The 72,089-nt window shown below is 41.6% G+C and overlaps 2 protein-coding genes across 2 annotated transcripts in view; both read left to right on the plus strand.

Annotated features, from left to right (window-relative positions):
* Positions 1-6,970: 6,970 nt before the first annotated feature.
* On the plus strand, positions 6,971-29,642 carry klhdc8a (kelch domain containing 8A; the record flags this gene model as incomplete). Its single annotated transcript, XM_080025869.1, has 7 exons — positions 6,971-7,138; positions 10,676-10,886; positions 13,479-13,643; positions 13,731-13,949; positions 24,471-24,572; positions 25,199-25,347; positions 29,589-29,642. The coding sequence occupies 7 exons, from the start codon at positions 6,971-6,973 to the stop codon at positions 29,640-29,642; spliced, it is 1,068 nt and encodes a 355-aa protein (XP_079881995.1).
* A 29,520-nt stretch (positions 29,643-59,162) lies between these two features.
* Positions 59,163-72,089, plus strand: part of slc41a1 (solute carrier family 41 member 1) — a gene marked incomplete at both ends in the record, with an annotated part of 22,386 nt that continues 9,459 nt past the window's right edge. The window contains 3 exons of the mRNA XM_080025524.1: positions 59,163-59,654; positions 65,515-65,622; positions 71,531-71,602. Of these exons, the coding sequence (XP_079881650.1) occupies positions 59,163-59,654; positions 65,515-65,622; positions 71,531-71,602 (672 nt within the window). The remainder of the gene's footprint in view (positions 59,655-65,514; positions 65,623-71,530; positions 71,603-72,089) is intronic.

Consider the following 72,089-nt stretch of genomic DNA (forward strand, 5'->3'; position numbering starts at 1 on the left):
TCAAATGTTAAGCCCTGGAATAGAAATTGCACTATGAAACTGTTGGTTTCTACTGCCTGTTTTTGGCATGCACAGTATTCAAGAAAAAGTGTTTAAGTAAAAAAAAAAAGTATTATATATTTTTTGCCTGAGATGCATTGAATCTTGAGTGAGATGGAAATGTTATTAATTTGGTCTTAAAATGCACCATATGTTAATGAAAGACATGTTTTAAATAAAAGAGACATTGAACGTTAAAGTCTAGTATGTCTATTATTCATTGAATCTATCATCTGCTATAATTTACTTTAATTAAATTATTTTTAAATATTTTCTCTGCAAAATGTAAGTATGCGATTAATTTAGATTTAATTAATCACAGAGCCTGTAATTAATAAGATTGATTTTTTTAATCGCTTGACAGCCCTAGTTTTAGTGCAAAAATCTGTGTTGACCTGTGATTGTGCTTTCTGAGGAGGAAAGATAAGCATGTTGTATGTGATCACATACGATTTGTATTTTCAGGCATCTTGAAACTATCTGCATTGGTTGCTGTGGTGACGACCTAGATGTGTGTATGTATATGCAAAGTGGTTGTGTGATTCTCCCAACATAAAATGCAAACAACAAGCTGCCACAAAGAGGGAAATGTGTCCCTGAGTTGATGTCACAGTAATATGTTGCCACAGTGGAGGAGTCTGAATGTCAGATTGATTTTATTGATTGTTTTTACCCTTATGTTCTGAGCCCTATTCATCAAACTACCTGTTGTCTCTTGTTGTGTAACGCTCAATCAAAAAGCCAGATTTCTATATTTACCATGATTATTTATCAATACATTATCGGTAGTTCTCAATAATGTGGTTTAAATCTAACGGTTGCCATGTTTTTGAATTGTATTTTTTGTATTGTCATACAGAAGATATGGGGAATTCTTGAAAGCTACAATACTGCATCTCCCATTCGTCAGCAATAATTGTGAAAGTGTCATGAACCTGATGCCAAAATAGCTACAACGTTTCCCTCCTTGACAGTTCATCAACACTAAAGTTGCTGTCAGTGAGCAGGTGCCGAGGCGCACTATGATGGTTCTTGTCGATGCAGCGTGACTATGATATGAATCTACAGGCGTCTGATTTCTCAGAATGACACAGCTCTTTGGTGTTGTACCAGATGAAATCCAAGTTTATTTAACGGTCTGGGAGAAAAAAACAACGTTCATGAAACTACTCAGCAAAAAGCACCTCAAGTATGTTAGTTTAGGAAGAGCACTGAAAACAAGCCTGATGTATTTGCCATGTACTCACAGTAGGGATTCGTACTGTGCCCAAGTGCGATTGACGGCTAAAGTCTGGTTTGTTTGACCAGTGTGAGTGTTCCGTACCTTACTCAAGCACTGTACACTTCCTTGGCTCTGGTACGTCCTAGGGGTGCAACGGATCACAAAACTCACGGTTCGGATCGTGTCACGGTTTTTGAGTCACGGGTCGGATAATTTTCGGATCATCAACAATACAAAAGGAGGGGGCGCCTTTAGCTCAGTTGGTAAGGTGTCCCCCTCCCGGGCGGTCGTTCTCTGCATGTCACTCCCCTCTCTGCCCCATTTCACCTCTGTCTCTCTGCACTATCAAATAAAGCATAAAAATGCCCAAAAAATATCTTCAAAAAAAAACAAAAAAACAATACAAAACAAAAGGAAAAGATGAAAAGATAAATATGACTTTGCTTTTAATTACCTTCGTGTTTTATTTTTCAAAAATCCACAGTGAATTACAAAATTTGAAATAGAATCTTAAAATATTGAAAAACAAAATAAAGTGCTAAATTAGGTTATAATCCTGCTTCATTTGAGCATGGATAGTAGTGACTGAGTGTGCAGTGGTGAGAGAAAGATATGCAGACAGATAGAGGGAGGAAGCGATAGCTTTATTTGATCCTTTTGTCTTGAGTGATCATCACTGGCTTAAGACTGACTCCCGCTGTCACGAGCCGATCAGCAGATGCAAACAGCTGTTTGATACGGAGATGAAAACAAAACTGAAACTTAACTATCCTGACCTTGCTGGGCTGACTTAAGGTGAAGCAGCCAAATATAGCCTAAATGAATAAATATTGTTACTAAAGACAATTTGTTGTGTGATTTTTGTCAGTAGCCTACAGCAGTTCTAGATTCTGCGCTTCGATCGCCACTAACTACAACACAATCGCTGATCACCTGAACACACAGCCAGCTTTTTTTTCTTTGCATATTCACCCAACCCACAGGTTACGTGTGTCCCGAACCATGAGGGTTGATCCGTACGGACTGGTAACCCGTGATCCGTTGCACCACTAGTACGTCCGGGAGAGGTGGGCTTGGACACGGTACAGATCTTATTGTACGAGCACGAGCCGGCATGAACATGCACATAGACAGGGTCCCTGATGTCAATTTACATGACAATGTTCCTAAATACCCAATAGGGGGGACAATTGTGTTGACCTCCTGTGTTGTATGCACGAGTATTCCACTAATTTAGCACCACACTCCTATAACATTATCAAACATGTGTTGATTTGCTACTGCTGGTTTTGTTTTCTGTTGAACTAATTAAATTTACATTTTGACAAGATAAAGTTTATTGGGGAAACGTTATTCATGATACATGTGGAAACAACATCATATAACATGAATAATATAGGACTAAAATTGTGATAGCGATTTAAAAAAGATTTCCCTGATGTGAGTTTTTCCTGAGGAAGAGTCATACTGGGTTTTTCTTACCTCCAGGTCTGATTATTATTAATTAGAGATGAGTTGCGCATTCGGATCCAGTTTAGTCAAATATATTCCAATTTGTCGTATCAAATGGTATTACTGGCTGGATTAGGCATTTCCTTCAGGTTGGTTTATGCAATATCTATTTGCATATTATTGATGTGTGTAAAGTCCATGAGCACAACAGCCAATGAGGTTCCTCCTTTACTACAACCTCTTTATCATGATTGATGTTTATTGTCGTTCAAAATGGGATGGTACGCTGATGAGACAGTAATTAAATGATGAGACATGATGTGAAATGAACATGCACTTCATTATGTTTCATGTAACGATTGAAGCCTGCTATGACTGTACATGTAGAGACCATCCCTGCACGGAGTGAGCTGCTACGTAATTAAAAGTTTCAAATTGGAGGCACGCTGATTGAAAATGACTTTGGGATGATGCTGGTTGGCTTATACCGTTGATCTCAAGCTGCTCAAGCGGTTAATGAAAAAAAAATCAACCAAATCGGTTACAGATTGCAATTAATGTGTGCTGTGTTCTGAGAGCAATACCCTGCTCGTTAGCAAAGTGCACGCCTGCCAGGGTCAGCCTGTAGCATTTGCTTTTTCATCCTCTTTCATAAGCCATATTAAAACAGCAAACCAAGCGATAAGCAATCCTGTGTGAAAGAATAATGAGAAAACAAAAGCTGTGCCTCTCGGGGAAAAAAAGCCTTACTGTTCCTAAGGCAACCTACTTGCATAGTAAAATGGGGGAGACTTTATTTTGAAGGACAGTCTGCTCTTAACCCCCCCCCCCCACCCCCTCCCTTTTGTCCTGTATTCATCCAGTCTGTGAGATGATCAAAGCTATGGCAGGTGGATAAAGTATGGCAGGAAAACGGAAAGAAACGGACAGACAGAGAGAGAGAGAGAGAGAGAGAGAGAGAGAGGGATGAAGGAGATAAAGAGATGTGAAGTTTTAAAAGGTAAACTGCTAAGATACTGGGTTGATTCACAGCTGGGTAATGTAGCAGAAGTTATATTTTCACTTTAAGTGACGGCCATTATCTCAATTTTCTTTTTTTCTTTCAATAATTAACAAAAACTTCTAAAGCGCTTGCATCAACTTAACTTTCCATAATAATTTTTAGTACTATTCTGATGGTAATCACAGAAGGATTTGTTATGTGCCAGTGCTATTCCTCCTTCTTGTACGATACATAAGGTTGTGGTGCCGGGTGCATTCAAGGTGATGGGAGTCAGAATTAGGTGTAGCAGTGCATTGTGGGTATATACAGGTCCTTCTCATATAATTAGCATATTGTGATAAAGTTGATTATTTTCCATAATGTAATGATAATAATTGAACTTTCATATATTTTAGATTCATTGCACACCAACTGAAATATTTCAGGTCTTTTGTTGTTTTAATACTGATGATTTTGGCATACAGCTCATGAAAACCCCAAATTCCTATCTCAAAAAATTAGCATATCATGAAAAGGTACTCTAAACGAGCTCTTAACCTAATCATCTGAATCAACTAATTAACTCTAAACACCTGCAAAAGATTCCTGAGGCTTTTAAAAACTCCCAGCCTGGTTCATTACTCAAAACCGCAATCATGGGTAAGACTGCCGACCTGACTGCTGTCCAGAAGGCCATCATTGACACCCTCAAGCAAGAGGGTAAGACACAGAAATACATTTCTGAGCGAATAGGCTGTTCCCAGAGTGCTGTATCAAGGCACCTCAGTGGGAAGTCTGTGGGAAGGAAAAAGTGTGGCAGAAAACGCTGCACAACCAGAAGAGGTGACCGGACCCTGAGGAGGATTGTGGAGAAGGGCCGATTCCTGACCTTGGGGGACCTGCGGAAGCAGTGGACTGAGTCTGGAGTAGAAACATCCAGAGCCACCATGCACAGGTGTGTGCAGGAAATGGGCTACAGGTGCCGCATTCCCCAGGTCAAGCCACTTTTGAACCAGAAACAGCGGCAGAAGCGCCTGACCTGGGCTACAGAGAAGCAGCACTGGACTGTTGCTCAGTGGTCCAAAGTACTTTTTTCGGATGAAAGCAAATTTTGCATGTCATTCGGAAATCAAGGTGCCAGAGTCTGGAGGAAGACTGGGGAGAAGGAAATGCCAAAATGCCTGAAGTCCAGTGTCAAGTACCCACAGTCAGTGATGGTCTGGGGTGCCATGTCAGCTGCTGGTGTTGGTCCACTGTGTTTTATCAAAGGCAGGGTCAATGCAGCTAGCTATCAGGAGATTTTGGAGCACTTCATGCTTCCATCTGCTGAAAAGCTTTATGGAGATGAAGATTAAATTTTTCAACAAGACCTGGCACCTGCTCACAGTGCCAAAACCACTGGTAAATGGTTTACTGACCATGGTATTACTGTGCTCAATTGGCCTGCCAACTCTCCTGACCTGAACCCCATAGAGAATCTGTGGGATATTGTGAAGAGGAAGTTGAGAGACACCAGACCCAACACTGTGGATGAGCTTAAGGCCGCTATCGAAGCATCCTGGGCCTCCATAACACCTCAGCAGTGCCACAGGCTGATTGCCTCCATGCCACGCCGCATTGAAGCAGTAATTTCTGCGAAAGGATTCCCGACCAAGTATTGAGTGCATAACTGAACATAATTATTTGAAGGTTGACTTTTTTATAGTAAAAACACTTTTCTTTTATTGGTCGGATGAAATATGCTAATTTTTTGAGATAGGGATTTTTGGTTTTTCTTTACTTTTTTGCCAAAATCATCAATATTAAAACAATACAAGGCTTGAACTACTTCAGTTGTGTGTAATGAATCTAAAATATATGAAAGTCTAATGTTTATCAGTCCATTACAGAAAATATTGAACTTTATCACAATATGCTAATTATATGAGAAGGACCCTGTACTTGATGCCTCTTCCCACATCAATGACAGACAGTAGGCTGGAGAAGTGGGTTACAGGCAGGAAATAGAACGCTCTAGAGGGATGACACATGAAAAATACAACAGACATCTCAAACCAGAAGGAAGCAAAGTTAAAACACCAGCTGGTTCTCATCTGAACACAGCATGGCAGGAGGACGATGTTATGTTATAAACTTTAAAATGTAGTGAGTGATCATCAAGTCTTTTATAGAAAGCGTGGCCCTTTGTCTCATTGGACTACTTCTACATTAATGACAAGACAATCCATTATGTTCACTTAGTAATTAGCATTATTCTTTTAGTGAGAAGATGAGGACCTCCAAGGCTGAATAATTCCTTTGAATAATGAGACACATGTCGACTTAAATAAATCTGAACAATGCTAATTCAATTTCAGTGATCTAACAAAGGAGCTGCTTGTACTTTTTTTTAAAACAGGAGGGAAATGTAAGCTGACCATTTCAAACAGTAGCTGTATTTTAATAGTGTTTAAAAAGGATTGATTTGTTTTTCTGTATGCATAATACGACTCTACTGTACTCAACTTATAGCTGGCTTAATACCTATAGAGCCTATCTTTCTATAATAATGTGTCAATCTCTGAAATATGTTAAGTGTAATATTGTTTAAACTGTCTTTGACTGTGTCAGTGATCAAACTAAACAGCAAATGTTCAAACTGTTCTTTGCCGAAGTTCCTAAAAAATTGTCCTCTATCATGCTCTGCTCTGCTGTGTTTAGTTTAGTGTAGTTTATTTCGATCATCATCATTAATACATTGTCAATGTTTATACTCAATACTTACAGAAAAGGTGTAGGTTGTAGCATTTGCTTATTGCACCTACCCTTTTTACATTATATTTGATTTATTTGTTTTTGGTAGGTCCCTCAGGATTTTATCACCTTTTTTATGTTTAATTACAGGAATTACTAATTAATTTAAAAAATATATTATTGTTATTAGTAATAAGTTATGAAGCAAAACTAAATATATCCACATTCATATCCACAGTGCCAATACATACCTGCATTTTATATGTGTTTTCACTTTTTCTTTTTAATCTTTGTACTTCGCTTCAAAACCCATTTTCATTTCATATTTTGTCCAGCGCCCTGCGTGAGGCGGCGAACCCTTCCCTGGGATCGGAGAGTTCAGCTTGGCCTTTAACGGATCCAATACTCCCATCGCTCACCTCCGCTTCACCTCTCAAATAAAGAACTTCCCCCTGCCCCAGTCTCCCAGTCCTCCCACACCTTCATCTGGTCAGCTCCCCCCCTGATCAACACACTCCCCTGGCCCTGACTCTGCTGTAGCCATGGCGGCGGTGCCTTCAGCCCAGGAGTTCCACTGGCAGAGCCTGGCCCGTCTGCCCAGTGGCCGCGTCTACCACACGCTGTCTGAGGTGGGAGGGCAGATGTACATGCTGGGGGGCTGTGATGCTGCAGGGAGGCCCTGTCCGTCCATGGAGCTCTACTCCCCCGAGGTACAACTCACAATGCAACATGGAGACTTTACCTTATGTTTCACACAGTGCCTGACTGACAATGTACTGTTACCAGTTATGCCAGAGTCAAAAGTTAACCATTGAGCAACCATTTATATATATTGTTTTCATAATGAAATCCACAGATTGAAAAATGGGAACTAACCAGGGTTGGTTATTGGCAAATACTTCATGATGCGATATGCATCGCAATACATTGGTCTCGATATGATATATCACAATACATCGCGATATGATGCATATTGTGATATATTGCTAAATTCCACATTGTTCACTGAAAATGTAAAAACAGAGCTGAAATACGATTTGCTGTGTACGATCTAGGTGTCTTAATACATTGCATTATATTGATAATTCAGCTGAAAAATGTTGTCAAACGTATTTATTTGATAACTTTCATTTTAGTCGAGAAAGCCGTCTCCTCTTTTTGCTTGATCAAACCAATGCTCTTATAATTAAAGTGCACCTATATTTTTTAGCACAGCACTAGAATTAACAACGCATTCACAGATACGCTCAAATATGTAAACTTGAAATGTTGAATTCCTCCATTCCATGGAATACGCTGAAAGGAAGGAAATACAGCTGGGATATTAAGCTTCTAATTTCCATTTTAACAGCAAACTGCTATCAGTACAGTAGCTGTATTTCAATTGGCACAGTGCAAATGTATCATGATTTATTTAAAAAGCCCTGCAGATACTGAAGTCAATTGATTGAAATTCAAAATAGACTAGCTCTACAAACTGTGTATAGCTATTCTCTTCTCTAAGACAGAGTGCACTAAATGAAACAATTGTTGTAGGTTTTGTTAGTTTGAAAGGTCAGCTTGTATGCAACATGTAATTTCTTCATCATTATTTATGCGTCTCGGTGTGTCAAGATACTCCCAAAAAGGGTTTTTCCTGCATAGAGAAATGTTTGGCGCTCCCCAAAGTGAAAATCACTGGTGCAAAAAATGATAAAAATTTAAAACATGTTTAGCTATTTAAAACCTCTCCAAATGTGTTTCTAGTTCAGCCCAATACAAGTCATCCTTCTTGTAGGGCAGGGTGATTAATTGCATTTCAATTTATATTACCGCTTCCCTTGATCACGAAAACAAAATAATCGTAATAAAACGATCATTGAAACTCCCCTTTCTCAACCCCACACCGCTTGTAAAATTCACAAACTTTTCCCCTTAACTGTTGCAGTCGCGACCCCAAAAAAGTTGCTACGTGTTCTCACCCCCTAAGGGCCATTCTGAGCCAGGTAAAACCCTGCCAAAGTATGAGAAAAAAACACCCTCTCTCTTTTTAAAATATCCATCTTTCTGTAAATCTGTGTTCAAAAACCCCAGTCAGATTTCTCTCCCCTTATGAAGTCACAAGGGGAAACAACTATGCCCCCTCATTACCAGCCTAAGCACTACTTTCACCTGTGATAACCATACCCCAAGATACCCCTGAATCTAACTGGCTATTAAATCCAAATCGGCAGTTAGATTCAGGGCCAATCAGACCAGACTGGGTTCTTTGGAAGGCGGGGATTAAAGAGACAGGTTCGAACATTTCAGACAGAGGCTGAAAGGGATTTCAGCAATGGCACGGTGAGAAATATATTTTTGGGACACTACACAAAAAATATACATATACAATATAGTTTCTAGGAGAAACCCAACATATAATTTTGAACCTGAAAATTAGCATGTTAGGTGAAGATTCATTATTTAACCTTATTTAACCTGTCTTATCCTGTCAGCGCTCAAGTGTGTCCTTGGTAATATAACCTGAACACGTTGTCCAATCATGAAACCTAACCAGATACAGTCATATGAAAAAGTTTGGGAACCCCTCTCAGCCGGCATTATAATTGACTCTGCTTTCACACAAAAAAGATAAAAGTGGTATGTCTTTAATTTACCAGGAACAGCTAAGTACTGGGATGTTTTCCAAACAAAGATTTTTTGAAAAGCAGTATTTAGTTTTATGAAATTAAATAAAATGTGAAAAACTGGCTGTGCAAAAATATGGGAACCCTTGTGGTCTTGCTGATTTTAATGCATGTAACAGCATGTAAAACTGAGGACTTTAAACACAAAGTTGGTTGGATTATGTTGTTAAGCCTTGCACCTCATATAAAGGTCTGTTTAATCATGATAAAAGGTGTTTTAGGTGCCTAAATGCAAGTTCCACTTCTCTTTGACTCTCTGCAGAAGTGAGACAGAATGCGATCATCAAAACAGCTCCCAAAAGATCTTAAAAACAAAGATTATTCATTGTCATGGTTTAGGGGAAGGCTACAAGAAGCTTTCCTAAAGGTTTCAATTGTCAATTTCTACTGTAAGGAACGTTGTCAGGGAATGGAAGGACACAGGCACAGTTGCAGTTAAACCCAGGTCTAGCAGACCAAGAAAAGTACAAGAGCGGCATATGCGGCGGATTGTGAGAATGGTTGCACACAACCCAAAGATCACCTCCAAAGACCTGCAAGAACATCTGGCTGCAGATTGTGTATCTGTACATGGTTCTACAATTCAGTGCAATTTGCACCAAAACATCTGTATGGGCGGGTGATGAGAAGGAAGCCCTTTCTGCGCCCACGTCACAGATACAGTTGCATGGAGTATGCAAAAGCTCATTTAGACAAGCCAGATTCATATTGGAAGAAAATGCTTTGGACTGATGAGACAAAAATTAAGTTATTTGGTCTTTATAAAAAGCAGATGTTTTGGTGCAAATTGCGCTGAATTGTTGAACGATGTACAGATACACAATCTGCAGCCAGATGTTCTTGCAGGTCTTTGGAGGTGATCTGTGGGTTGTGTGCAACCATTCTCACAATCCTCCACCTATGCCGCTCCTGTTTTTTTCTTGGTCTGCCATGCCTGGGTTTAACTGCCACTATGCCTGTGTCCTTCCATTTCCTGACAACGTTCCCTACAGTCGAAATTGACAATTGAAACCTTTGGGAAAGCTTCTTGTAGCCTTCCCCTAAACCATGACAATGAACAATCTTTGTTTTTCAGATCTTTTGGGAGCTGCTTTGATGATCCCATTCTGTCTCACTTCAGCAGAGAGTCAAAGAGAAGTGCAACTTGCATTTAGGCACCTAAAATACATTTTATCATGATTAAACAGACATTTCTATGAGGTTCAAGGCTTAACAACATAATCCAACCAACTTTGTGTTTAAAGTCATCAGTTTTACATGCTGTTACAGGCATTAAAATCAACAAAACCACAAGGGTTCCTATATTTTTGCACAGCCAGTTTTTCACATTTTATTTAATTTCATACAACCAAATACTGCTTTTTAAAAAATCTTTGTTTGGAAAACATCCCAGTACTTAGCTGTTCCTGGTCAATTAAAGACATACCACTTTTATCTTTTTTGTGTGAAAGCAGAGTCAATTATAATGCCGGCTGAGAGGGGTTCCCAAACTTTTTCATATGACTGTATATTGAAGGCTGACCTGTCTTTCATCAGTAGGGTTGCCTGTAACTGAATGCAGCTGTGTGTCCGTGTTTTCAGGGGGACCGGTGGATAAGCTTGCCCCCTATGCCCACCCCTCGGGCTGGGGCGGCTGTGGCAGTGCTGGGGAAACAGATCCTGGTGGTGGGGGGAGTAGGAGAGGACCAGAGCCCCCTGAAGGTGGTGGAGATGTACAGCACAGAGGAAGGCAGGTGGAGGAAGCGGAGCGCTCTGCGTGAGGCAGTAATGGGTCTATCCATCACTGTAAAAGGTGTGGACAATATCATGACAAGTAGTAATGTGTTTTCATTGCAAGACGGAGCCTACACCTTGGGTTTATATGTTGTTTTCTAATTGCACACTAATAATTTAACATTTAACCATTTCCAATTGCAATAAAATAGATTTAGCTTAGGCATGAAATGTGTTATTGATTATGCCAAATCTATCCCATCAATGTGGCTGCATATGCATTCTATTATCCAGCAGGACTGATTGAAAAATGTACGCATTTTGTGAGAGAGAAACATTATCAAGTAATGTGACCTTAACATATAGCTAGTCAACATGCTGAGGATATTTTTCTCCTATGATACCAGTATATTATACGGTTGTGTGTGTTTCATCGTCCCTGCGGAAAAGATAGTCATAGGTACTGCAATACTCAAAGTAGAAGAGTATTGTCAGGGAATTGATATTAAATCCACAGTAGTTACCACCAGTTATTGACAGTGGCACTAGAGGCTGTGGTGTGGAGTAGGAACTAATCTTCAAAGTGTAGGCTACATTAATGAATGTTGAGTTTTATAACAGTAAATGATGAAAGCCATGCACCAAATGATCAAATTATGTCAATCATCACTGTTTGACACAGTGTTGTGACTTTCCAGTATAAAGGCATTACATGCTCAACAACACCCTGTTAGAAGATGTATTATAGTCAGGTAAACTGTGGTTATACTGTGCATCTAAACATCTTCAATTTGATCAATTTTACGTGGGAACTGGCGCTCAACCTTTGAGCTCTCATTTATTTTGACCGTCAGAGTTCAAATACTCATATTATATGGTAGGCTGCCCCCATTTAAAGGTGCACTCCGTCAATGACATAATCAAGTTTTTTTTTTTTTTGTCCACTGCCGATTTATAATTTTAAATATGCCCTTGTCGGTGTTCCAACTTTATTACAAAGATGTATTTGTGCCATTAACTGTTTGTAATTACCCTTATAATGCAGACTTGACATTTTGTTTGATTTTATGTTAATAGCTAATATTTGCATTATACTTTGATAAAAAAAATTATGAAGTAAAAATAAACTGTATTTTCTTGGATAAGTGCCTTTAGGTAAAATTTGGGAAGATGATCCTCAGAGTAACTGCACTACACATTCCTTTTGAATATGTTTGAACACTAAGAACAACCGTTTGAACAACAACACTTCAATTTTAACCCAGAAGTCTCAAGTACATTTTTTTCCTCTTGCTGTCTGTGGACTTACTTTTTGGCTCAGACTCTGAGATTAACTGTATTCTCACGTATTGCGATCAGTCCAGCAGTCTTATTCTAATACACAGTCAGTTTTCAGAGAGAATCTTCTTCAGACCTGGATGGGTTTGTGTTGAGTGCAGTGGTGCATCTGTCAGTGTGTGCTGGAACACACAGACAGATGCTGTGTACTCACAGACGTGTTGCCTTCATGGTGCCTCTCTCTCCCTCTTCAATCCCCTAGCCCTTTTTCTCACAGTGGCATTCCCAAACTAAGAAAAAACAAATAGTCTGCCAAAAATGATCAATAGGGCTAGATTAAAACAAATATGGTATTTATAAATTGGATAGTCAGTCACGGAAATTGCCCAAAATCATGCCATTTCTATTGATATTTGTTGGAATCATTTGTTTTCCCAGATGAGATGGTGAACTCCAGGTAATGAGCTTTTTTTGTACTCTCCAAAATTAATTTGAAGTTGTTTTGAAACTTTTTCCCCTTTTTTGATTAACTAACATAAATGTTAGAAAAATAAGGGGGTAGGATTTGAAATAGATGGCTTTATATAGAGAATGGTGGAAATGAATAAATAGAAATTTAATAAAAATGCAGATTGTTTCCCTGCAGCTCTCTACAGTTTAGTTTAGTGTTTTTCTTCTCTTGTGTAGATGTTCTCTCAGCCACTTTTCATTGTGATGCCAGAGGCGTCTTGCCACAGTGCCAGACATGGACTCTTTCATTCGGCTGCTGTACTCTGTCTGTCACAGTCTGCTGCTTCATCGCTAACTTTCTCACCCAACTCTATGGCTTTGCACATTTTCAGCACTTCAGAAAATATTATGTATTTCCCTCAGCTGGGAATGGTCTTTCACACAAGCGCTACTAAGCGATTGTAATCCAGAACACTTTTAGTCAAAATCAGCTAATATCTACTCACTATCCACTACCTGTCCGTCGTGTGTGTACGCTGAAAAAAAGTTGGGTGTTTACACACAGCAGCGGCTCCGCTAACGGCGATCTAAAAAGCTTGGCTCAGAGCCAGCAGAAACCAAGAACGTTGACTGATGTTTCAGGTAACGGGCCGGCCACTCATTCTGAGTGTCAAATATTGCAGCCGTTACTATAAACATAAACAAATGTAAGCAAAGTGTTCGCTAGAGATCGCTAACCCGGGTCAAACGGCAGGTTGTTAGTGTTCAACATTCATGGGAAAATTGTGATGTACAGATACTGTATTTCATATATATAATATGAGTCAATAACATGCATACAATGAAAATTGTGGCCTGACTTTGGTCTTTTGATAAAGAATAAATGCATCTAAACACTCTTTAAAAACTCTGGCTGTGTATGTGTGTGTTTGTGTGTGTGTAGATGGCCGGGCTCTGGCTGTGGGGGGAATGGGTGCTGACCTGCTCCCTCGTAGCATCCTGCAGCAGTATGACCTCAGGAAGGACGTGTGGGCGCTGCTCCCTCCCATGCCCACGCCACGCTACGACGCTAACATACACCTGCTGGCCAACAAGCTCTACGTGGCAGGTACAAATACACAGCAGTGATTAAAGATGATTCTATAATCATCTATACAACTAACTATTAGTATTATTTTTATTAAAAACTTTTTAGGCGGTCGTCAGTGTAAGCGACCGGTGAAGGCCTTCGAGGTGTATGACCCAGAGACACGATCTTGGACTACGTTTCCCACGCTGCCTTGCAAACGTTCGTATGGGGGCGTGATCTGGGACCCAGCTGGTAGGTTGTGTCTGCTGGGAGGACTGCGCCAGGGAGGAGGACACCAGACATCCAAGTTCACCAAGAACATCAACATTTTTGACACAGACCAAGGTATCAAAACATATCCCTTTAAAGTTCTACATTGATGTTTTGCATATTGTTTTGATAATTTTTCTACACTTGAATGATCGTCAATGAGTTAAAGCGACGTTAATAAACACACATGCAGCCTGTTCAAAACCTGCTGAACCATATTTTGAATATACGGTTCCTGAAGATGCCAATTTTGGCATGATTTACACCAAAACGTGTGTGAAAAAGTCTGCAAATACTGCATAAATAATAATCTTAGAAATATATTTTATAACAAATATTAATATGCCGGTGGCACGTGCATTTATTTAGGAAGTGAGTGAAAAACAGACGGCAGGATGCATGGCCTTGAGGTAGGGCCTGGCGATATATCGAATATATGCGATGTATCGAGATGTTCTCCAAGGGATATATAAAATGACACTATCGCAACCATCAATAAAAATTTGCACGTAATGTTGTTGTTTTTGGCCGCAGCTGCCGCCATACTCCCAGGTGTTCTCTGGCTCCTTCCTGTGGCTCTGCCTCACAGACTCACATTCATTGGAAACACTCACTCCCCCCTCCCATCCAGAGTCTTCTGGGCGTGCACGTGTGACGTAGTCTGCGATGCGCGCTGTATATGTGTTGGTGTTTACTTTTACCGCTATTGAAAGAAAAAAAGACGAGACGGCCTATTATGACAGGTGAACGAAAAGGGGAGGGGGTGCGCATGACAGCGATGGCAGCCGCTGTACACAGGCGAACGCGGACGATTACTCCGACTTCACAGAGAGTTCTTGGTCCAACGACACACAACGACCGCAGCACATTTATTATGGGCAGCACCAAGGGAGGTGCACACCGTTTATTGGGAACAATAAACTAAAAGTCTATATAAAGTAATTTTTTTATAAATAAAACATAGGCCTACTATTATAGAGCAAAACCTATTCTGCATGTAAAGTGATATCAATCATGTCGTCAATGTGATATGGCAGGAGGCTAATATCTTGAGGGGCCCAGGGGTTAGTGGTGATAAACAATTAGTTAGTGGTTGTAATGAGTTATAATTAGTGTTCCCAGTTTACAGATTAACAGAAGATGGAAAAAGAGAAATCTGTTTCCAAATAAAATAGTTCTGGATCCATTGTATGGGAGTAGTGAAGGATGTGGAAAAATCAATAAAATGCGCAAAATATGTGCAAGTTTCAAATTGTTTCCATGGAAAGCACTAAAGGATATAAACAAAATATAGTTTCATGTAGCCTGATGCATTGTTAGTGCACACACATTTTGCAACGACTATTTAAATCTTACTGGTGTGATGTTACGCGAAATGTATTTATATGTGACTATGTCAGATTAAGGCGCTGTTTTCACTGATGGTCTCGTTTGCTGTTACAGGTCATTTATGATCATCAGATGAAAAATTGTTTTATAAACATTTTAAAGTTTCGAATTGGAGGTTTAACACACAGACATGAGGTGCATATAAATCTTCATATCTTACTCATAAATAATATTATGAAGTTGGTTTTCATTACACGAACATTATTTATCCCACACACAGATTTCATTATTTTTTTGGTATCAGCAAATGTTTCATTATCTCCTTTTTTCACTGACGGCATCCATCTTCATTTTGACATTACTGTCACACAAAGGGATCCATCATCATCAGCCTCACCGTGAAGAGAAATGCTTTTTCTGCTCGAACAGGATCATTCATCTCTTCATTTGTTGCACTGTGTCCCAAAACGCAGTGAAATGGCCTATCCCTCTATCTGACAGACACACCACCACAGTAACAGGTGAGAAAAATTGAGAAGGGACCAGAGAGGAAAATTTGGAGAGCAAAAATCGATAAGTAATTTCAAGACAGAGAGATATGTAGTCACACATTGGGATGGGTCGAACGAAAAGCCAAATAAAGCAGAGCATGGCGGTGATAATGGTAATGTATTATAATGGATAGAAAGTTTGCGTTGTGTCAGATGTAGAAGAAGAAAGAATGGACATAAATTCTTACACACACACACAAACAAGCATTCACGTGCATATCCACACGCTCATGCACACACATACGGGGAAGGGGGCAGCCATTCTCCAATCTAATTTCGCTGGAGATGAGATGGGCGATGGGTTCAGAGGGGGGGACTGCTGGGGATGAGGAACGCTTTAAATTACAAGATCCAGAAGCAGATTGCTTTATTATCCATCTGCAGCAATATCTATCCTCGCACTTACACACACACACACACACACACACACACACACACAATCTGCTGTCACCCAGTGATATTCCATTACTGCTCCGTTCCCTATCAGCAGTATTAAGACACACACCGGTTAGGTGTTTTTTCGGCATTGTATGCGAGCTGCAACCAGTAATACCGAGAACACAAAGCCGAGTTGTGAAGTAAAATGAACAAGGAGAATGGTGCTGTAAGCGGAATGGTTATTTTAGCTAACTTCCTGTCAGTTACTGCAGTTAGCAGTCCCCTCGCTCGTCCCTACGTCACCACATTAATGCACTGCGGTCTTCGGGCAGCAAGTTATCTAGCATCATCTCAGATCCATAAGTGTGATAAAACATGATAAAAACCATCAAAACAGACATTGGGAAGGATTTTTACCTGCTCCGCCATTGTAGGCTCATAAACATTCACCCATGTGTCGCTCTGGCGTGCACCGGCAGTGAGACCATGAGTGAGACGGGTGCGGACGGGTGTCGGTTTGTAGCGTTCTCTCTTTTGATTGGATAAAATTTCGGGATACTACATAAAGTTTAATTGCTTATTACATGCAGAGCAGCTGACTAAGAGATTGGCTTTATGAAACGCGCACATCGTGTAAGTGATTACTGTATGATTAAAGAGCGATTTAACACTTATATTAATATAAATAAACTGCTTACTTCACCTTTAATAGGCCTTTCACACCGCCGCAAAATCGGCGCTAGTTCTGGGCTTGTTCGGAGTTAGAGCCAGTGTTTTGGTTTCACACCGCCAGAGAGCCTGCTCCGGGCCGTAAAAACCGGGGGAACTCATACCCCAGGATTGAGCAGGGTTTGATAAAACTGCTTGCGCCAGCGGCTGGGGGAGGGATTATCCTGACCAACCAGAGCAACTCAAACCTCATGCCCGCCATATTTAAAAACACCGCTACTACGAGACGTAAACATAACATAATTACCGAACGTAGCGATCAAATTGACCGGCGAGAATACGCTGTATGGGTCCTGTTTGCTTAAGAAAGCAAAGCGAGAGCCAACACGTGTAAAAATAAGACGTATTCGCCGCTGTTGTTGTGCTTAAAGCTAGCGGTAGCTTTAGCGTTAGCCACAAGAGCAGCGGCGTCGGGTGACGTACACACACGTTTACAGTGACGTCATGACGTTGCTCTCTTGCCGGCTCCATGGCTGTCTCCGGTCGATGTGAAACCAACCGGTTCATAACTGGGATAAGGCTGTAACCAGTTTTGAACTGACCCCAACACCAGCCTGGAACTGACTCTTGGTTCATTTTGGTGTGAAAGGCCTATAAGAAAACAGTTTAAAGAGTCAGGTTGCCCAAATAAAAAAAAAATCTCAGTTTACTCTAGTGTATCTCTAGCCTGGTCCTACCAGACCATCGTACTTAAATTCATTTGTACAGAGGCGGGGCAAGGGCCGTGGCCTGTCAAACATTGCATTTTTGAATTATTGTTTTCGCATTTGTGGCGCACCCTATGGGTTAATCTTGACAAGCTTTGAAGGACATGCTACCACGTGTCTCCTGCACATATCCAGCAAGTTTTATGATGAGGACCAATGGTCAATGAGTTATGGCCAAATTGCTAATAAGCCCCACCCCTGCGTAAACGTTTTGGTCAATGGCGGCCATGTTTTTCAAGCTGTCCTACTAATCTTGTAGGTATATGTGTATTGTAGTCCCCCGAGTCTTCGTGAGACATTTGGTGTTGATATAGTAACATTTGAGAAAGTTGTGGTTAAAACCCTGTTTTTCAGTTTATGCTAATTAGCGGAAAATATTACCAGGCGGATTTATATGGTCCCAGAGGCTTTTTTGTACCCTAACGTACACCTGTGTGAGAAATTTCAAGTGAATCGGACTTACGGTGTGCGGGGCGTGGCCTCTCAAACTTTTTTCAGTCGGGGCTTAATAACAGTGCCCCCTTGTGGAAAATAAAAAAACTGAATAATAGCACACCCAGTGGGGTGGGGACGGACGTTCTGTGAAATGTTTGCATTTCTACGTGCAACGGTGTGGGAGGAGATAGCGCTAGAAAAGGTTGGGGAAGAAATAAGAATAAGTATGGTGGATAACAATACTTTACGTGCCCTCAATACTTCAGGGCCCGTACTTAATTAGTTATTTGCTTTATTACATGTTGCTCCTTTATCTGGACACTATTTAACAGAACATTTTGTTGTTTTGGTATACTGACCCTTTAATATATCCAATTTGGTTGCTTTTCTGCATATTGAATGCTGCTGCTTTTAATATTCAGCCACAGTCATCACATTCAACAGAAGCTTCTCTGCAGAAACCCAGGCAACAGTAACAAAAACCACAATTGATGATTCAGTCCCCTTGGGGCCAACTAGTAAGAAATGTATTCCCATGCTGTCTATGTGTGATTTATGTCCTGCTTGGGGGAAGAAAAACAAACCAGGAGACTACAGAGCCCATTGAATGAAGCAGAAATGACAATAGAGCAATAGTGGTCTTGTTTTGGCCATGACTGGGCCCATATGTAATTATTAAAAATGCTGCAACAGTGGGGCGCTCGTTGTGTAGTGGTTAGAGCAACAACGCCCCCTCGTCACAGCAGACCCGTGTTCGAATCATCCGGCCTGGGTCGTTCTCTGCATGTCTTTCCCCTCTCTACCCCATTTCATCTCTGTCTCTCCAAACGATCTAATAAAGCAAAAATGCCAACTACTATCCAAAAAATATATATATATATATGTTAGGGCTGTCAAGCGATTAAAAAAATGTATTTAATTAATTACATGCACTGTGATTAATTAATCTAAATTAATCGCATACTTATACTCTCTCTTTCTCTCGTAACTTCTGTCTCCTCCCCTCAGCCAGGTTTCTACATTAAATAAAATTAGGAACTTCGCCGAATGTTCTACTTAAAACCACAAAAAAACAAGCAGGCTAAATTAAGACAAAAGTGAGACGGAAGATTGAGAGATACTGAGAGTTTTGAACCTTCATTGTTAATTAGGCACCGACTAAATTAATAATGCACAGACACTGCGGAGAATAACATAAGATACTTCCTACCTTCATGCTTATTTGCCCGAAGCTTCCCATAAAACGTCCATAGAGCCCTCTCTATGCTTCTTTCTTTACTCTTAACCCATTGATGACGGCTGCTGCGCGATGCCACATTGTATCTCCTGCCTGATGCTGCGTCACGCAGCATTGTTACTTTATCGAATTTTCAAGGCGTGCGCAACATAGAATGCACCGTCATTGGTTCAAATACACATGAGGTGGGTTTTGTTGATTTTTCAAGACCACGTGACCACCCAAAAGATGTGTGGTTTGCCGAAAATCACGCCAATCAAAAAAATAATAAATAAATAATAATAAAAGAAATACGCCAGCTGTGTCCGCGATAGTGTATTACAGAACAGTTAGTGGCATTCGGAGTGCAGAATCAAGATCTACTATATGCTACTGACGAAAATCACACAACACATTGCATCTATTTATTAACAATATTTATGAATTTAGGTTATATTTTGCTGCTCCAACTCAAATTCAGCCCAGACAGGCGATAGTTAAGTTTCAGTTTCGTTTTCATCTCCGTGGTATACAGCCGTTTGGACCAGCTGATCGGCTCCCGACAGCAGGAGTCAGTCTGCGTTCCAGTTGTACTGGGAAGTCGGATTTATGGTGCCAGTGATAACTGAACTAAATAATAAAGTAAAGCTATCTTCTCCTTCATATCTGTCTATCTTTATCCCTCCACTGCACACTCTGTCACTACTATCCATGGTAAAAGGAAGCAGGATTATAACCTCATTTAGCACATTATTTTTAAATATTTTATATTGTTTATTCTTTTATTTCTCCCCCATCTAATTTTGACGATTTTTAGAAAAATGTGTTGGTTTGTAAGCGCTAAGGGAGCATGTTTAAATAAAACCTGGTAACCTTAACTTTTAAATGTATTTTATTTCATGTTTCTATGTGCTACACAGGCTTAGATATTAAGGTTTTGGTAGACTTTACAATTCATACTATTTTTTCAGAAAACCCTCAGGCATTAAGGACATGCTTCCTAGATTGCCATAGTCATCAATGGGTTAATCCCGTGCGGGCCGTGTCCGCAAACTGCAGGTGCAGCTGCGCTATCGTCTCACCCCTTTTGCACCGGGTCAAAGGGCACTATAGAAGTGTGATTAATCTGCGTTAATTTTTTTAATCGCGTTAATTTTTCTGTGATTAATTGATCAAAATTAACGCGTTAATTTGACAGCCCTAATATATATATGTCACCATCACCTGTCAGACAGACTGAATCTATCAGAGACCGCGAACCAATCACCAAACCTCTCTAGTTGTAACCATGGTGACAATTACAGAGGAGAGCTGTGGACCAAATTAGTCCCCAAGAGAAAGCAAAGCCTAGTCCAGAGAATATCCCCAAATCTCCCTTATTGTAATGTCACTCGCTGGCTGTCTGTTTATATTGTCCCTCACACTTTATTTATCCGTCCCTCCATCTCTGTATTCTCCCTCCAGACTAGACTTAATGCACGCCTCTGTTTTTGTTGGAGCAAATACTACTGTAATCCCTCTAAAGCAAATAGGAGTACGTTCTGCAGTCAAAAAAAGGATTGGAGCCATAAATCTGCAGTGTGATGTGTTGACACAACTTTTATTAGAAGAAAGTCCAGCCTGTACCACTGAAAGCACTGTTTAACATCAGCCATTTTGTATCAACGCCCAGCCTCTAACCACACCTTATTTCTAAACATACAATTGTATCGATATAAGCCTTATTTAGCGCCACAAAATAACTGTTGTTTTCTATCGAGCATCTCAGATTTATGTCGGTATGTAACATAAATGAGTGAATTATCTGTGATCCCAATGCCGTCCTCTTCAGTGTACATGAATCAGGCTGGAAGGAAAACACTGGAAGGAAAACACAACTCTTCATTACAAACAGCTTGATCATACAGGAAGGCTACCTGCCTGATTACTTATCTCTCTTTCAATCCCTTTTGCCTTGTTGTCTCTGCCTCTTGTGTTAAGAACAAGATTGAGAATAAATGAGAAACGGAGGGTGCAATAGCAAGGGAAGGGAGTATGAGGAAAAAGATAGATAGACAGACAGACACAAACAAAGATAAAGTGCAATACATTGTTTGGTACATTTTCTCTTGTTTTCTTCTTTCTCTTTCTTTTTACTCCTCTGTCCTTCCCTCATCCCCCCATGAACTTATTTTTCTCTTTCTCTGTAGCGAGTCCCTCAAGTCTGGGTTTTCCATCAGATATAAACAAGACTTGGCAAAAACAAAGCCTCAAAAGTAAAAATAGATCAAACTTTTTGCAGAAACACTATTTTGATGTCTGTTTTGAATTTTACACACGTCTACAAGTACACCTTTTATCATCCTAGGGAAATGTCACCTCTACTCCGACTGCATAAGGCTTGTGGAAAAACTTTCTTCAGTTGTCAGTCTTCAGTAAGCCATGAGAGATAAATTCAATTTTGAAACATCATACACATCTGCAGCTAGACTGATTTTTAGCTTTTTTTAAAGATATCCTATTATACTACTTTTCTGGTCTTAATTTCTTGTTAAAAACTGCTATAGAGCAACCTGACACGAATCACATCACAAAAAACTATGTAGATTTTCGGGACACTCTTCCTCTTACCCTAGCCAGCACAGCAGTCTCTCTCTCTACACACTGCTTTGATCTTATCCGCCCCTCCCCCCCCCCTGCTGCAAACCCCACTCTGTTGTGATTGGTTACCTTCCTTCCAGTTGCGGGAAATTTCAGGAAATTTCCAGGAAGGTGGGGGCATGAAGCCGGAGCTTGCCTGAGCGGCAGCATTGCCATACATGGAAACATGACAGAAACGACCCGAGCGTGACAGAGAAAACCCGGAAATTTGAACAAGTTCGGCTCGACCGGCTGCCATAGTGTTTAGTGCTCTGCATAGCCACCCCAGACGGTCAGCAGGTAATACGTCGAAATGCATGTACGTAATTATTTGATACTCTAGTATGGTTAAACATGACTATAAATCATTATAACAACGTTTATAGGTCATAAAAGTTGAAAAGTATCATAGGTCCTCTTTAAGCTCTGGAAACCTGGTCTAAAATAGTAAAAATCAATATATGATATCAAAGTTTTGTGTCTCAAAAAGATTTTACAAAAACCTGATGAAATTAAATGTTCATAAATATTATTGTTTTTTTTAACTGTCTAGAACGTTTGCCAGGACTGTGTGGGTGTGGCTCCTATGTATGTATCAAACGGCCTCCATGGTAACAGTCACTCAGACCATAGTATATAAAATGGATGTAGCATCCGGGCTGACCTCTGTTATTCCTTCTGCATCAAATTCTCCTGGCTTATGCTTGTCGCCATCTTGTGAGATTTGTTACTCCGCCTAACTCCTCTTGCCGAAAAAGGGTATCGATGTGAGGTCGGGTGGAAGATAGGCCCATCTAGCTGACGTATACCTCCGAGGCGAGTTAAGGGACAACGGGCGGATAGCTGTCACTCATGAGATTGCGCCCCTAATTATTCATACATTTTAACCTCCAAAAGAATAAGAATTAGCATGTTAGAAAAACATTCACCCCCCTCAGTGTTGTCATGGAGATATGACCTAAACATACAGACTATAATGTTTTTTTGGACCAGCCCGTAAATAGGTTTAATAAGACTGTGAAAACGCCCTGTTTAACAAGTGAGTCAACGAGTCACCCCCCCCCCCCCCCCCCCACCCCCCAGTGGACACTGCAAGGCACTTCCTCATTGGATGCTGGTAGAAATCGCTGTGGTTGGGGCTTGAATCAGACATGGAAATGTTATAGAGTGTTCGGGCAGAGAACTGCCATAATAGGTTTAAAATACTGTGTCAAAGGAATCAGAGCATAGGCCCTCCTCATCTAAATCTAATTTCTGTATACTTCATCAAACAAAAGTGACAATATCTTTAGAAATGCCCAACTCTTTTCAGGTGCTTATACTATTAGGTGTTTAATTCCCAAAATTACATAGTTATAAATATTTGGGGATTTGGGTTTACAGGGGCTTTAACATTTCAAATATTGGGGGATAAAAAGGTGCCAATGGCTTTTTCGGTGGTCAATAAGAGAAAGCACTCACTTATCAAATGCACCGTCTTCCACCCAGGTTAAATTCCAAGCAGTGGGGGCTTCCAGCTTGGCAGCAGCAGTAGTCTTGTGGGTATGGGTAGCTTTTGAGGTATCATGCACCTCACTGCACTAGCAACTCCTAGTGGTGGGTCTGGTTATCTGTGCAGAGGGGTGAAATCTTAGTGTGTTGTATTGGACAGGCAAATCAAATATGTTACAGAAAGTCCAGTTGGAGGAACCGATTTATATGAAGCCAACATACAGCACGGCTTAATTGTCATACTTTATTCAACTTCACAAATAAATCCACTAAAATCCACTACAGATGAATGCATGATAATAAGAACAACTTCATCTCCGAAACATTAAAGTGTCAATAGATTGACTAAAGCTGGGCTTACACTAGAGGACTTTTAAAATACTTTGAAAAGACTGAAGACTGAAACCCTCTTACATCTAAAGACAATCAACTCACACTAACTAGTCATTAGTTTTCAGTCACAGAGTGAGATTTTGAAAAGACAGGGGTCTCATATTGCAAGACTACAACTAGATTCTGGCTGAAATCGGGTCGGAAGACCACCATACACCAAACGACTGAGATTACGTGCGCGCACCACAACTCCAGCACGACTCCAGTGATTTCAGTCCGACATTGGAAGATTGTTTGCGACTGTCAAATCGCGTGAAAAGTCGTGTAGTGTAAGCCCAGCATTAGATAACCTTGCACCTTGCAGACTGCTTGCTGTCAGAATAGCCACCTTGGACCTACAGTAGGCTACATCAAACTCCTTTCCAAGCTACTCTGCATAAGAAGCAATCCCAGCAATAGATAAAAAGATTTTTTTTTAATTAAAGTTCAATCATGAAAAGGATATGTCAACAGGCAGTATCCTCACTTTGTCTGACCCTAACTCTAACCTTCATGTCCCCTCTCAATCTCTGTTTGTAATAACCTTTGTGCATCCTTGCCAGGTTTAGGTGTGTGTGTGTGTGTGTGTGTGTGTGTACTGTTTTTGTCCTGGCTGCAGCTGGCTTCTGGCTGACCTGTGTGTGCAGGGTCAAACTCTGAAAAAAAGCTGAGCAGTTTCCTGTCAAGCCAAAGGAACTTCACCTTCAGCTCCTTGATACACTCATGCGCACACACACCTGCTCACCTCAACTCTCTACTTTCCCTGTAGGCTCCTGGTTAAAATCAGAGGAGACCGTGGCCATGAAAACAAAGAGAGCTGACTTTGCAGCTGCTTTCCTGCGTGGCCGGATAGTAGTAGCAGGAGGTCTCGGTAAGAGTTATACTTCATAAAGTCAATATTCTGTTCACTAAACCCACACTGCAATTTCTGTTGATGACATTTTCCTGAATTAATGACGTATCATTTTTGTCGGAACTGTCGTAAATGTGATGGGCTTAAATTAACCTGCTGATAAATGTTGATGACACTAAATGAATTTGAAAGCAAATTCAACATGTCAAAGAAGAAATGTAATGACAAAATTACATTTGTTTGGCAAAATTGTTCCATTACTTGTTTTATGTATATGATTGACTGCACTTGATAACGTGTATGTATTATCAGGGTAATTGTTGTTCATTCAAAAATTTAAAAAGCCTGAAAAAAGTATTGGCTGTAGTTTTAGAACCTAGTGCATTTATGTTACATTTCCTGTAAATGGTAAATGGACTTGACTTACTTACTTTCTCAGCCCCAAAGCACTTTACATTGTTTGCCACATTCACCCAATCACACACACTCATACACCCAAGGCAGCAGCTGCCATGCAAGGTGCTGGCTGAACCATCTTAAATGTAAGCTTGCACCTCAGAGATAGATATATAGAGTAATATATGGAGAGGATATTCCAAGCCTTTGATATGTGTGATATCTTTTGGTGTGTGGATGCTGTTCAGGTCACAAGCCCTCTGCTCTGGACACAGTGGAAGCCTTCCATCCCCAGAAGAAGAAGTGGGAGAGGTTGGTTCCCATGAATTTCCCCCGATGCTCCACCTCCTCCATCATCATCAGAGACCGCCTCCTGGTGGTAGGAGGAGTCAACCAGGTACACTCCTTAACTACACTTAAACATTCATTTTATACAAAAACTGCATAATTACAATAACCCAACAGCTACACACATGACAGCAATGTACAAAGACTTTAAAATAATTATTTAAATATATTTACAAAATATTTAAAATAATACTGAATTTCTCTTAAATAATCATCAAAATGACAAAAATAACTGAATGACCCAATATAATTCTTTATTTCAGACCCAGGGGGATCCATATCAACACAAACAACATAACTAAATACACAAACACAGAGTAAAAAATACACAGCCTTTCACAATATTCAGTGCCAAGCATACAGACATGATCGCCAATGGTTCCACAGTCTGGAAGAAAATCTGACCGAACTGCATAGAGGGTTGGCCAAAACTGCAATTAAGTTATTTTCAGACTCAGATGCCCTACACATAAATCCATACATCAGGCCACGTAAAGCCCCTATCTCACTGGGCTGCGACTGTTTGCGACAAGTTGGAGACTGCATTCGCAAACGAGTCTCTAAACTGTCTCCAAACGTTCGCAGAGGTCTCAATTTCCTCGCATCAGTCGCTTGAATTTTGAACATGTTCAAAAAAAGTGTGCGACAAATCTAGTCTCAAAATAGTCTCAGAGTGGTCGCATGTGTCTCAAATGCGTTGCAAACCCTTCTCAATTTAGTTTCCGCGAGTCAGAGAGTGCGAGAAATGTGAGACAACTTTGCGAGGGTTTGGCGATATATGAAACAAAATTGTGACTGATTTGAGACAAAAATGAGACTGACATTCCGTTCGTGCGACGCTCGCCAGACGTTCGAGGAACCAACTCAGTGAGACTGCAAGATAAAATTGTCGCTAATTCGCATATTTTCTCGCAATTTTGTGTCTCCAACTTGTCGCACACTGTCGCAGCCCAGTGAGATAGGGGCTTAACACAGCAGAGCAGGTAGGGACCCCAACACTTACAAACATTTGGCTTGCACTGGAGCTTCTTGGAGCTCTCAGCAGTAGCCTCATGCTATCATTATAGGCCACTGTAAGCTTTCTAAAGGAGACCTTTCCATCTCAGTTGGCACAGGGGTTTCTTGAAGCAGCAGATAGATACTTGGAGGCCAGAAGGGCTGCAGGTTTAGTTGTCGCTTAAGCAAAAACAAACAACAAACTAGTGGTTAGTTTGGTGAGGCTATGAAAGACTTTTGCTCGGACTGAGGAAGTTCTGTCAAATAGTCAGACAAACCAGGAAGGTAAAGCAGTGTTTGGCTCGGGCTGTGTTCAGCAGGGGAGGAACTCTACTAATCCTGACTGGAGGTACTGTTGGGAAAGAGCACATTGAGGAAGAGTTTGGAGGAAGCCTCACCTATTTCCGTGTCCGAGATTTCAGAGGTAATTAGTAAAGCTACTCTATGCCAGTTGTGAATATAATCAGTCTTGTGATGTTGAAGGCTCTGGAAATTATGGGCTGCCTTGGCTGACACTCATCTTGGATGTTGTGTGGAGGTCAGTGACAGTGTCCGTGGAATGGTCTACCTCTGTATGTGTTAATTGGAATGAGAGATTGACAGGGGGTGTCAATGGTATGGTTGTTGTGAGGGAGAAGAGCCCATTAACAGCCAATCTAAGTTCCAAACCTATTACATATGGTCATCAGCTTTGGGTAATGACTAGAAGAAAATGATTCTCCTCAGTACGGTGGATGGGCTCAAGCTTATAGATAGGGTAAGCAGTACAGAAATCTGGAGGGAGCTGTTGCTCCTTTACATCAAAAGGAGCCAGCTATGGTGGTTTCAGGATTCTTATTAAAGTGCCTCCAGGGTGACTTCCCTTGGAAGTTTTCCGGGCAAATTACTTGCTAGGAGACCCTGGCGTAGACCCAGAACACGCTGGAGAGATTATATGTCTCATCTGCCTGGGGAATGCCACGGAGTCCCCCAGGAGGGGCTGGCACTTTTTGTTGGAAAGAGGGGCATCCAAATAATTAAGCCTGCGACCTAGCCCTGGATAATTGTCAGAAAATTGATAAATGTGTGGAGATTCCTCCTCTGAGGGGTGTTAAGGTAGCAGGGTTTACAAACTCTGAGTTTAATCCTCATAATTATCACATAACTCTGATCTAATCACCTCGGCAATTCAGAAGAAATCGGGGCAAAAGTTTTTTGTCAAGAGAATCATTACACTTCCGTGTGAGAAGCAATAGTCTATTTTAAGAATTAAGTTACGCATATCAGCACAGCATTGCTGACAGTGTTTTATATTTGCTGTATTATGTAGGCAAGCTATAATACTGTGCAGTAAACAGACTGTTGCTTCTTTTAAATGGGGAGTGAAATACATTAACGTCAGACAAATTAGGTGACAGTTTCCATTGTAGAGCCTGATTGATTTATTACCAGATCCCTTGTCCTAAATTGATCACAGTTTAAATTATTATATCATTTCTATATTCATATAAGGCTATTAAACGAGGCCCGTCTGTGACTTTGGGATCAGACAAGTGAACAGTAACGATCGCGTGCAGCCGCAGAATTACATTTCAACCTGACAAAAATCTGTTCAGTGGCACAGAAGTTAAAAAAATCCTGTTAAGGGGCGCCCTTAGCTCAGTTGGTAGGGCGTCCCCCCCATGGGCCTCGGCCAGCAGCAGACCCGGGTTCGATTCCAGCCCGCGGTCGTTCTCTGCACGTCACTCCCTTCTCTGCCCCATTTCAACTCTGTCTCTACACTATCAAATAAAGCATAAAAATTACAAAAAAATATCTTAACCAACAAACTCTGAGTTGCCTCAAAACCTGCGCCTGAAACACCCCTCTGATGAACAACAAAACAAGACATGGCTTTCGTTATCTTCACTATTATATATCAGATTAAATATAGGATATATAAAGGCTTTACCCACCTCCATGTACACATTTAGCTCACTGTATGAATAAAAATGGTCAGAGATTCTAGAGAATGCTTGTTGTCAAAATCTGGGAATATCTCCTTACGATCTGCTATCTGTGTGGGCTGAAATAAAAGCTGGTGTTAATACATGGCCTAGGCTCTGTTAGTTCATGTACGAAATTCTGAATTGTGCCATTATAAGGCAACAGTGTTGTTAAAAGTGTATTTAAGATTGAACTAAATTCTGTATTTAAAAAATGTTTAATGATGAACTTGGCTGATATAGATGTTGTATTGTTTAAAAGCTAAGGAGATAGAGTAGCTCAGATGCCAAGAAACTAGATGTCGTAACTCATGCATCAACAAAAAATACGGGTTTGTAAGGTAACTCATATTAAACTTGTCAATTATTCAAAAGCGTACATTTGGGACTTTTCAGGCTCACGCTGAGTTGTATCCTTACTTTGTGATGTACTCCCTCTGAAAACATGATTTTGAATAATAGGTTTTTGTCTGTAATACGTAACATGCAAGGTTTAAGAAGAAAAAATGTCCCATGCATTATTATTTAAGAGCCTTACGATCAAAACTTCATGAGGATTGTGTCGCTGGGGTGGGATAGAATTTGACTAACAACAGTCTGGGAACACCACAAAACTGTGGTCACATTTTGATCCAGTCCGAAGTGGTTGCTACCTCCTTACATTGATTGGCTACAGCCTGCTAAAAGTGAGTTTTTAAGTGAGTTTCAAGTCATTTCTATGAGGTGCTTCGCCCCAATTAGTAGATCGTACTGAACATTTCTCTAAATCAGGAGACCTAAGACTGCATTCTCTTTCTCATATCATGAGCACTTAATCAAGGATACAAAGGATACAACCTGTAGTAGCAGTCCTGCTTGATTCTAACTGCTACTATTATTATCATTAGAAATATGTTTTATCATCACCACTCTTTTCATTGTTGCTTTGCATCTGTTTATCTCTCTCTCTCGCCTCACATTTTCTACCTTAACGTCCCTACCACCCTTGCCAAGTGCTTTCTCATGGGGTTTACGTTGGGTCTCTGTAAATTAAATAATATTTTCTAGATCTGCTCTATATGAAAAGTGTCATGAGCTAACTTCTGTTATGATTTGGTGCCATATAATTTCAATTGACTTGACTTGATTGAGAACAGTAAAGTAAAAGTAAATCTTTGGCAGGAGTGTACGGGAGGCGTACTGAAATCGGTTTTAATAAAAACCTCTTGGCAAATCAGACGCAACACCTTTAATTTCTTCATGGCATCTGTATTGAATTAAATGTCAGTATGGAAAATACTTCCAAACTTTGACCACCAATCATTTCTTTATTTCTCTCTCTCTCTCTTAGGTCCCCAGCTCAGCCCACGAGATCCTCTATGTAAAAGAAGAAGAGTATTTGTAGCCTGTTATAAATGACACCAGATGAATGCAGTTTCTCCACTTTCCTTTTCTCTGTACAAATTCTCTCATTTCAACTGTGATACAATATGTAGGAAGCATTTGAACAAAAATTGGAGTCCCTGATTTTGTGATGTAATATAAAAGATAAGACTGCCCTCTGCTGGGTGCTGGGCTATACTGAACCAGAGACCCACATATAAGCACACACATGCACAATGGAGGAGCTGGCTCTTTCTTTCTAACGTTTGTTGATACTTTTAGTATGTGACACTTCTGCGTTGTACGTTGTAGTGCACACATTGAGAAGAGCTATTTTCTAGTTTATAATGTCAAGTAATGTAGACAGAAAAAATCTATGAATGACCTCTTTTATGACAGACACATTTCATGTTTAGTGTTATGTACATGTTCATCTGTTTATTTGCGTGCAGCTCGCTTACAACTTTTTGTTAGATATTCCACATAAGATCTTTATTTAGTTTGATGCCATGACTGCAATATTTGTATATTATTCGATATCATCTAACTCACTGGGATGTGGGTAATGTTTGTTTAATACACTGTTCTTTACTTACAATTTGCACTACAACAGTTGACACTGAGTGGGAGATGATTTTACCATCAATTATTTATAGTGTAATTCATTGTTATAATTACACAGAGAATGCTGTACCATCACTCTTTGCTGTAACAGTGCTCATTTGTGGATTTGATCATAGATGTGTTTAACCACATTGCATCAAAGAAAAAAGGAACTATTTAAAATGACAATTGCCATTCTGCTTTTATAGATCCATTTTCTCACTCTGATCGACATTTTATTCATGGAGCAATACAAGTTCTGTGTTGTGCAACATTGTGCAGTGCTGTATCAATCATCAATTAATAACATCTCACTCAGGTCTTTTTTTTCGTGACCGGAGATAATCTACTGACTGGTATTATGACATGATAGTGAAAGCCAAACTCTTGTCTGTATGGTTCAGTATGTTGTGCCCCAGGCGACTAAGCTGTGAAATATGTAATCGTGTTGACAATAGAAGCTGTTATTGCATCCTACAATGTGATCAATCTTTGATCTTTCTTGCACACAATCTTGCCACGTAATATGGATATGAATTATTATGTTCAGTGGAATAAATTGGAATGTTTTTTTTGTATCGCACTTATTTTTCACTTGATGGCAGTGATCACACACATGAATCCACATAAGAGCTTACAGTAAGAGTCCATCATTGACTCATTACTATGCCAAAGGGTTTATCTGACAGTATAATATAACATATGCAGGTAGGCTATGTTATTTTAGTCAGATCATAATGTCGATTGGTTAAGTATAGGTTTGGGCGACTGGCTCAGTTGGTATAGCGGGTCGGCCCGATGATCAAAGGGTTGGAGGTTCGATCCCCGCCCTGCCACCTGTGTCATAGTTGTTGTGTCCTTGGGCAAGACACTTCACCCACCTTGCCTCGTGTGAATGTCGATAGTTAGCCTGCTATCAGTGTGTGAATGGTAACGTGTAAATGGGAACAGGTCTCCCTTGCAAAAGAGTCTTCGGACTCAATGGGATATACCTGTATAAAAAAAATGCAGATTTTGACTCACAGTGCTATTAAGGTTATCTTTCCGCCTACGCTGTGTAGCAAATGTTGGCAATCTAAAAGTGTGATCAAAGCCGTTTTACTGGACTGTGGAGGAGACTGAGACACCATCTGTCCGAAATGTAAGTAGTCATATTTTTTAAATAATTATGGCCCATTGTTAGTTGAATGTCTGTGATGTCCTTTATCGTATCCATCCTATAATAACCAACACTGACTGAAATGAGATAATGCTGCGGGGTTTTGTAGTTAGCGTTAGCGTCCGCTAGCTTAACCGTTAGCTTTAGGCTAACCGTTTGAGCTGTGGAGTCTTTGGCAACAATGACTGTTGTCGCCTGCGACTCGTTTTTGTGAACTCACATTAGACCTGCAATGAAGGTCCCTGTGTGAAAAACAAATGGTGAAACTGACTTGTGTGTTGGAAACTGTAAAGAGTATTTTTTTTTAATAGCTTCAGGCTGCTACCTGCTAGCTGTCTGACTAGCCCAATACTGATTGGTTGTTGCTATAGACCACCCAACTCTAGAATAGAATATCTCAATGGAATCTGTATATGTATATGTTTGACAAAGTTGCAGATGAAATGTAGGGTTAGACAGTGAGACCATAAAACACTCTTTCTGCCTTTTCTCAGGCTAGGATGATCCGATTTAATTTTTTTTTTGCACATTTATACTTCATAGGATCTCCGAGTTCAATACACCTTCATATTCCAACCGGTGAAGTAGGCCTTTAAGGCAGGGGTGTCAAACTCATTTTGGTTCAGTAAAATAATGGCAACATAACGTACATACTGTATGTTAACTCCAAATCCCCAGCTTTGTTTTTCAGAAATATGCTTTATCACTCAGCCTACATTTGTAACCTACATTATCACGGATCACAAGGGATCTCTGTACCCCCCAGGAAATGTCTTAGTAAAGGCTGCTGCTGGCCATGGGAATAGGAGGTGCGGCGCGAAATAAATCTTGTAGGCCTACACTAGCATACTCCTGCTCGTTTCGCGCGTACAGAGCCGCAGACACACCGCGCTTGCTTGTACATTCATTGTTCAGCACTAAAAATAAAAATAGTTTTATTTTTATTCTTTGGTTTTTACTATGCCATAAAGCACTGGAGGAAACATTAATAGCAGTGAAGCAAGATTGCCATTTACCATTTCCTAAAATGAGCTTTTTCTATTTTGGCTGCCCCCTAGCAGCTGGAGTGAGCATTTTGGTTATTTCTTTAAAAATTCTTAACTCCTCACAGGAATGGGCTAGAGACTTACGCTTTTGTGTTTGACACCACTGCCTTAAAGCGGCTACGAGTAACATTTAAATATCTTTTAAACAGCCTCATGTTTCCTCTCATAATCATAAATTACCTTTAACAGCAAACGAGACCATCAGTGCAAAGAAAGACGTTTTTATATAGTTTTTATTACTGCATTTGATCTGGTCGTACACCCAGTCCGATTTTCGGTTCGCTCGTGCATGCTCTATGGTCACATATCCGTATTGGTCGCAGATTTCAGTATGGCGCAGGAACGCGATTTGAGAAGCCTATCACTCCAAGTGAGGGAAGGGGATAGGGAGACCAGATCCCAATTCACCAGATGTGGGACAAAGACTACGTTTGTGCGGGACAATGCGGGACAAAGTGCCGTTTTTTTAGCAAAATAAACTCGTGTCACCACCGGTAATGCCAGAGACACGGCTTTCTATATTAAAAAAACACTATCTTTAGATCAGCGCGCAACAGTTAAGTTAGCTACTGTTAAACAAATAGAGCATTAAGGCTGCGGCTTCACATTAAAAGCATTTCACTGGCTTCACATTAGCATTTCACTTGACAAACGTGAGTTGGCTTTTATTTTGAAGTAACAGGAAAGTAAACGCTGAAGCACTGCAGGCAGCACCTTCACAGAGCCACTGAGCCCAGCAGCCCGATACAAACACACAGACAACCACACACACAGACAAACGGAGACTGCTGTCTCCTCACAGCTATCGGATAAATGCCAGATTATAAAACACGCATTTAAAAAGGGGGGCTCACTTTTAATAACAATGCGGGACAACGTCTCAATTTGCGGGACGTGTGAAAAGTAATGGAAATGCGATCTGGTCACCCTAGAAGGGGAGCGAGAGCCTTGTTTGAGACAGTTAGGCTATTTGTCGTCATAATGACTGATAACGGGGCTGAACCATCAAAGAAAAAAAAGAAAATGCAATGAAGAAAAGGTAAAAGGGAGAGTGATAGGCGGGCGGGAGGGCGTTGCCAAGCAACGTATACACAATTTCACGGAGCGAACCTAGACTGCAGTGTTTACTCCTAAATGAATGAGCGGTAGCCTACTAAAACAAAGTTTACTTTGCATAATCAGATGACCATTATTCATCTGAAATAGTCATTATTTACAACAACATAAACACATTACCTCATCGTGATCCATAACTAACTGCCGTCTCTCGTTCATTCGCTTTGTGTGGGGACACATACTCGTTCAGCTCCGTGAGAGGTGACAATGGATCAACTCATTGCAATCAGGTGTAGTTGATGCTGTGTCACTAACCACTCTCACCGAGCCGAAAAGAGTCCGGTGCCCTCACACTTTCAACACACGGACACGCACTATATTGCTTCCTGATTATTTGAATCTTGAGGCCCTGCACGAGCTAGAAAACAGCTTCACGACAGCTGGCGTCGTAAGAATACTACCGCTTTTGTTCAAAGGTGTCGCCAACGTGCCGACTTACTCGTAGTGGCTTTAAGGGATGGGTGGTGTCCTGTCACACACTATGAAAGATGCAATGCTGACGCTTTATCACGTCTCCCGCTGTCAACAATGGTGGAAGGGAAAATATCCTCAGACCCAGCAGAAGTATTCCATACAGCAGTGGTGGACCAGCTGGTCCATCTGACAAAGTTTTCAGCCAGATGGGATCAACTCTCAATATACCAGGGAACCTTGCTTGTAGTGCCCTCAAAACTACCTGCCAGGGCCTCATGAATAAGAATTGAATCAAGCACCGCAAGTCAGCGCCTCAGCATCCAGCAACAAACAGATTAGCAGAAAGGTTTGTCCAAAACTTCATCAAATTCATTTAAGCTTTGGTAAAAGAAGACATTTCTCTGTAGCACAAGTTAGTAAACTTCCTTTTTGCTTACTGAAACGCTGTTCATGCAACAACTTACCAAACCACTGCAAAGCTGTTGTCAGATCTTGCAAAGATCTCCTGAATACAGACCTGTGGCGAGAAGTGCAGAATAAACATTTCAGCCATTTACCAACTACGGCTGAAAGAAATTTTGAGATTGGACAGGAAGTCTTAGCAGGTGACAATCATGAAGACAAGTGGACAGCTGGTAGGATAACCACAAGAACCGGACCACTTATGTACACACTGGAAGTTGGAGAGCATACTTGAAGGCGGCATGTGGATGCACAGCCAACAAACAACACATCACCATCTCCAGACATGCCCCCCAGTAAAGCTCATGCCTCTGACAAAGACATGGCACCTGCATCAGAGACTCTTGTGCCACTAACATTGAGGCTACTCCTCAAGTCCAGAAGCATTATCCTGAAAGGCACAGAGCGCCCCCTAAGAGACTAAACTTGTGATGTTTATAGATCATGTTATCATCGACTGTTAAAAAAAGTGTTCTCATGTATCTTGTGTTTACTGTTAATTGTATTGACTGCTTTGTGATGCATTTATCTTAAAATGGAGGAGTGTAGTGTATCTATAAGGACTTATTGTATTGGCGCAGTAATATCTGTGATGGATTACTTGGGCGCATTGATACGGTGCTCTGCCTGTAACCTGCAACCTGGAAAGCACACACCGATGATGTTAACCTGAAGTTCAGTCTGTCTTTATGTACAAGAGTTGTTCCAAACACAACAGGGCCAGAGTGTGTCAGCACCTTTTGGTGTAAGCAATGTTGTCAGACAAGGTGGCATCTTGTGCCCTGTTTTTTTATCTTTATATTGATGGGTTATCCAAGCAGTCGAAGGCGAGTAACACTGGCTGCATGTTTGATGATAAGTGCATGAACCATGTAATGTATGCAGATGACCTAGATGTTTAGCTCAAATAGTTATTTTTTCCAGTAGCTGCTAACCGTTTGTTCCGTTTACAGGGCTGAATATGACATAAAATACCATTCAAAAAAAGAGTGCTGTGTTAATCTGCCGCACTGAAGAGGGTCAGACACTGATATTTCCAGTGTTCAAGTTGGCGGGCAATGATCTAGATGTATGTAACAAAGTGAAATATCTACTATTGATAAAATGACTGATGATGATATGTACTGGCTGTGTTGTAAAATGTACACAACAGTAAATATCCCCGCACTTAGATTTAGTATGCGTTCTGATGCTGTCGATTTGACACTTCTGTAAATGAGATTATCTTGGTGATATGATATCTAACATCAGATTCAGTAATGTTCATTATTAGAATCAGTTATGGAAGTGCAGAAGTACAAGCCTTCAAAGACTGAATAAGAGATAATAAAAGTTGAAATAAATCATCAGCAAGTGCTGGGAAACAAGTGATTATGATCACTGATAAAATTATAAACACAAATTGTGACCATATGTCTTGTGTGCGTCACACCCACCATAGGTTTGCAGAGAATTATATACACTCAACAAAAATATAAACGCAACACTTTTGTTTTTGCTCCCATTTTTCATGAGATGGACTTAAAGATCTAAAATTCATTCCAGATACACAATATTACCATTTATCTCAAACATTGTTCACAAATCTGTCTAAATGTGTGATAGTGAGCACTTCTGCTTTGCTGAGATAATCCATCCCACCTCACAGGTGTGCCACATCAAGATGCTGATCTGACATCATGATTAGTGCACAGGTGTGCCTTAGACTGTCCACAATAAAAGGCCACTCTGAAATGTGCATTTTTTGCTTTATTGGTGGTCTGGGGACTCAGAACCAGTCAGTATCTGGTGTGACCACCATTTGCCTCATGCAGTGCAACACATCTTCTTCGCATAGAGTTTATCAGATTGTCAATTGTGGCCTGTGGAATGTTGGTCCACTCCTCTTCAATGGCTGTGCGAAGTTGCTGGATATTAGTGGGAAGTGGTGCACGCTGTCGTATACGCCGGTCAAGCACATCCCAAACATGCTCAATGGGTGACATGTCCGGTGAGTATGCTGGCCATGCAAGAACTGGGACATTTTCAGCTTCCAAGAATTGTGTACAGATCCTTGCAACATGGGGCCGTGCATTATCTTGCTGAAACGTGAGGTGATGTTCATGGATGTATGGCACAACAATGGGCCTCAGGATCTCATCACGGTATCTCTGTGCATTAAAAAATGCCATCAATAAAATGCACCTGTGTTCTTCGTCCATAACAGATGCCTGCCCATACCATAACCCCACCACCACCATGGGCCACTCGATCCACAACATTGACATCAGCAAAGCGCTCACCCACACGACGCCACACACGCTGTCTGCCATCTGCCCTGAACAATGTAAACCGAGATTCATCCGTGAAGAGAACACCTCTCCAACATGCCAGACGCCATCGAATGTGAGCATTTGCCCACTCAAGTCTGTTACGGCGACGAGCTGGAGTCAGGTCAAGACCCCGATGAGGACGACAAGCATGCAGTTGAGCTTCCCTGAGACGGTTTCTGACAGTTTGTGCAGAAATTGTTTATGCAAACCAATTGTTTCAGCAGCTGTCTCAGTGGCTGGTCTCAGACGATCTTGGAGGTGAACCTGCTGGATGTGGAGGTCCTGGGCTGGTGTGGTTACACGTGGTCTGCGGTTGTGAGGCCGGTTGGATGTACTGCCATATTCTCTGAAACGCCTTTGGAGACGGCTTATGGTGGAGAAATGAACATTCAATGCACGAGCAACGGATTTGGTTGACATTCCTGCTGTCAGCATGCCAATTGCACGCTCCCTCAATGCTTGTGGCATCTGTGACATTTTGCTGTGAGACAAAACTGCACATTTCAGGGTGGCCTTTTATTGTGGACAGTCTAAGGCACACCTGTGCACTAATCATGATGTCAGATCAGCATCTTGATGTGGCACACCTGTGAGGTGGGATGGATTATCTCAGCAAAGCAGAAGTGCTCACTATCACACATTTAGACAGATTTGTGAACAATGTTTGAGAGAAATGGTGATATTGTGTATCTGGAATGAATTTTAGATCTTTAAGTCCATCTCATGAAAAATGGGAGTGTTGCGTTTATATTTTTGTTGAGTGTATATACAGTCATATGAAAAAGTTTGGGAACCCCTCTCAGCCGGCATTATAATTGACTCTGCTTTCACAAAAAAAATATAAAAGTGGTATGTCTTTAATTTACCAGGAACAGCTAAGTACTGGGATGTTTTCCAAACAAAGATTTTTTTGAAAAGCAGTATTTGGTTGTATGAAATAAAATAAAATGTGAAAAACTGGCTGTGCAAAAATGTGGGTACCCTTGTGGTTTTGTTGATTTTAATGCCTGTAACAGCAGGTAAAACTGATGACTTTAAACACAAAGTTGGTTGGATTATGTTGTTAAGCCTTGAACCTCATAGAAATGTCTGTTTAATCATGAGAAAATGTATTTTAGGTGCCTAAATGCAAGTTGCACTTCTCTTTGACTCTCTGCTGAAGTGAGACAGAATGGGATCATCAAAACAGCTCCCAAAAGATCTGAAAAACAAAGATTGTTCATTGTCATGGTTTAGGGGAAGGCTACAAGAAGCTTTCCCAAAGGTTTCAATTGTCAATTTCGACTGTAGGGAACGTTGTCAGGAAATGGAAGGACACAGGCACAGTGGCAGTTAAAAGAAATTGATAGGGCCACTCTGAGTGAACGAGGGTTTGGGGCGCCGTGAACTGGCGCCCGTAGAAGCTAAATGAGTCAGTTTAGAGCTTGAATTTCGCCATGAAATGTAAATACAGTACCAGAATATAAATTAAGTGTGCATTCTTAAGTAAAATTAAATAGTTTAGTTGCCTCAAATTAACACACAAAAAAAAAAACGGTTATTTTTTTTTTTTGGGGGGGGGGGGGGGTCGGTGCCATAGCGCCCTCTATGGGCCAGCCGCGGCTGGCATAGTGGCCTCTTTTATTTAATTTAAAACATATTTGACCATCAGAAGTGATTGATAAGGGCGCTCCGGTGGCGTGGTGGATGGAGCGCGTGCCATGTTGGCTCCGGCCTTCGTTGCGGTGGTTGCGGGTTCGAGTCCGACCCGTGGACCTTTGCTGCAGGTCGTCCCCCCTCTCTCTCTGTTTCCACATTTCAACTATGTACTATCTAATAATAAAAAAAGCTTGAAAATGCCCAAAAAATTATCTTTAAAAAAAGAAAATTGATTGATACAATAATGTGTACAATGTAATATAACAATAACGGCTACACTCACAGTTTTACAGACAACCTTAAAATGGTTGATACGGCTCATTAGGTAATACTTATTCACTTACTCTACATCTAAGCAGATTTCCTCTGTGAATTGTTTCCGACTGCCCACTAAGGATCGACATTTGCTAATTGAATGACTTAAGTCCACACACACACACAGACTCACTCACTCACTCACTCACTCTCTCACACATACACACACACTCATTTGTAAACGTGATCCAGTCTAAAATGGCTTGATTGCATCAAGTGAGGCTTGCTGCGTGTTTGTGGCCGATATATTCCTCTCTGTGCTTTTTCCACATCAAGCCGGTCGAAGTAATTGCCTTGGCAAAGCAGCAGAGAGACACAGACACTTAACACAGCTAACAGGAGGATACACAGGACAGTGTGTTACTTTGACTAACCCTCCTGTTATGTTCATTTGTCAGGAACAACAATGGTGTTCCCGGGTCAATTTGACCTGGTGCATGTTTATTATCCAAAAGATGTCCGAAACCAAAACAAATCCTAACAAGCAGTGTAAACATTTCATTACTAACTCCATTACTAACTATTCTATCAATATTTAGTGCAATGGTGTTCCTTACCTCTAAAAAGGAATGGTTCAATTAGGATAATTCACTAGTTTTTCATTAAAAAAAATACATGCTCAAACTTTTTTTCCACCACTTTATTACTTTTGAAAGACCAACATTACTCTATAACCCAGGCCCTAATACAGGGCTGTACAGTGCGACAGTTTTGATCGCATTTGCTACTGAAATTGATCACGTGCGATGATGAATACGAATCCTATCGCACTCGTGCGACAGGTTGATAATGAGGAGAGGCTGTCTTTGAAACACAGAGGAGAGATGCACAACACTGCTTAGAGGGCTCTACATTAACACTGCGGGTAAATGAGTCTTAGGCAAGTAAGTTATTAAGTCCACCCTCCACTTTGGCTGGTGAAAGATGTGTGCTCGGGATCTGTGCTCGTGCAGCGATTCTAGGTATAAAAACTTCACGGCTGCATCTAGACCATATAGGCTTCAACGGCAATTGCCGGAAGGAGACGGCACATTACCGCAGTTAAGTTAGCGCGTGTACAAACAGAACATTTCCTGTGCGCCTTCAAATTAAAAGCCTGTTACTAGCCAAACGTGAGTTGACTTTTATTTTGAAGCCGGTAAGAACAGGAAGTTAGCGCTTTTTTCTAGCTTGAAAGTCAACTCCTTCAGCTGCAGAGAACAGTCAACAGTAGCCTAGTTAAACACAGTTTTAAATAAGCCACTGAAAAGCTACTCCCAACACATTCACAACAACCTATTTAATTTATCCTAAATTGTACCAATGTGTATACTTTTTTATTTAATAGGCTATGTTTAATGTTTTAAAGTTTGGTTTTAATTAACAGAAGGACATTATAATAATAATACTGAATCAGCAAAAAATTGCAATTGGCAGGTTAGATTCTTTTTTCTAAATCAGTGCACCCCTATTCATTTTTCTACAATTATTACTGCACACACTAGGATATCATATTAATTGTGAATCTCAAATGAGACCAGGATGACATGCTCAAAGGTAATTAGAGCAAAATGCAAGGGTTAAGGTTATGCAAGTTTTCAATCATAGCCTACTTTGTGTGCTACCAAATTTATTTTTGTGCTACTGAATTTTTTTGCTTGCTAGCACCAGTGCTACCACCTAAAAAAATAAGCGTACAGCCCTGCCCTAATATCACAGTGTATGAAATGCTGGTGGCATTCAGAGGTCGCTGCCCATTAAGGCAATACATGCCTTCCAAACCAGCTAAATATGGGATAAAAATCCGGGCAGCATGTAATGCAAACACCAGCTATGCATTGAACATGCAGGTTTACACTGAAAAGCCTGTTGGAGGAGCCCCAGAGAAGAATAATAATGCATAATGTGCCTGGGTTATAGAGTAGTGGAAGTTGCTCTACCCACTTGTCCCACACTGTCCCAACAGCTGCCAGCTTGTCTCTCTCCCATATACCAGCCCTTGTCTCTCGATTATCAAATCTGATTACTCTGGAGAAAATGTGAAAAGTTTCAAGAGACATTGTGGCTTGAAATATAGCCCTGCCTGTCTCTGCATCCCACATACTGGCTGTCAATTCATCATTCGACTTATAGACCCCAGCCAGGATAAGGAGCCCCAAATACGCATCTAAATGTGTTTTGTCCAGCTCCTTCCACTTCTCCTATTAAAACACGCCTCCCTTCTACATTAGGCATTTCCAGAATGATTTTCTGTATTGAATCTGGCATGACCAGCTCAAAAGCTGACTTGATGTCAGTCACACGAATCACTGCCATCCTAGTGGGCCCTGGCACTGTCTTTATTATGTTTTCTGCAGACAGTTTTGCCTGACGCATATTTGGGGATGAAGTACTCACTGTATTTCACAATGTTTTGACATGAATGTCTTGCTTGGAGGAATAGGAATAGCAATTCCCTCATCTGGTTCAGAATTTAGCTTAAGGGTGTATTCACACTGGGAAAGTCCGCTAGTGCACTTGCTTTGGTCCAGACCAAATAGAGTTTTGATTTTTTTTGTTTGGTGTGGTCCACTTTCATATTGCCCCTTTTGCAAGTGAACCAGCATTACGAAGCAAAACCACACGTGATCTGAGGTCATTCATTCATTGGACAGACATTCTGGGGTGGAGAGAAACAGGAAGCACGAAGTTTAAACTGCGAAATATATATCATTGATATAATATGGGGCTAAAAATAATAAAAGGGCCTACATCTAACCTATAAATAAAGAGGAAAAACATCAAATTATTGTTGTTTCATATGGTCATAATGTGTAGCCTTATGTCAATGCCACGTTATGTGGCTTGTAGCCTACGATGTGAAACATCATTTTTACTGTATTTTTGGTGCTGGATGCGCGTCACGCGAGAAGAATAGGCTCAAGCTGACACTCAGCTGATTAAGCTGTGTATCAGCTGGGTCGGCGCAGTTCAGCTCCAAACTGACACGGGGATAGTATTGACGGTCCCGTACATGGGAAGCAAAATAAAAACACACACTTCTTGCGCAGCGTGAACCTGTTGGCACTGTGCGAGAGACGCTCCCCTCTCCTTCATCTGATCGCTGAACACATTCAGCATTTATATTGTTCTGGGCTCCCGGTCAAACCACAACTAATCTTCCTAATAATGGTGACAACAACACTTTCCCATAATGTGAAGCTGACGGCTATTTATTAAAAAAGAAAAGAAAGAAAAGGCACAGTGCCTCCTGCATTTGGGTCGGATCGAGTCCGAACAAATTCACACCACAAACGAACTGCAGCAGAGTGCGTTTGGAAACGCATCGAGACTACCTCTTCAGCTGGGTCTCGGAGCGTTTGTTTGGTCCGCACCCGAGTGCGATTGCTGTATTCACACCTGCCTGAAAGATGCGCACCGAAGGCAGAAGTGCATCTGAGTTCGTTTCAACCGAACTAAACACGGCATGTGTGAATACACCCTAAGATACATCCTCCTCTATTTCACTAGCATGGTCAATGATGACTTCCAGAGCCTCCTGGACTGTCATCCTTTTGCTTCTGCTGCTCATTTTGTAAAGGTCTGCCTGACAGAGTGGAATGTTGGTAGGACTCCCATGCAGATAATCTTTTATATGTTTTGCCCCTTCCCTTGAGTGTCCACTGAATGTGGGTGGAGTGTTCCCGCGAGAACGTAATGGTTCCTGTCAAAAGTCGTAACACTTGCACCTGTGTCTGCGTGTGTGTGATTTGGGTGAAATATGTCTCACAGTTGTAAAGAAATAAATAGTCTTTCATTTCTGACACCCTTTTACCTCCAGTTTTACTGCTGGGTCAAATTGACCCGAACAGTATCTATGTGATATAAACATGCAGGGGGTGGTTGCAAATATGTGAGATTAACTATTTTCATATTATATGTAGATTACCCTAATTAAAGCAAGCAGAAGAAGTTTCATACTGAAAAAAATACTTTTAACAATTTTTCCTAGATCTTCAAACTTCAAAACGGGTCAATTTGACCCGGAACATAACAGGAGGGCTATTACAAAAGAAAACAAATGCGTCTTTTATGAGATTTGTCTCGTCAATGTATAACAATGGTACCTGAAAAGAGGATAATAGCATACAATGTCAATACTTAGGCCTGTACTTATGTGATAATCAGATTATTGAGACACGTCAGTGTTGTTATTGGGTTATTGGCACAGAGCTTGTGTGGCAACTTTGTTGGTAGGAGAGATTAGAGTGTATGGAAAGATACACATTACACACACACACACACAAATGGATGCATACACCCATTCAGAGCAGCAGGTAACTTCCTCCACCCTATAATAAGCCTCCAATTATGGTATTATTATGGGATTGTTTAATATTTACATTTCCAACAGACATTTTTTTTTAGATGTTGTCTTAGGGTGTGTTTTGTCTGTACCTAGGATTTAGGCCACCATTTTCAGTACGCTTGATTAATCAACATGACTGCAAACATACTGGAGTTACACACGTCATAAATTAGGCTGCATGTACCTACCAATGTGCTACTTTACAACGCAAAAGCCAATGACAATATGAAAGCAAGCGTGACCTTCATTGTATTGGATATTGATGATTTACCTGTAATGTATTTAATGAAAACTAATTTAAAATACTAGACATTAGGTGGCAAAAGGTATTGAAGTGTATACAAGATTCATATCTATTGGGCAATATGCTTATACTAGCTAAAACATATGTTATTTTTTTACTCTTTATGACATGGAACAGACTATTTCTGACTCCATTCTCCCAATTTTCCATCCCTCCATGATGTAATGATGATGTCTTATTTGTTTAATGGGTGAACCATGTGCTGCCTGCGGGATGTTACTTGTTACCCACCCATCACACACACACAGTTAATCGGTAAGGCTGTTTTGTTATTCTCTAACCCTTCACAATTTGAAATTTATTCCATTTACAGTACACAGGTCTAGATGTCGCAGAGTTTCTGTCTGAATAAGTTACTTTTTTAATCCTCACGCTGGTTTTTCCATGTTAGACAGAATAATTTTCCTACCTGGAACATTGGCAGTATTTTGTTCTAGTCGGAAGGTTATTCATTACAGGCCCTAAGGGTCTCACGTCAGGACATCCACCTTGAAGTTCTTGGTTTTTAGTAGTAGTTATAGCAATAAATAGGAGTTTGAGTTGTCAGTGATGGCTTTTTTATCCACTTTTGTCATCACTCTTATTTATTTTAAATAAAAGAAAAGTATGAAAATACTAAATTAAGCAGTACACATCCTCACAGCACTGTTTTACTCAATGATCGCCATGCTAGCCAACATTATTTAACAAAATACTCTTATAAAACGCCATGTCACACATCCCAGATAACACTCAACAGGTAAAAAAAACATTTTATGTATCATATGAACTAAACAAACCGACCGGATGGGTGGTTTAAACATAGATATTAGCAAGATTGTGCAAGACATGTGAACACCGCTCACCTTGTATTCAGGATACAGTAAACACCAAAACAAGATGGCGCCCGCACATGGAAAAAGCTTAAAATTCCGTTGCCTCATAAGGGGCATACCATACAAATTGCGGTAAGACAGCGCCACACAGTGGCCTTTCTAGGTAACAACCTTACACTATCAAAACTATGAAAGTAAGACCCAATTGTATTAAAAACGGTTGTGTCCGCTAGGCTAATTTGCCTGGTGGAATGAGGTCATTGGATGATGTCAGTGACAACACTTTGAGAATAAGTGAACACTCAAACTCGGTTGTCGCAGAGTTTTTCTGCTTTCCCTTCCTTCTGTTTTTAGTGGAGGGAGATGGGAGAGAAAGTGGGGTGAGTGTGTTTCGGTGGACAGCCATTCATCCTGAGCTCCAGGGAAAGCTTTCCAAAATCTCCCCCTGACATTCTTCTGGGGCTCAAAGAAGCCCTGGGACAGAAGTGGCCCGAAAAACTGGCACAGACCGCTGGGGCTGTTGCCAGGGACAGCCACTCTGCTGAGTTGCGTTGCTGGGGCCCAGCGCTGTTTTTGTCTTCCGTTTCTCACCTCACTTCCTGGTTTGGGAAAAGGGACACTGGAGGATCATGTGTGTCCACATGGAAGCAGGCGGGCCTACTGTATGGGCAAGCTTAAACACCTTCATACAGTCAGCCATATGTCTGCTTTGACTCAGCAGCACAGATTTTTTTTCCCTTTTGTTCACTCCAAATCAAACTTCCATCAAGAGTGTTGTTGACAGGTAGATTTTTATTTCTCGTCTGCTGCTTGCCTTCACATTGCGCCTACAATGAATATAGACAAGAACATAATACAATTATTTAAAGACATCACGTCGCTGTATCATGTGTACTGCATCGAAGAATGAATCCTCTTAAGCCCCTATCTCACTGGGCTGCGACTGTTTGCGACAAGTTGGAGACTGCAGTCGCAAGGGAGTTTCTAAACTGTCTCCAAACGTTCGCGGAGGTCTCAATTTCCTCGCATGAGTCGCAGAGCCGCGCAGTCCTGTCACATGAATTTTGAACATGTTCAAAAAAAGTGTGCGACAAATCTAGTCTCAAAATAGTCTCAGAGTGGTCGCATGTGTCGCAAACCCTTCTCAATTTAGTCTCCGCGAGTCAGAAAGTGCGAGCAATGAGAGACAACTTTGCGAGGGTTTGGCGATATATGAAACAAAATTGTGACTGATTTGAGACAAAAATGAGACTGACATTCCGTTCGTGCGACACTCGCCAGACGTTCGCGAGACATAAATGCGACCTCCTGGCAAGTGTTGGCCAGGACATTCGCAAACGTGTCGTGAGGAACCAACTCAGTGAGACTGCAAGTGAAAATTGTCGCTAATTCGCATATTTTGTCGCAATTTTGTGTCTACAACTTGTCGCACACTGTCGCAGCCCAGTGAGATAGGGGCTTTAGCTCCTGAATCCTCTTAAATGTGCTGTAAGCGGAATGGTTCTTTTAGCTAACTTCCTGTCAGTTACTGCAGTTAACAGTCTCCTCGCTCGTCCCTACGTCACCACATTAATGCACTGCGGTCTTCAAGCAGCAAGTTATCTAGCATCATCTCAGATCCATAAGTGTGATAAAACATGATAAAAACCATCAAAACAGACATTGGGAAGGATTGTTACCTGCTCCGCCATTGTAGGCGCCTACAAATTCACCCATCTGTTGCTCTGGCGTGCACCGGCAGTGAGACCATGGAGTATAATATATATGATTGAGACGAGTGTCGGTTTGCAGCGTCCTCTCTTCTGATTGGATAAAAATTTCGGGATACTCCAATAAGTTTATTTGCCAATTACATGGAAAGCAGCTGACTGAGAGATTGGCTTTATGAAACGCGCACATTAGTGATCACTGTATGAATAAAGAGCGATTTTACACTTATATTAACATAAATAAACCGCTTACTTCACCTTTAAGGACCAACCCGTGAGTTTCCATACACCTTGCTTGCATTCCTGCAGCACCAAGCTATCCTGGCATCTGGAAACACATCTACAGCAGAAAGAAAGCATGTACAAAAACATTGGAAAATGCACTTTCTCAAAGACCTTTCAGTGATTAAATCATGCCATTTAAAAAAATATTGGTAAAGGCGGGCTAAGCGATTCTGGAGAATGTTTGTTTACAAAATCACCTTTTGACAAAATCAGTGAATTGCAGCTTAATTGCTTACCCCACCTTTAAGTCAAGAAAGGTCTGGAAAATGTAATACTTATGTTGCCCCAAGTAGAATCAAGAGAAAACAATTGTAATGTTTGGTCGCCCTAGTTTATTGCCACCTGATGAGTGTAACTTCATTATTGACGTGTTCTTTAGCTTTGTTTTGGTTTGCTTTAAAGCTACTAAATGCTATACTATGTTCACCAGCTAATCTCTAGTGAAATACGGACATCTGCCAAGTTGGACGATACTTCTCTGTGGGTTCATCACATTTCCTTTATAACAATGCTATGAAATATTGATTAGTGCAGATTTAAATTAGTTGTTCCCAATAATCCTGCAAATATTATATTAAGAGCCTATATATTCTTAAGTGTTTCCATGCAGTTTCACAGATCACCTCTGCATTTGTTATACAACCATTCAGTGCGCAGTTAGACTTTGAATCACTGCCAGTGAATATGTTGTAACATGTTTGGTTGAATAATAAATTTTTAGCTTATACGGCTGCCAAAAAGATTTCCTGTCCAGTCAATGAACGATGAAGTTGTTTGGCTCGGACGAGTCTCAGACTTTTCATTCAATGATTGTGTGTGTGAGTGTGATTGAGAGAGAGTTTATACTTGATCTTAACCAGTGGTATTTAACTTAAATGTCTTCCATAAATGTTGTACTTTCTATTAATAAACTGGTTTTGAACTACGCAATATTCAATGTGTTACTTTAACAGTAATTAATCGTTTATTATTAGCTTTTTATTCTCCATATGTTTATCAAAGTAAATATTATAGCTAGGGCTGTCAAATTAACGCGTTAATTTCCATTAATTAATCACAGAAAAATGAACGCGATTAAAAAAATTAACAGATTAATCTATATTGCCCTTTGACCTGGTGCATAAGAGGTGAGACAATAGCGGAGCTGCACCTGTAGCTTGCGCAAACGGCCCGCACGGGATTAAAGAGTAAAGAAAGAAGCAGGGGAAAGGGATGTGTTATGGGCTGCTCCGGGCACATAAGCATGAAGGTAGGAATACATCTTATGTTATTCTCCGCAGTGTCTTTGCATTATTGATTTAGTGGGTGCCTAATTAACAAGTAGGTTCAAAACTGTCAGGTTGACACAAAATGGCAGGCAAGAACCCAATAGCACGACAGACCACAGTTCAGTTTCAGCAACAAAGGTTTAATAAAGAGCAGTTCAAACCAGGTAGTTGGTATCAAGGCAAACAAATCCAGTAGGGGCAGGCAAAAGGGTAGTCCAAGATCAGAAGGGTGGATCAAAACTCAAGCAGGCAGGCAGGCAGGCAGGCAAACAGGCAAGAATTCAGAATAGGCTGGAGAGCTACGTAACACGATAGACAATCTGGCAGGGAACTGAGGGAATGAACCGGTATATATACTGTGGGGCTAATAGCTGATGGGAAGCAGGTGAGTATGGTTAGGCCAGGTGAGAGTAATCAACAGGGAGTGCAGAGCAGGGGGGAGTGGCCGGGTCTGAAATGACAAGAGAGTTAGAATGGGAACAGACAAGTGAAAAACTAAACTGTGGCTGAAGTAGTGACCCCCCCCCCTCTAGGGACGACTCCTGACGTCCCACCAGGCCGATCAGGATGGTCCCTATGGAATGTAGTGATGAGGTCGGGGTCCAAGATGTGGCGAGCCGGAACCCACGAGCGCTCCTCAGGGCCATAACCCTCCCAATCAACCAAGTATTGGAAACCCCTTCCCCGTCGTCGCGACCTGATGAGACGATGAACCGAGTAGGCAGGCCCCCCATCAATGAGCTGGGGGGGCAGCGGGGGTCTGGAGGAGGGCTGGAGCTGGGACTCTTTAACGGGTTTGATCTTGGATACATGGAAGGTGGGATGGATCCTCATGGAGCGAGGAAGACGGAGACGGACTGCAGCAGGATTGATGACTTTACTGATGGAAAACGGACCCACAAACCTGGGAGCCAACTTCCTAGACTCCACCCGGAGTGGAAGGTCCCGTGTAGACAACCAAACCTTCTGACCCGGAGTGTAACCGGGTGCAGGGGTCCGACGGCGGTTGGCATATCTCTGGTATCGGTCGGACGAGCGCAGGAGAGCAGCACGGGCCCGCACCCAGGTGCGCCGACATCGCTGGACGAACGCCTGGACAGACGGGACACTGGCCTCTCGCTCCTGCTCAGGGAACAATGGAGGTTGATATCCTCGAGAGCACTGGAAGGGGGAAAGGCCTGTTGCTGAGCTTGGAAGTGTATTGTGAGCATACTCCACCCATAGGAGCTGCTTGGACCAGGAGGACGGGTTCTGGGATGTGATGCAGCGCAAGGCAGTCTCCATCTCCTGGTTCATCCGCTCAGTCTGGCCGTTGGATTGAGGATGGAAACCCGAGGATAAGCTGACCGTGGCCCCCAACAGCTGGCAAAACTCTGTCCAGAAACGAGAAGTGAACTGCGGCCCCCGGTCGGAGACAATAGGGACTTTAAGCAGCGGTGTTTTAGCGACGGCTACGGCGTCTGGGAAAGATTCCAACGGCTTCCACTATCACCTAGCAACTCTTAGAACGGCTACTTGCTGCAGTTGGTGTAGCGCTCACAACGTCAAAAACCCATTCTGCCGTTGTAAACAGACGGACTACGGCTCTGACTCGCTCTGACTACAGCGATAGGAGGTGATGACATAAGTTCTCGAATGCTAAAAATTCTACTCGACCGCCGTAGCCGTCCTCTCAACCGTCGTTGCTTAAAGTCCCTAATGTCACAGGGAAGGCCGTGCAGACGTGATGCAACATAATTTCAGCTGTTTCCTTGGCAGATGGTAACTTGGGCAATGGAACAAACTGAGCAGATTTAGAAAATCTGTCCACAATAGTAAGAATAGTGGTGTTACCCTCGGAGGGAGGCAGTCCGGTGACGAAGTCGATCGAGATGTGGGACCACGGATGACGAGGAATAGGCAGTGGCTGAAGAAGGCCGGCAGGGGCATGGCGAGCGATCTTGTGCTGAGAGCAAACACAGCAAGCAGCGATGAACTCCTTGGCGTCCTTTTCCATGGTAGCCCACCAGAACCGTTGCTTCAGCAGGGCTAGAGTGCGCCTAACCCCTGGATGACAGGCAAGGCGAGAAGAATGTCCCCACTGGAGGACCTGAGAGCGGAGATTCACAGGCACATACAGACGATTATCAGGGCAAGCACTGGGGGCCGGGTGGTCGGCCTGAGACTGTTTTACCTTGTCCACAATGTCCCAGGTAACTGCGCCGATGACCATCTTAGTGGGGAGGATGCTCTCAGGATGTGTGGGAACATGTTCGGATTGGAACTGACGGGACAGGGCATCTGGTTTGACGTTCCTTGAACCTGGGCGATAAGACAGGGTAAAATCAAAACGATTAAAGAACAACGCCCACCTGGCCTGACGGGAGTTCAACCGTTTGGCTGACCGGATGTACTCCAGGTTTTTGTGGTCCGTCCACACCACAAACGGATTATTCGCCCCCTCCAACCAGTGCCTCCACTCCTCGAGAGCCATCTTAACCGCCAATAGCTCCCGGTTTCCAACGTCATAATTTCTCTCTGCTGGAGACAATTTGCGGGAGAAAAAGGCACATGGATGTAACTTTTGGTCTTTACCTGACCGCTGAGACAGGACTGCCCCCACCCCGGAGTCTGACGCATCCACCTCTACGACAAACTGGCGTTCTGGATCTGGTAGGATGAGGATGGGAGCAGAAGAGAACCGTGACCTTAACTCGCTGAACACCCTTCCTGCAGCAGGGGACCATTGGAAGGCTACCTTTTGGGAGGTGAGGGCTGTCAGGGGAGCTGCTACAGAACTATAGTTGCGGATAAACCTACGATAGAAATTGGCAAACCCCAGGAATTGTTGAAGCTTCTTTCGAGTGGTGGGGACCGGCCAATCCACCACCGCTTTAATCTTGGTGGGATCCATGTGAATACTTCCGACTGAAATTATGTATCCCAGGAACGACACCTCAGTGACATGGAACTCGGACTTCTCGACCTTCACGAACAGCTGGTTCTCTAGGAGTCTCTGGAGAACCCTGCGGACATGCTGCACATGGTCCTGTTCGGACTTGGAGAAGATAAGGATGTCATCAAGATATACAAACACAAATACGTTGAGAAAATCCCGGAGCACATCATTCACTAAGGCTTGGAATACTGCAGGAGCATTTGTGAGTCCGAAAGGCATTACCAGGTACTCGTAGTGGCCCCTAGGGGTATTGAACGCCGTCTTCCACTCATCCCCCTCCCGAATGCGAACTAAGTGATAGGCATTCCTGAGATCAAGCTTGGTAAACACAGAGGCCCCTTGCAAAAGTTCAAATGCAGAAGAGATGAGTGGGAGGGGGTACCTGTTCTTAATGGTGACATCATTCAGACCGCGGTAATCGATGCAGGGCCGGAGGGATTTGTCCTTCTTACCCACGAAGAAAAACCCTGCTCCAGCAGGCGATGAAGAGGGACGGATGAGGCCTGCTGCCAGTGAGTTGTTTATGTATTCCTCCATGGTCCTGGTTTCAGGGGCTGACAGAGAGTAGAGTCTCCCCCTGGGCGGGGATGAGCCAGGGAGGAGGTCAATGGCACAATCATACGGGCGGTGTGGGGGGAGAGAGGTGGCCCGTACCTTGTTAAACACCTCCTTTAAGTCGTAGTACTCCGACGGGACACCTGAGAGATCTGGGAACTCATTAGAAGAAGGGGTGTTGCAGGCAGGTAACAAGGCAGATTTCAGACAGACCGCAAGACATTGATCACTCCATTGTAGAATGGAACCAGTTCTCCAGTCAATGTGTGGATTATGTTTAATTAACCAAGGATACCCCAAGACAACTGGCTGCTGAGGTGCATTAATCAGGTGAAAGGTTAGTGATTCAGTGTGGTTACCTGATATGCCCAGATGAATAGGAACTGTGCGATGGGTTACAGTGCAGAGGAGACGCCCATCGAGAGCAGTAGCCTCAATAGGCTCGGCCAAGGGTTCCTGGTTAATACCCAGCTGCATGGCAAGGCCCCGATCCAGAAGGTTGGTGTCAGCTCCAGAGTCAATGAGGACAGCGACAGTATGGGATAGACCATTACAGTTGAGCTGGGCATGAAGTAGTGCTCGAGAGGGCCTTTCAGAGTTCATGATGCGGCTCACCAGCGCCCTCTGGATTCCTGGTGAGCCCTGTCTTTTACTGGACAGGATTACACATAATGGCCTCCCTCCCCACAGTACATGCAACAGTTCTCCCTTTGGGTTCAACTGGGTCACTAGAGGCAGCGGCGGTAGGAAAACACATTGAAGTGGAAGGTGAAGCTGGAGGACGTGGAAGGCTACGGGAAGTGCTGGTCAGTACCTTCTCTCGTCTCCTCTCCTGGATACGTCCATCGATGCGGATAGCGGTGGCGATGAGAACGTCCAAATCTCCTGGAGGGTCCCGGGCCGCCAGCTCGTCCTTGATGGCATCAGAAAGTCCGTTGTAAAAGGCGTCAGCCAGGGAGGAAGAGTTCCAGTCACTCTCTGCAGCGATAGTCCGGAACTCAATGGAATAATCAGTCACTCTCCGGCTCCCCTGAGCCAAGTTAAACAGGCCCGAGCAGCCTCTCGACCAGGGGTGGCATGATCAAACACCTTCCGAAGACCCTCAGAGAAGACAGCCACAGAAGAACAGAGAGCCGACTGCTTCTCCCACTCGGCGGCACCCCAGTTCCGGGCCCGCCCAGTAAGCTGGGTGATCATGAAAGCCACTCTCGACCTCTCCGTGGGATATGTGAGAGGTTGTAGTTCAAAAGTCAATGAGCACAGAGTCAGAAAGGAGCGACAGGTATCTGGAGCTCCAGAAAAGCGCTCTAGAGCACTTAAGCGGGGCTCTGGACGGGAGACAGCAGGAACAGGAGGGCTGGTGGGTGGTTGAACCGCTGGGGTCTGACTGGCCAGCGTGAGCTGCTGGAGCTGGCCGCTCAGAGCCTCAAAATGCTGATTGTGGCGTTCCGAAGCTTCCTGGAAAGCCACTTCCATAGCGGTGAACTGTCTCAAATGCTGGTGTAGAGCGGCACCCTGTGCTGCCACTTCTTGCTTAATAGCCTTTGTGTCGGCTGGGTTCATCTTTTGGCCAGATTGTACTGTCAGGTTGACACAAAATGGCAGGCAAGAACCCAATAGCACGACAGACCACAGTTCAGTTTCAGCAACAAAGGTTTAATAAAGAGCAGTTCAAACCAGGTAGTTGGTATCAAGGCAAACAAATCCAGTAGGGGCAGGCAAAAGGGTAGTGCAAGATCAGAAGGGTGGATCAAAACTCAAGCAGGCAGGCAGGCAGGCAAACGGGCAAGAATTCAGAATAGGCTGGAGAGCTACGTAACACGATAGACAATCTGGCAGGGAACTGAGGGAATGAACCGGTATATATACTGTGGGGCTAATAGCTGATGGGAAGCAGGTGAGTATGGTTAGGCCAGGTGAGAGTAATCAACAGGGAGTGCAGAGCAGGGGGGAGTGGCCGGGTCTGAAATGACAAGAGAGTTAGAATGGGAACAGACAAGTGAAAAACTAAACTGTGGCTGAAGTAGTGACAAAAACAGTAGGCCTATCTCTCAATCTTCCTCCGTGTCTCACTTTTGTTTGCTAGCTGCGATCGACACCCGCCCCGTCTCACTCTTCCTAGCATATGCCTGTCTTTTTTCCTCCTTTGTGTGTGTGTGTGTGTGTGTCAATATGTTTGGCTATGAGTAGGACGATGAATGAATCGGCATAGGCTATGCGCACCGCACCTGTGGCAGTGCAGCGCTGTCTGTTGTGGGAGATAGACAGTCGTCATTTAGCCTGCTTGTTTTTTTTGATAGGAGGAGACAGGGGGAGAGAGAGAGAGAGGGCAAGAGAGAGAGAGAGATGAACGGTAACCTACAGTTGTTTATAATCAGGCATAAAAGTGTCATATAAGTATGCGATTAATTTAGATTAATTAATCACAGAGCCTGTAATTAATTAGATTTTTTTTTTTAATCGCTTGACAGCCCTAATTATAGCTAATACAAATTCTTCTTTACAGCTTTTGGTTGCCTTTACTTTATTTTGAATTAAATGGAAATGAAGGAACCTGCTGAGCTATTATTCTAAAACAACATTAAATTAATAGCAATGTGTTTTAAATGATCCTTTATGTATGTATGATAATATGCAGTGCTATTGACTTCATCTTGTGATAACTGCCTGAACATGCAGAGACTTGTTCCAGGGAATACTTTTACTCAGTTATCTGGAAAATCTTTGCTCATTATGAAACTCATGATGGGAGCCCCCCTCGTATTTAGAACATGGTGCTCATGTACAGTAGATCTGTTTGGGGGTTTTCTCAGCAAACATGATTCCTGGAACAGGACGCTACACGGTCTAAAGCAAATAAGCCCTGATTCAGTCAGACTTCTCTGTCTGGAACATCTGGAACAATATTCACTTGTCTAAAGGAGTGGGGCATAAAAGATGAATGAATTACAAGATTAGGTTCAGCTAGGGTACGTATGGGCGATGATTTATCACAGGGACTAATCTCACACTTTTGTGACAATGTGCAATACAACTTAAATGTAAAATATTATGCTAATTTTTAGCTTACTGCTGGTGGTACCTTAAAATACTATTAATGACCATAAAGACACAAGATTAGTATATTTCTGGATATCCTACCCTCTGCAACACAGAACTTAAAAAATACATGTTTAGTCCTTGTATAAGCAACAGTGTACATCCATCAATGTTTGGATCTGCTCAGCAAAAACACTTTTATTTCCAGAGTTGATACCCCCACACCTCCTCTTCCTGTGCATATCAATATGAGTGAGTCACAGAAATCATTAAGGCCTTATTGCGCTGAGTGCAAGCAAGTATCAACTTCTCGTTCACCACAGGCACCAAATGCATTCACGCATAGACCATGGTGTGCCAAGGTCCAACTGACTTATTGCCCCTGTCATTACGCTGTGTGTGTAGAACACCTTGGATTGTAGCCCCTGTACTGGTCTCTGAGCGATTCTGGGGCTGCTGATGGTAAACCGAGTCGCTGTATGGCAACAGGCAAACTCCACGACACATCTGCAGTTCCTCTGGGGACGTTGTCAGCAAAGGGAAGCTGAGGCAGTCAGATAACACTCAAAACACACACATGCTCTACATTGTCCTGATTAAAAAACTCCAGTATTCCTATGGTTTACTATTATTGTATGCATATTAAGGCTGGAAGGACAACAACATTATAGAAATGATTTGTTAGCACAGGATAGACTAAAGAGATAGGCAAAGTGAGACATGTTTGTACTAACAGAAACAAATAGGCAAACAATGCAATCAGTGCATTTTTTATTTACAATAGATCAATTGATGTACAGAGGCTTGTCATAAACTTTGCTATTTCTGACTTTCTCTCTATGTCTCTGTCCTTCCTTCTCCCTTTCTCTCTCTCTCTCTCTCTCTCTCTCTCTCTCTCTCTCTCTCTCTCTCTCTCTCTCTTGAATTGCTATTGAGTTATATTTTGGACCATTAGTTCAACTTTTTTTTTCTTTTTTTTTTCATTACTCTGGACCAAAAATCTCAACTTCTAAAGCACTTCCAGCAAAAAAAACTTTCAATAATCATTCTCAGCACTATTCTGAAGATTATTACAGAAAAAAATCGTTGATATGCTGTCAATTGTCTAATTTACGATTTTTGTTTTCATAAACATATGCTTAAAAGGCATTTTTAATATCCGTATAGTATTATTATTATTATATATATATGTACATTATATATATATATATATATATATATATATATATATATATATATATATATATATATATATATATATATATATATATATATATATATATAAAGTATATACACATTTAATTATAAAAGAATGTATCCAGGATCTGTTCTGTAAAAACCTTGGACTGTAATATGTTTGGTATGATTTTAACTCTGGCTTTATCCAACATCTAGATTGATAGAAGCACATTTACTCATTATTAGTAAGACAGGTGTAGTAGGCTATATTAAAAAATAAAAATGTTAACACAAAACATTATCATTTGTAAATAACCAACTGGCAAAGTTTCATGATGATAAAACAAAAAGTCACACTATTCATCTGCAGTGTCTTACCTTTAGGCACATCCTTGATTTTGTAAATCTAAAGGGCTATAGTCGCTTGGTAACAGGTAACCACAACATTTATGTTTTTTTTTTATGTGATGGAAGCATGCAACTCAACAGGTATCTATAAACACACAGCCACAACAAGACGTAGGATTAGCATAAGAGTAAAATAAAACAAGATATATACAGTATATGCCTTATAGCAAACATAGTCAAGGTCTCTATTCATTTTGTGCTAGGGGGTAATTCCAAAACTTTTACTTATATAAGACTTGCATTTATTTATTCTCTGTGTTGGTGGATGAGTTACTAAAATACACTCCCTGCTCAGTTAGACTATACTGATAAGTGTGTGTGTGTGTGTGTGTACGCGTACGTGTGTGTGTGTGTGCGTGTGTATGTGTGTGTGTATGTGTGTGTGTGTGTGTACGCGTACGTGTGTGTGTGTGTGTGTGTGTGTGTGTGTGTGTGTGTGTGTGTGTGTGTGTGTGTGTGTGTGTGTGTGTGTGTGTGTGTGTGTGTTAGTAGAGGCTTGCTTGCGGAGGAGACTGGCACGACATGGGTAGGACACATATCCACACACATCGGTGCAGAGGGAGGGAGGTGGGGCGAACGTGCTTGGGGGGGACCCAGAGCGTGGAGAGGAGGGCCCGCCTTTGGTTTCCTGCCCACATGCACCGGACGGGTGTATTATAGATGCGCATCCAAGCAGCCGGGCGGCAAGCCATTGGACGGGTGTGCAATGTGACGGGTGCTCAGAAGAGAGACTGGAACACAGCCTTTAACCACGCAGGACACAGGAGGGTGGGTTTAACCATTAACCACCATTAACCATTTGGGGCATCGTGGGGCATAGGGAGCCGGCCGGTATCGTACATAAGGCGTGCGCACCGGCGAGTTACTAAAGAGGTGGCGGATTGTGATACATGCAGCCAGACACACTGCGCTGTAGCCAAACTGATCATCACCCCTGAGCGCTGACACTGAAAGGTAACTAAGGAGCTTTTTCTCTTGACTACCCACTGGATATTTTAGCCGCAATTTCATAGAACAGAATGAGCGATCGGCTGTCAGAGTCACGCATTGTCTTTATCTAACGGAAATGTCACTTTGCCAACCAAACTGCAAAACCCCAGCTTCTACCCCAACCAATGCGTAAAAGCTAGGCTTTAGTCTATATGACGATGATAAAGTATGGAACATCATGGTGCGTTTGAATTAATTTATATGAGTTTAATACTCATGGTGACATGGGTTCTGTTGGAACAAGAAAGCCCTCTCTGCCCTGGTTTAAATGAGCAGCAGAATAGACAAGGAGGGCTCGTCTATTCAGTGCTGACCAGGGGAGCACTAATTTACGCCTTTGCCATGTTGGGTTCGGGTGGTATTGGTCCTGACTACTAAGCAGAGAATTGTTTCAGCGGGGGAAAGCCAAAGTCGGTGGTGTGCGGATGTCGCAACATGCAGGCTGGAGGAAAGCTGCGTCAAGTGCGTGACAACAGCGCCGGAGGCAAGGCGAATGGCCTTCAAAATAGAAGTGTTTATTTATTGAGTTATGTAGGCCTATAAGTTAGACAAATGTAACCTACAACTCGCGTTGAGCTGCCAGGCGAGCTGCTACATAGGCTACTAATCTTGTGGCTGTGATCATATCAGTAGGCTTAGTCATTCAGGCTTAATATTGAAAAACAACAACAAAGTTAATACACGCTAGACTAAACCCCACTTTCTGGAGTTAAAATCACACCTTCCCCAAGGTATCCAGGACGGGTTAAAATGGTTTCTCCATTCAACAGTTATAATGCTTTATTCAAGTTTGTGTTACTTTTTTTATTTCCTTATATATGAAAGTTTCTTTTACAATTTTGTCAAATCAACCTTTTTTTATTTAGTTATTTGATAGGGACAATGCTCATTCATTGATGGACAGGATGTTCTTATTTTTGGCAACATGGAAATAAAAATTATGAAAATAATAAAGACACAAATGGCTATAGGCTACATTAACCATGGATAGCACATGCAAACTGGATCCCCGACCGGCACAATGTAAAACCATTAGACCGACCATACTGCACAGCTATGGTTAGGGCCACACATTACACTCCAAACAAACAAACAACAACTACACGTGTTGAAACAAATTGGAAGAAAACATGAAGCAGTGAGGTTTTACTCAGATTGAGTGAAGATGCTGTAGGTTAGGATATGCTTGTAATAGGCTGGGGGCCTTTACTTTGAAAAGTTTGACAGGAAGTGTTTTCTTCGTATTGAGGTGGTGATGACCCTCGTTTCCAGAGGATGTAGCCTACGCACCTCTGTTAATGGTCGAATATTTTTAGCCGCCCAGAGGAAATTTGGCGCTGGATGAAACTGCTTTTAAACTTACCGGTCTCTTTTCACTTCTGCCATCATGTCAGTAGGAAAGGAAGCGTTTTCGGTGGCCTTAAATACCATTTCAGTAGGCTCTATAACAAGGGTTCAAAGAGCATTGGTGGTATTCTATTAAGTGCAGTTGTGGTGCTAAAAGAGGTTTTTCTTTATCATGTTTTTTTTATTTTTATTTTTATCTAGATGCCTATTATTTTTCAGGATTCTAGAAGTTGTATTATAGTTATTATTGTGGCAATATTGTGGTGAGTTAATGCCCCCTTTGTAATGTCTTATGTTTACACCTGTTACATTCAAGTACATTTTTGCATGAGATGCATTTTGCACATAAGCTAGCATTCATAGGGTGGTTGATTTGTGATAAGGAAATTAACAAAAAATGGCTACCACATATAGCCTACTACAATACACCACACCGAGTTCCGCAGACCCTATTTTGCTGTTTTCATACTATTCATTAGATTTTGTGGATAACTTAATTCAGAATGATATTGTCAGGGAACAGCTCTGGTCTACAGTAGTTAATAATATTTGAAAATTAAGTCATTAGGGCTGGAGACTGTTCACATTAACGACTGAATAATCAATACATTTGGTCTTTTACCAGGTGACTATCAACTCTGGTTGGAGGGGCTGTGTTTTCCTGCATCCTGTAATTCAACCCTCAAACTGCAGCAGACCTTTAAATATCTCCCCTTGAAAAGCAGCCAGCATTCACGTGGTGTAAGGTGAGACATGCCCAGCCCCGGTTGCACCGACCAGTCTGATGTGATCAGTGGATTGAGAGCATGAGTGGTGTGCGCTGCAATCTGGCCACAGACTTCTGATTTTGATTCTTCCTTTAAGCGTCTACTGAACTTTACAGGACTGTTTACAAGCCATTGGAGGTTTGAGTCTCCAAGACTCTCCTTTACCTTTTCTCTCCTGTTTTGAACCAGCATGCATTCTTCTTCTTTTGGCCGGTCTACCCTGAGCACCTTGCAGTGAATGGAGAACATACTGATTCTGCTCCCGAAGCACCGACAGGAACACGGGCTCTGCGGACGCACGGCTGCAGGCACCTCGCTGCAGTTTTTTTTCTACAGAGCAGTTTTCTCCAGGTCTTCAATAGTGACCCACGCTCCCTGTACGCCTCTTTAATGGGATAAATCAATTGGGACTGATCAGGGTCAAAACCAGATCAGATTTGCGAGCCAATTCCATTCTGACTCCCCCCTCCCCCAAGAAAAACTGATTGACCAAGGCAAACCCAACCTTTTTTCTAGTCAAACCCATTGTCTTCCAAAGGCTTCCGCATGGTACTTTGGTCGAAAGAACAAGACAAGCTCCCCGACATCAACATGTCTTTTGGGGCCATCGAAACCAAGAAGGAGGGAGGGCCCTTGACTCCGGCCTTTCTCAACTCCAACTGCACCGTCCATCCGGTGTTCCTCACCAACAATGGCCCGGAGGAGATGAGCAGCCCAGGGCCCGGGGGAGAGCTGGAGCTCACGGAGGTCACAGAGTTCATAGAGAGGGCCGGAGAGTCCGGGGAGAATGAGGAGAGGCCGGAGATCGTGGTGGCCATGGACTGCCGGGCCAACGCCAAAGGCCAGCGCGAGGAGGACGCTCTGCTCGAGAACGCCAGCCAGAGCAACGAGAGCGACGACACCAGTATCGACCAGAGCCCAGAACCTCCACCCCCTCTAAAGGAGACCGCCTTCTCCATCGGCCTACAGGTGGTCGTCCCCTTCCTGCTGGCCGGGTTTGGGACGGTGGCAGCTGGAATGGTGCTAGACATTGTCCAGGTAAGCGATATCTATTATATTCTATAGTTTAGACCATGCTTTTGCAGAGATTCTAATTAGATACTGGCAAATATAAAATAATAGATTCAGCGTGATATATTTCTTTTTTATGCCCTCTTGAAATAGTTCTGAATTGAAACCAATTAGGTTCTGCTCTTGTACAATCCCAAAGCACACATATGAAAACACTAATGGAAAGTAAAACATGTAATGCGGAAGATGGTTGGAAGTTGGAAACAAAAATGTTTTTGGCAAAACTACTTGAATGCAAAATTTCCAGAAGGTGGAATCAGTGATTCTGAAGAAGGCTTACCGAATCGCTGACTCACTCTACCTTTAAAATGGAAGATGGTTGGAAACTGAACAGTTTTTGGCAAGCATACCTCAGTCAGATAGTAATCTAGTTGATTACTAGAATTAGATTAGTTATTTTTACAACAAGAGGATCTCTGATCTATTTAATCTCCTGCAGGTTTAGTGGATTTTACAGCTGTGTCTCTGAGCAGAGACACTGCTCAACTCAAAACATGTGTACTGAGCCTCACAGTGGGATGGGCTTTTCCTTAAAGCATTTGATTCAACTGGTTAATTTAGCCCTGTTTGGCTTGGTGTGTGTCATTGTGCTGCTGGCTTATCTAGAGGCTTGCCTTTTGGGATGGGTGGATGTGAGATTTCTGACACCATTAGGGGTAATTACATATCAATGTTGTCGCCCTAGCCCTGCCTGTCTGTCCCCAAAGCTGGCACATACTGATACACCCAGTGTCACATACTGACCTGTCACACACCCTTCTATTTGGAATCAAGCTTAATTTGATACAATGGAGACAAAGACATAAACTGTGTTTTATTTCAAGGGTTTGGTAGGGATTTGCTGGATCATTCCTTCCTTTAAGTGGCTTATGTCATGCGGCCATTGTTAATAAGAACTTGTTCTATAGACTGACTTGCCTGTAGAAATAAGGTTGAAGTAAAATAAGAATAAAATAAAACTCTGGCAGAGTTAATCCAGCAGCTCCCTACCTAACCCCAATTTAAACGTTTCTTGGTTGCACTAAGTAAAGTCGAAAAGTCTCAATTGCTCTTCTTCCTTCTTTTCTGTTGACTCACTGTAGTCACCGTCTCCCTCATGCGCATGCCAAAGTAATGCTGACAGGTCATATATTTCTCTAAAGTCAGCTTGTGATGCAGATAGGGCTAGAGATTTCAGGCTGCCAGGAAACCATTCCGGGCACATTGTGAACACACTAACTGGTGCCAAACTGGTGGACTCCAAGAACTCAACCAAGAGAGAGAAGGGGAAAGAGGCAGGGGGAATAAGCCTACTTTCTTTGAGACCCTGAAATGGCAGCACACCTCAGTCGAGCTAGAGTCTGCGTCAAAACAAAACACAATGCTGTGTACCAAAGCCTCCATTACCGTGTGGTAAGGTATCGTCACTAAACCAGGAATGCAGAGGTTTGAGGTCAGAAAAGTTTTCATGCTGCCTCAACTTAGGCACCATGCTGCTGCGCTTTCTACAGTTTCCAAAACATTCTGACACGCACCATTCCTTTAAGGGTGAGGCCGGGAGATACAGTATAAGAAATTGAATGTTCAAAGCCATATCTCCCATTTTTTTGTCAGCCATGCTTTATTCCTGCAGGCAAACCTTGAACAAATGATTGCATTGAGATGAAGGTGAAGCTTGATGGTCAGTCTGAAACTGACTGTTCCACAGAACACCTAGCAGGTTGTCTCGCTGCCTAATTCCAAACTCTGTGACACAGTGAAACGCTAACTCAGCTAATCCCCTGTCCTCGCAGGAAAGGTAATTGTCTAACTCTCTCCGTCAATCTGCACCAGTTCTCTTCTAAAAGCAAACTGTAACTTTCTACAGCCTTAAGCTGATGTGTCTGCCTTGCCTGATTTTAGAAGTTGCAGCTTGGACTCTTGAATTACTTGTCTTTTTTTTTGCGTCACTCTAAGGCCTCTCTGAAATGTGACCTCTACTCTGTGGTCACTTTGACTATCTACAGCACACACAGAGAGAGCTTATGGCCTCTTTCCCAATTGTGGTTGGCCCGTAAAGGACTGCCCAGGCTGGTATGGAAGAGTGAGCCGTCTGCATAGTTTTCCTTAGTGACTTGGCAGCAGAATGACCTAAAACTGTCACCGGCTAGGGCCAGAAACTTAGGACTGCGAAGGTGAGCTCACATGGACTAAAGGTTACACATGGTTTGTAAAGGTCATGTAGTGCTTGTTTTCTTGCGAATGCCGGTGTCAAAGGCCAAATGGATTTGCTATCAGAAAAATACACAGTTTCATATTCCGAAACATATTATTCTTTTCACTGAGTCAAACTACAAACCCAGGATGCAGAAAAAGAACAGTTAGTAGAGTAAATCATCATCATCATCTGTCTGTCTATGTCTGCCTCACTGTCTGTCCTGCATTGTAGTGTAAAGTAGTAGTAGTAGTAGTAGTAAAGCAAACATAGAAATAAAATAGGTGTGGGAACCAGCTTTTTCTAAAGAAAAAAAAACAGTAAACAGGAAATCGTAGTCTATACAATTTTTCATACCAGCAACGTCTTCCCTGCCCACCACACACAATTTTGGTCCAACCTACATCCATCTGTTAAACCAGAGCGACAAACTGAAGCACCATTCCAACTACTTGCTTCCAGCCCTGTCTCCATTCACTTAACAAAGGTGATGCTCAAATGTAAGCATTGTTTGTATTATATTCCTTCCAGGATTTTCCTGAACAATACCAGCAAAATATAAAATAGATAATAATTCAAACTTTCTGTGGTGTCCAACCATTTGCATCCCTTATTGCATTGATCAACTGCTTGTTTTCTATTTGTACTAGTCAGTCATTTCCGTCAGCCATAGATGTTTTGTTCTGACAATCATTACCAACATTGGTCTTACAGCTATTAACACTTAACAATATCCAAGACAGCTACTTCGTTGGTAGATTGAAAGGATTAGTAGATTAGAATGCTATTGTCTTGCCCCAAACCCTAGTTACTCTTTCACTCCAGGATCCTCAGGAATCCATTGAGGGTCCCAGATTGTTTATTTGCACTCCCTGTGCTCAGATAGTTCAGGCTCAACACTTCGTCCACCTTCAGCTCGTCATTGGCCACCAACAGTCCACTAAGTCTTCTTTAGGATTTCCCTCTAAGCCTGATCACACTTTTTGTATGTGTGCAAGTTCCTGAGCTTTTAATGACAGTGTTGTGCCTGAAAACTATTTAGCATTTGTGGCACTAGAAAGTATCTTTTCTCCATAGCCCCCTCACCCAACATTAAATCCGAGAATCTGGTTCCTCTTTGTAAATGCCAATAAGGTCTTGTTGTATATGGTTCAACTCCAGTACGCTTGATAATATGTTAAGTTTACCCTCCATGAGGGCAAATGTGTACACGTGTGCACATGTATTCACATGACATTGGATCCAAGCTGTACCCTTCATGCTACAGCAGTATGAACATTAAACATGCACCACCTAATGTGGTTCCTGTGACGCAGCTGGGGTTGAGTTTGATTGCGTGCCGTCAGGTCATCTTTCTACCCAGGACAGAAAGTACAGTGATCACAAATAAAGTGGGGCCCATGTTACTCAACTGGGCAACCCGACCCTCATGGTGCTTGCATACCAGAGCTCCTATAGGTCTGTACACAGAGGTACTGGGGTTGTCCAGTAGAGTTCTTAGAACCGAGGAGGTGGCCATGAGGAGGGGAGGGCTTCTTTGGCCCGGAGCCAGTGATCCATGGAGACAACAACATATATCACCGCAGGGGAGATAGCAGAGTGAGGCAGAAGTAGAGAGAGAGAGACGGAGAAAGCATGAAAACATAAGGCTGTATAAGAAGAGAGGAGTGCTCACAGTGCTGGTAGGTTGGCAGAAGGCAATGAGCCAAGCTGAGGGGCTGACTGTTGGAGTAGCTTGTGCTTGGCCCGATGACAGAAGGAGTTTAATTCACACTGGAGTTTTGGTGCCACACCTAGTGATACAACACAAACTGAACTGCAGACGACACTCCATATCAGCCCTGTACATCTGGATGCACAGTGGGAGCAACATACTGTAGTGAAACAAAAATGCAAGCTCGCTGGTGTTAGAAATGTGGGCCGACAGTGTTTGTGTGTAGCTTTAATGTGAGCTACTCCCTCCCCTGGTCTATTTTCTCCTCTCTTCCCCTTTTCTTTTCCGTGTCAGCCGCTGTGAATATTGATTCAGCTCTAGGACAGACTGGAGCGTAAGTGCTGGGGGCCTTTGGGGCTGACTCCAAAGATAAGCATTTTTTTACTAGAGACAAATCGATGGCCTCAGCCTCAGCAATAGCGTTGTTTCTGGACACAGTAGACCACAAATCTGCTATCACTGCATGAACTCTAAAGGAGGCACAGCAGTCAGGGGACTCACAGGGAACCCACCTTTCAAAAGCTTTCGAAGAGCTTGGAGGGGGGAGGTTATCAAGGGTCAGGTCTAATATTATAAACTATAAATTACGTTTAAGGCCATCTAATAGGATATGGATGCATAGCTGTGCAGGCACATTCTCCTACACGACACACGCTAAACATAATTTGTAATTACGTTTAGCACGTGTCCACCTGCCCACGTTGTCCATTAGCCGGCGTAACTGCTGGCTGAGTTCATTTCATGCCTTGCCTTTGGTTTGGAGAGTAATCCATAGAGCACAATTTAGCTTTTTGATGCTGCGGTAGTGGTTAAGCAGTAAAGCCACTCAGGGACATACTTGTCCTAACACTGTAGCACTCTGAAAGGCTTTAAATGACTTAGTATGTCAAATGGGATTTACTTTTTGTTTTCTATTTCTACCATATGTGTTGTCTCCCATCATGGTTCCACATATTGCCATTTCATTGTACTTTATTTATTCATCCTGACAGTGAGTTCATGTTAGCCAGTTGCAATTTTGAAAATGGGGCACCCAGCAAATGTAATTTGTAATTGACCCGGACGCTGTGTTTTGCCACAGCAATAAAATAAATATGCCGAATTAAGCTACATTTTCAAGTTTTAATTTCCATAAATGTTACATATTATGGTCATTTTCAGGTTCAAAATTGTAATTTGGGTTTCCTCCTGTCAGAAACATCTATTTAAGCCCAGTCTGCCCAGAATCTAACTGCCAGTTTGAATCCAACAGCCAGTTAGATTCAGGGGTATCTTGAGGTGTGCTTACACAAGTGCAGATATTCCCTAAACTTATGTTGGTACTAATGAGGGGGCGTGGCTTCTATTCTAATGACAACGTAAGGGGAGAAAAATCTGACTGGGGTTTTGACAACAGCTTTTCAGAAAGGTGGAGGTGTAGAAAAACTGAGAAAGTTGTTTTTTATACATTGGTAGTATCTAGATACCCTCGGGACCCATATTAATGTTGAAAACTCATAAAAAAGTGCATTTTGCACAAGAGGTGACCTTTAAATAGATTTACAACAAATCCTTTCTCCTAAAAAACTGCAGCTGCAGTAGATGGTGAATAAAGGTGAAAGAGGGAATACTTAAGGGAAAGGGCACAACAATGTAAGCCAAGAGAGGACGATGATAAATCATTTTGGCATTAAGTCCCAGTGACATTGTTCTTGTTAAAGGAGAGCAGAGAGCTGATATGATACATGGTGTAAAGGGTTGGACTATCTAGTCCATCATGCGGGTATAGTTTCACCATTGAATCAATATTTCAGAAAAAGGGTCACAGAGGCAGTCTGATCCCCAAACTAAGGATAAATGATATCTATGACAGTGAACTGTGTCTCTGTGCATGGGATACATTATGTGTGTGCATTATGTTTGATGTTGTGTCACTGATATTTACATGGTGGTCGTTGCAGCACTGGACGGTGTTTACGGAAGTGTCTGAGGTCTTCATCCTGGTTCCAGCACTGTTGGGTCTGAAAGGAAACCTGGAGATGACGCTGGCCTCCAGACTCTCCACAGCGGTAAGAAATGTCTTTGCTTGTGGTGAGGTTGTACCTTCATCACAGATACTTTGTAGTAACCCTCCATTACCAAACAGTATATTTTACCAAAATATTGATTTGAATTAATTATACAGAACAATCTGTAAGTCGTATTATAGTCATGATTTTTTTCTCATTCAGGGTTCGTACAGAGTCTGTAAAGTTTGTAAAATGCTCAATTGAAAATCTTGTGTTTTCAAGGTTTTCCACATTACTGGAAAATCCTGGATTATCTTTATATTGACAAGACTGACTTTAGGATGGTGAATAAAAAAATACTTAGTTTACTCAAAAATAATGTTTGTTTACACCTTCATGCTGACTTCATATTATTTTAAAAATTATAATCAATAAATTATACTAAATGAGGCTCATGTAGCACAAGCATCTTGATTTATAGTGTGTGATTAATTTATTTTAAACAAATATAAAAATAGATTGAAAATAAAAGGTTTTTGTTTTTTAAATCTTCCACGTTATGTGAACGAGTGACTCACTCATCCCCAGAAATATTAATACAACATGCATATTGACACACCTTTTTCTATTGAATTCAATAGTTTTACTAGGAGGAGAGAAGGAAGGGTTATAACCATAAAAGTCATACAAATCCAGGCACTCAAGGTTGGTTACAAAATATGAAAGGCCTTTAAGAAAGCTGTATGAACCCTGGTTATTGTATAACACTGCAAATTCATCAAATTATTGAGAAAAGTTTCCCAATCTCTCTCATTGCCTGGCAACCGCTGTCAACCCCATAAAAGCCGATTGTTCTCGGAGTCAGAGGTCAGATTTGCCAAATATGACCTGGGCCGGACTGATTGCAAAATGTTCTGGTTCTCTGTTTGTTTTTTTAAACCTTTTCACTGCCCTTGCCAAGCCTGTTCACCTGAGCACACAGTTTGGTTTGCTGTGTATAGGTTCGCCTAAAGCATATGTCTAAAGTTTTTGTTGACCTCTAACACCCTCTCAATACCAAAAGATAATTTCAACATAATGTATTTTGTATAGGGGAAGGTGGGGTGATTTGTGCAACTTTTTACTCAAAGTGATTTTAAAGTGAGGCCTTGACAGTTATGTCTCCAACTCAAATATGTACATATATTTCAGGATGTTGTGCATCCCTGGCAATAAAAACTTTGGATCTGGAATAAACTGTTTAAGAAATATAGCTTTCGGGAAAAAAAGTTGTCTTGTCGCACAAATCACCCCACGTAGTGGGGTGATTTGTGCGTCATTGTGTCACAATGACAAAGTCACCATCATCATCTTTCTGGCCATCTGAACTCTCATCAGTGGTGTCGTTAAGTGGAATTGAGATGTCACTCTCTTCTGAGCTACTGTAGACAATCACTTTCTTTTGGTGACCAGCGTATACAGCCATGCCACTGGCACAACTCTCAGAAATGTACTTTGCACTAGTTGCTCCGTGCTTGTGGAACCAACTGCCACCTGACAAATGTGATTCCCCCTACATTTCTGCCTTTAAATCAAGGCTCAAAACCCATATGTACACCCTGGTGTTTCCTCCCCATTAACCTCTGCACTACTTACTTACCTCTGCACTACTATCTGTGTTTATGTGGATGTATGGGCTTTACGTCTTTTATTTTGGTTATTGTTATTTTACCTTCATTGTTTACCTACTGAATGCACTATGTACAGCACTTTGGACAGTGCAAACTGTCATAAATGTGCTTTTATAAATACATTTTACTTACTTACTTACTTATAACTCACCCAGGCCCTTGTGCACAAATCACCCCATCCCCAGAATTTTGGATAATAGGCATGATGCAGCAATTTAGGGTTGACATTGTGCTAACTATATAGACTCAAAGTGTAGCATACCAAAGCACTAAAACATGTGTCAAATGTTTTCAAACGTGTCTATAATTGTTCAGACACAATAATCAAAAAACCTTGATCATGGAAATTTTACTTTGAAAGGCAAAACACAGTTTTTTGAGCTTAAATGTGCTTATATCTTATTCCTTGTGTCTCCCTTCTTTACAGGATGAGTCAAATGGATGGCTCTTCTTAAATATGTGGTCACATTTCCAATTTCTTCCACGGTTTTCTAGAAACAAGGGGTTTTGCAACTTCCAAAATGCACAAATCACCCCACCTTCCCCTATATTAATTTGAACTAATTACACTAAGGTGACATGGCCAAATAAAATACTCTGTAGTCTGTATTATAGTGAAGTTCTTGTAAACCGGTAATTTTTTGCTTGCTATCCATATTCACATTTGGATGGTTAAAAGCTGTTTTGGTTTTTCTGCAGAGTTTCAACAAGCATAATTTAATGCTAAAAAGAACTCTTAAAGAGCGGGAGTATTTCAGCCATGACACTATTCTTGGCCTTTCAGTATTATTTAGCTTAAAGTTTAACTTTACAGACATGTAGTTCAAAGGTATCATTTTCAGCTGGCTTTTCTCAACACACGCCTCATCCTGGCTATAGATGAAGCAGAACTAATGACCTAGTTTCCTTTTGAAAATTAAACACCACTGTTGATTTTTTCAACTGTAAGCCTAATTGGTCAGTATTTGTTTTTAACTGCAGATGTGACGGAGAATCACTCAGTACGTTTACATACACAGTTTAGTCAAGCCCGGTTATAGCTTGACTAGAACATTGAGTTTGACTGTCCACAAATGCTTGAATTATTTTAAAAATGGTCAGTTGGCAACAATATTAAATCTGAAATCACGTGTTGCTCTTCTCAAACTAATCACGTTACTTTAACACGGAACTCTTTGACACAACTTGTGTTGAAGATTAATGTGCAATTATTTTGTCTTATCTGCATAGTTTTCAGCTCAGCAATAACAAGTATTCTCATGTCCGTCAACACAAGTAGACCATAGTCTGGTGCTTGTCTTGATACATTACTGTAAGCTCTCTGCTGGCTGGCCACAGCGGGACCACGTTTGTTTCCATGCCGGCGCTAATTATGAGCAGATTAAAACCACTGCTTATTACTGTAGAGAATCATGTAATCCCTTACTGACTTTAGGAGGTCAATTCACATGACCATGTTTCCTTTCTAATTTTTTTTTCTTTGGTCTGTTTCACCTCTTTGTCCTTGAATAATTTTTTTCTTTTTTCACCATTGTTTATCTGACTAAATGAATTTTTTTCTTAGTTCATTTTGAGCCCTACTTGTGTATTGAGCCTATCAAATATTATATTTACTTTTTGTGATATTTCAAAACACACCACATTGACCACACTGTGATCAAAGGTAATAACCACAACGAGAGCCTCATGCATCCCCATATTATGTGTATTACCGTAGATGTTTTAACTTGTTTTTGCCTACATTGTGAACAATAGATTTGCTCTGTTGTTCAGGCAAGACAATGCAGGTGAATAGGGTTCAAATTTCATTTTATAGATAACATGGATTACTAACATTAAAACAATAAAACTGTTTATTTACAATTTTTCTGAAATGTTTGAATAAATATGCATATGTGTCAATATCTAACTAATTATGCGCACATTTGCATCCCTTTTAAAAGTATGAATCTTTACTTACTCTTACAGATTTTGGATACAGCCTTTTTTCATTGCATAAATCAAAAAATACTGTGTACAGGTCTTAAAATTGCATTTTTGGCAAGATATAATAATGGGCGTTAAAGACGGTTCTATAGGAGAAATATACAGACACAAACAGACAAGGTTTAGTCAAATAAACACCTAATTTTGGACCTTGTATTCATACTAATATGAAAGAAGACATTTTATGGATGCAACATACGTAGAAAAAAATCTCAAAATGGACAACTGCATGAAAAAAAACAATGTGTTTGCCTGCAGTGTCTTCATTTATTAGTTGAAAATGAATGGTATTGTCATTCAACTTTAGAAAATGTAGTGATGCCTTTTCAATAGCAGCGTCCTTCAAGCTGTCATGCATTTTGTTGTCATCCATGAATCACTTTCACAACATTAACCGTGCTGCATCTCTGTAATGATCCAAACACAACTAATCCAGCCGCCCACACACACACACACACAGACACACAATTCTGAGGACATGGCATCATCATCACACATCAACACACATAACACCAGGCAATACTTGTGTGAATTTCCGCAATACAAATCCTATCTGAGAGCAGCTACACTCTCTTTGCATGGGGAGTTCATTGTAAGTCTATGATGCCCTAAATGCTCTCTTCAGATGTCTGTTTTTCTCTTATCTTTTTGCCTGAAACCTTCTTATCAGTATGTGTGGCAGTCTGCTTCCTCTGAAGGACATGCAGAGTAGAGTTATCCATCAACACATGGCACCGATGGGCAAGACATATGTTGGTGTGCTTGTTTAGTTTATTTTATGTGTCAGGGACCATGTACGAAAATAACATTAATCTCATTATCTCACAGAGAGAGGATGCTTTGTGCCAGATTATAGCAGTTTGCTCATTTCCATCTGCTGCCCCCTGTGTAGGTCAATACAGAATACAATACATAAAATAGGCTACAATAAAAAAATTAAATACATAAATACACATCATATCACAATAACCATTTGCCTTTTCAGAATTACACTCATTGAAATAAAAACTAAATCAATAAAACAAAGACTACTAAAACTAAACACGTGTGCGCATGATTGGTTATTTACGATTCATTTCTTGTAATGCTGTGTTTATCTGGCAGATCCATAAAGTTGTAATCATGCACTGTTCCAAACACACACACTGCAGTTGCGTCAGTCAGGCTAGTGAGTTGTCCCCCTGACGAGCTGCTGCCAGTTGTTTTGGTCAGTCGAGGAAGGAGGGACACTGTGTGAGATTTGAGAAGGAGAGAAAAGCCACACACTCTCAGTGAAATCCAATCAGTTGTGTAACCTTTGTATGGTAAAAAAAACGTTGATTAATATATATTTTAGTGGTCATCATGGCTAACTATACCTTCCATGTGTTTTGCACTTTGACCTTAATGTCTCTAATCCTTGTCATATTTATTCTGTTCGTTGCATTTGTCATTTTGAGTGGTAGAAGGGAGTTACTGTAAGAGGATCCAGGCAATGTTTCAGTGTGTAAAAAGTCAATATACGCATAAGACAACAATAAAGCTGCACTCATCTAGCTACAGTAACTGATATGCAATCATAGCATTTTGATCTATTTCAGACATAGAATCATTTTAAATGCTCTGGCAATGTGTTTTTAGCTGACAGACCGATGTAGCTCGAGTAATTATGGTTATTATAACCTTAGTCTTGTTATCTTTCCCTCCTGATTGTACAAAGATAATTGCTGAGTGACATTTCAAACAAATTGAAATTATTCTCCAAACATTCAAATCCCTTACATCATTATGAGATTATGATGTTTGGATGTGTCCAGATGTTTCCCTTCTCTCTGCATGTAAACGCTACAGAGTTAGAGAAAGGAAGAGGAGATCCACTGTTTGTGCATTAGGATCATAGCTCTGAACACACTGTAGCCCACTGTAGCCAAGGCCACTTGACACTTGAGACTATCACTGTGTATGCGTGTGCGTGTGTGTGTGTGTGTGTGTGTGTGTGTGTGTGTGTGTGTGTGTGTGTGTGTGTGTGTGTGTGTGTGTGTGTGTGTGTGTGTGTGTGTGTGTGTTAGGGGAGATGAGATAAGTGGAGTCTGCCGCAGGGTGGGGGAATCAGATCAAAGTGTCTTTTGTCCAGAGAACTGACATCTGATTGTTCTGATGGGACCAAGGGCCAACAGCATGGACACACACACACACACACACACACACACACACACACACACACACACACACACACACACACACACACACACACACACACACACACACACACAGTACAAACACATACACAGATGATAATATGCTGACCTTGTGTGCTCTTTTCTCTCTTTCAGGCTAATATTGGCCAGATGGACACAGCCAAGGACATGTGGAAGATGGTGATGGGGAACTTGGCCCTGATCCAGGTAAATGAGACACACGTGTAGAGGACACTCCAGTGGCCAGGTTTCTTTTTACTTATAAATATATCACCACGAAACTTTGCCAATTGAACACAGACATTAAAACAATTATTGTTCGTATTACATTTTTTCCCCGTAACTTTTGAATAAATATGCAAATTTGGCTATTTCTAAGTAATTATGCATTAATTTGCATCTATTTAAAAAGGAAAAAAAATCTCAATGTTGGATGAAAGCTCCAGGATCTAAAATCTGACTTTCATTTTGACAACATATTAGTGTCTAAAGTTTATGGATACAGCCTTTCTCATTTTATAAAACAAAAAATACTATGTATAGATCATAAAAAAGCATTCTCTGCTTGTTTTTAAGAAAAAGCGAACTTCAGAATAGTGCAAAGAATGATAATGGAAATAATTTGGAGCTTTCATTCATACTGGTACGACAAAATGGACCAGTTCTTGAAAAAAAGGTTTCGCCTTCAGTGTCT

This window comes from Ammodytes marinus (genome assembly GCF_949987685.1).
Source record: "Ammodytes marinus genome assembly, chromosome: 4".
NCBI lineage: Eukaryota > Metazoa > Chordata > Actinopteri > Uranoscopiformes > Ammodytidae > Ammodytes > Ammodytes marinus.